Source organism: Notothenia rossii (genome assembly GCF_949606895.1).
Source record: "Notothenia rossii genome assembly, chromosome: 12".
Classification (NCBI taxonomy): domain Eukaryota; kingdom Metazoa; phylum Chordata; class Actinopteri; order Perciformes; family Nototheniidae; genus Notothenia; species Notothenia rossii.
This window is the reverse complement of record NC_136911.1, coordinates 20,618,604-20,690,692: the sequence shown is the minus strand read 5'-3', so window position 1 is coordinate 20,690,692 and position 72,089 is coordinate 20,618,604. Positions and strand designations below refer to the sequence as shown.

General features: G+C 41.6%; 4 protein-coding genes across 7 annotated transcripts in view; 2 read left to right on the top strand and 2 right to left on the bottom strand.

Moving 5' to 3' along the window:
* drd3 (dopamine receptor D3) overlaps positions 1-590 on the top strand; it is a 29,137-nt gene extending 28,547 nt beyond the window's left edge. Inside the window, exon 8 of the mRNA XM_079661798.1 lies at positions 368-590. Coding sequence (XP_079517924.1) covers positions 368-564 — 197 coding nt within the window. The 3' untranslated portion in view covers positions 565-590. The remainder of the gene's footprint in view (positions 1-367) is intronic.
* Positions 591-16,324: 15,734 nt separating this feature from the next.
* Positions 16,325-35,665, bottom strand: LOC307026376 (5-hydroxytryptamine receptor 3B-like). 3 transcript variants are annotated; one of them, XM_079661720.1, is made up of 9 exons: positions 22,642-23,140; positions 21,787-21,831; positions 21,536-21,645; positions 18,888-19,057; positions 18,547-18,707; positions 17,974-18,184; positions 17,761-17,865; positions 17,528-17,610; positions 16,325-17,196 (listed from the first exon to the last, which is right to left on the bottom strand). In XM_079661720.1, exons 3-9 carry the CDS (start codon positions 21,589-21,591, stop codon positions 16,957-16,959), a joined length of 1,026 nt encoding a protein of 341 aa, XP_079517846.1. In that variant the 5' UTR covers positions 21,592-21,645; positions 21,787-21,831; positions 22,642-23,140; the 3' UTR covers positions 16,325-16,956. The 3 variants fall into 3 exon arrangements, with proteins under 3 accessions (XP_079517846.1, XP_079517847.1, XP_079517848.1); XM_079661721.1 differs by lacking the exons at positions 21,536-21,645; positions 21,787-21,831; positions 22,642-23,140 and adding an exon at positions 35,355-35,665; XM_079661722.1 differs by lacking the exons at positions 21,536-21,645; positions 21,787-21,831; positions 22,642-23,140 and adding an exon at positions 32,649-32,763.
* Positions 35,666-50,306: 14,641 nt separating this feature from the next.
* Positions 50,307-67,288, bottom strand: qtrt2 (queuine tRNA-ribosyltransferase accessory subunit 2). 2 transcript variants are annotated; one of them, XM_079662372.1, is made up of 8 exons: positions 66,833-67,288; positions 66,339-66,394; positions 61,299-61,375; positions 60,000-60,209; positions 59,139-59,338; positions 56,706-56,875; positions 51,869-51,983; positions 50,307-51,178 (listed from the first exon to the last, which is right to left on the bottom strand). In XM_079662372.1, exons 1-8 carry the CDS (start codon positions 67,048-67,050, stop codon positions 50,932-50,934), a joined length of 1,293 nt encoding a protein of 430 aa, XP_079518498.1. In that variant the 5' UTR covers positions 67,051-67,288; the 3' UTR covers positions 50,307-50,931. The 2 variants fall into 2 exon arrangements, with proteins under 2 accessions (XP_079518498.1, XP_079518499.1); XM_079662373.1 differs by having other exon boundaries at positions 56,724-56,875.
* A 203-nt stretch (positions 67,289-67,491) lies between these two features.
* Positions 67,492-72,089, top strand: part of ccdc191 (coiled-coil domain containing 191) — an 11,322-nt gene continuing 6,724 nt past the window's right edge. The window contains exons 1-7 of the mRNA XM_079662375.1: positions 67,492-67,898; positions 68,765-68,803; positions 68,923-69,058; positions 69,161-69,304; positions 70,241-70,419; positions 70,565-70,776; positions 71,391-71,823. Coding sequence (XP_079518501.1) covers positions 67,827-67,898; positions 68,765-68,803; positions 68,923-69,058; positions 69,161-69,304; positions 70,241-70,419; positions 70,565-70,776; positions 71,391-71,823 — 1,215 coding nt within the window. The 5' untranslated portion in view covers positions 67,492-67,826. The remainder of the gene's footprint in view (positions 67,899-68,764; positions 68,804-68,922; positions 69,059-69,160; positions 69,305-70,240; positions 70,420-70,564; positions 70,777-71,390; positions 71,824-72,089) is intronic.

Sequence of the window (72,089 nt, the reverse complement as noted above, 5' to 3'; positions counted from 1 at the left end):
TCACCTGAAACTAAGAATAATTTTGTTTTTGTCAGCTTAGAAAGAGCCCTTCATAGCCTATCTGTATTCTTCTTCACGGAGTTGGCCATTTATTTACATTAGCTTAGAACGGACAAACCAAACCCTAGCTAAAGAGAAGGCTTTAGCGTTATTGCATTAGCTTAAGGCCACTGTTTTCTACTAAATGTAACACACTGGACCATTACATTGTTATACTTTATGATATCACTTGGAGATTTGAAAGGGTCTGTTGGTAGTAAGCTAATTAGCTGAGCATGCTAACGTCTTTAGCATGTTGTAGTAGACACATTTTCTTACAACTTTGTTTGTGCTTTTTGTGTTTCGTCCTTTCTCCATGCCTCTCCAGGGGTGTTTCTCATCTGCTGGCTGCCCTTCTTTGTGACTCACATAGTGAACACCCACTGCAGGACATGCTACGTGCCTCCTGGGCTTTACAGCGCTTTCACCTGGCTGGGTTACGTCAACAGTGCCCTCAACCCTATTATCTACACCACCTTCAACATCGAGTTCAGACGGGCTTTCATCAAGATCCTCAGCTGCTGAGCGACAGGATATTAAAAAATGGATATTACTAAGTGTGCTGCACTTATTGAAATGGTGAAAACAGATGGCCACGATGCAGATATTTTTAACCTGCCTTACTCGAGCAGCAAGAAAAAAAAAAAGACGCAATGCAATAAATACAAACACAAAAGGATTTTTACTTCACTTTTTCCTCAACAGGAATTTCATACTTCAATGGAACAGTATCACTCTTAAAAAAACATACAGTCTTTTTGATAGCACAAGGTGTTGGACTTTCTTCTCTCATATAGTATCAGTGCTGCTCTTTGAAAAAGGGACTATCCGATACACATATTCGAAAGCTCTTTGGACCTAGAAAGATGAAGCTTCAAGACTGATAAGATCGCAGAGCTGCGGGCCGCTTTTTCCAAAGGCAGTGTGTGGATTAACTGAAGTTACTCACCTCCCTCTCTCGCCTCTTACTTCACCATCAGTTACTCTACAGTGCATGCACACATCAGGTTTCAAGGGCGTTCGCTTGGATTGTGTTAGAAGGATTGTATTTGTCCCTAAAAGACACCATCATTTTTGAAGATTGTCATATTTGTTGGTGTGGAATCAGTGTTCAATGTGGATTCATTAGAATACAAAAAAAAATACATTGAGATTTTGATGTAATGCTCATTGGAAAGGTGTTTTTTTAAAGTGATTGTCGGTTTATTGGCGAACCCCTCCTGTGATTTAGAGCTGACGCCAGAGATGGAGTACTCGAGTCCTGGAGTCCGAGTTGAGTCACGAAAATCGGCACTCGCGACTCGGACTCGTGAATTTTCCCCCCAGGTTTGACTCGGACTCGACTTGTACATTGACGCTCCGACTTGGACTCAAACAAGTTTTCTCTGGAGTCTGATGTCCTCTGTCCTGGCGTGTGCACCTGCGAGGCGAGTTCACGTACTGGGCCCAGCTATTCCAGTCTAGAGATGTCTAGAGACACACCCCGCACATTCTGCTTCCACATTGGGAAAGAGCAGCGCAAAATGCTCGTTACGTGGAAAAAAGATTGAAGAGAAGGCTCCGTAACACATTACTCTAAGGATCGAGTTCAGACATATAGGCTGTCTTGAACACTATCATCCGAGTAACGTGCTCTAATCAATAAATAAAGATTCAGCCGATAACACGAAAGCACATACTTAACATGCAGAATGTCGTCATTTTGCACGCTCAGTAGCCATGTGCTTTCTGGGGCTTAATCTTTATTTCTTAGAATTTAAACATTTACTATAATAATTAGCGTCCCCGGCTGAATGATGGTCAGACCCTCCAACCGATGGTATCTGTTTATTGCACACCCTTGCTTTTATACAATCATCACCAACGTAAGAGCTTGTGCCCTTATCAGCCAGGTGCTAAAAACCCAATGTAACTATGTTCATTTATTCGTCAATAAACACATTAGTGTAACATGACAGGATAAAAGCAGTGTAGAGGAGCTATAGCTACATTTCAACAAATATATCCACTAAGATTAATACATGAAGACTTGTGACTCGGACCTGACTCGGACACTTCTTGGGTTAATTGGACTTGGACTCGAACACAGGTAATGATGACTCGGACTGGAGTCGGACACTTCTTGGGTGACTTGGACTCGGACTCGAACACAGGTAATGATGACTCGGACTTGACTCGGACACTTCTTGGGTGACTTGGACTCGGACTCGAACACAGGTAATGATGACTCGGACTTGACTCGGGCACTCCTTGGGTGACTTGGACTTGGACTAGACTCCGACTCTCCCTAGGTGACTCCGACTTGGACTAGACTCCGACTCTCCCTAGGTGACTCCGACTTGGACTTGGACTCGACTCCGACTCTCCCTAGGTGACTCCGATTTGGACTTGGACTCGACTCCGACTCTCCCTAGGTGACTCCGACTTGGACTAGACTCCGACTCTCCCTAGGTGACTCCGATTTGGACTTGGACTAGACTCCGACTCTCCCTAGGTGACTCCGACTTGGACTTGGACTCGACTCCGACTCTCCCTAGGTGACTCCGACTTGGACTAGACTCCGACTCTCCCTAGGTGACTCCGACTTGGACTTGGACTCGACTCCGACTCTCCCTAGGTGACTCCGACTTGGACTTGACTCCGACTCTCCCTAGGTGACTCCGACTTGGACTTGACTCCGACTCTCCCTAGGTGACTCCGACTTGGACTCGACTCCGACTCTCCCTAGGTGACTCGGACTTGGACTCGAAAAGTGGGGACTCGAGAGTGACTTGGACTCGTGAATTGGTGACTTGACTACAACACTGGCTGACGCAGGGGCTTTGTGATCTTAACAAATCGAGCTAGGATTGTAAAGTGTATGTCGGGAAGATCTGAGCTGGACGCGGCGTCTACTGTGTGTGTTGTAAATAAAAGAAACGATTAAACGGCTTTCCAGGCTATTTATACACACCGTCCTTATTATCCATGTGTATGTCTGAATATTGCTGTTGGTAAAAGACACCATCACACACTGCGGAATAAAGCAGTTAGCAAATAGGATTTTGTGAGATTAAGAGACGAAAGTAAGGAGTAACAATGACACAGACAGAGGGTGGAAATCACAACATAGGATAGGAGAATGAAGAGGAAAGAAGTCAAAAAATAAAACAAACAAAAAGATATTGAGGAGACATGTATTATTAAGGCTGCAGAAGGAAAGCAAAGAGGGTTCTACATCTCAGGCTCTCTTAATGCTCTGAGAGCTATGAACACCTGCTCCCCTGACACTTTGTGCCATTACGTCGTCTCCGCCGAGACCACTTATGATCACGACGCACCTGGTGTGCATGTGTGTGTGTGTGTGTGTGTGTGTGTGTGCGTCTATTTATGGGTGTTCGCTGTGATGTGATCATCAGGCTGCCAATGAGCCAGTGTTCATTTATGTTTACCTCTACCTGAAATCAATAATAAATGCGATTTGTATAGAGACTTAGTGATGTAATCAGGACATAAACAAACTGAGGTTGAGATGCCATTGTGTTTGCTCCTCTGTTCTTTAATTGAAATTGAATGTGGATTAATTCAATTAAAGTGTGAGTACTGCACAGCTGTGCACATGGTCCTTTAGATTACTTCCAGTCATTCAGAGACAGTAATAAAAACCGTATTGTGGAAATGAACTGCATATGAGCGCCAAACCCCAAAAGGCAGAGAGCAACCTATCTCCAGAGGCTCAGATGTTCATTGCATCCAATAATATAAAGATGTCCATAGATCGAACAAGCTGATGATTCTGCTTTGTACATTTATTCTTAGACACTGCTAGAGTAAAGGTTACAGACTATTAAAAACAAAACAAGGTGTGTGTGCAATTATATTTTTATGTCAAAAGACATGGTTTGTACAAAGCTCTTTAACCTGAAGATCATGCAAGCAAATGGAGAGCTTATTAAATGTCAAACACGTGTGGAAGATGTTAAATCTTACATTGGAATAGTAAGAATAATCACAATTTATTATATTTTTTTCTTGTAAAATGCCATGAAAATTGCCTCATTAGAATCAAGAGCATTTGATTCTGGATTTTTTAATTTTTTTATATATATATATATATACTGAACAAAAATATAAACGCAACACTTTTGTTTTTGCTCCCATTTTTCATGAGATGAACTCAAAGATCTAAAACATTTTTTACAAACACAAAATAACCATTTCTCTCAAATATTGTTCACAAATCTGAAAAAAATCTGTGATAGTGAGCACTTCTCCTTTGCCGAGATAATCCATCCCACCTCACAGGTGTGGCATATCAAGATGCTGATTAGACAGCATGATTATTGCACAGGTGTGCCTTAGGCTGGCCACAATAAAAGGCCACTCTGAAACGTGCAGTTTTGCTTTATTGAGGGGGGTCTGGGGGGGTCCGAAAACCAGTCAGTATCTGGTGTGAGGGTTAGGGTTAGGGTTAGGGTTAGGGTTATGTTGTGAATCGAGTGGCCCATGGTGGTGGTGGGGTTATGGTATGGACGATGAACACAGGCCACTCGATTCACAACATTACCCTAACCCTAACCCTAACCCTAACCCTCACACCAGATACTGACTGGTTTTCGGACCCCCCCAGACCCCCCTCAATAAAGCAAAACTGCACGTTTCAGAGTGGCCTTTTATTGTGGCCAGCCTAAGGCACACCTGTGCAATAATCATGCTGTCTAATCAGCATCTTGATATGCCACACCTGTGAGGTGGGATGGATTATCTCGACAAAGGAGAAGTGCTCACTATCACAGATTTTTCAGATTTGTGAACAATATTTGAGAGAAATGGTTATTTTGTGTTTATAGAAAATGTTTTAGATCTTTGAGTTCATCTCATGAAAAATGGGAGCAAAAACAAAAGTGTTGCGTTTATATTTTTGTTCAGTGTATATAGTTTTCGTTTTTTTTCATCTTATGGGTTCATAAAATCAATATATATATATTTTTTAATTCCATGACCTTTTCTGAAAAGAGCTGTACATTATAATTGCTAGTAATTATCAGGAAAATTCCAATTAGTTGCGCGACCATCTTGACAGTGAGCGAGTCGGTGCACAGCAGGAGGGCTGAACACGCGTACAGGTGAAAGGTTTCAACAGGAATACGACAAAAAAGGAGCTCGACTTACAATCAAACATGAATCAATATCGTTAGATACGACACACACCCTTTATTGAAGCAGCTTCTTTTCAAGTGATTTTGTTCACGATAAATGTGAGGATCATAGGGCGCCACCCACCATCATTAGCCTCAGCGTTTGGTTTGACAGCGTGCAAAGTTTTAATCGATGCCCCCCCGCTGTTTGTCAGAACGCCCACACAGACGTGCGTTTCATTTCAATCCTTCAGATAACAGTCATTGGGTCAGATTGAAACTGATAAGAATGCAGTTTGTAACAAAAACATTTACATTATGTATAACGCTTAAACGGTGGATCTTATTTTGTAAAAATTGTATATATACTTATTTTTAAGGTTTCATGCGTGTCTATTCCTCAGGGAACCAAGAATGTTCATTTCCCATCAACCAGACACACTCTGGAGGAATGTTTAGTCGATTAAATAAAAATTCATAGTATAGTATTCTAATTTGCATTTTATCGACATGCTGTGATACTACGCCTGGTTTCTACACACTATACCGTGACTTATTTCGACATAACATACCATGTTTGATTTTGCATTTTTTCGACATGTTTTTTTCTGATAATTTACACCCTTTTTTAACGCCTCACTTTACTACAACATTTGGTGTCATGCTTCAAGTTTCTGATGTGGAAAATGTGTACTTCTGGTCAATCTTCACTGGATGAGCCTCAGTTTTCATAACTTGTGTAAATGTTTATTACATATCAAATCTAACATCAGAAGAACTTGTTACAGCATGTTTATAGAGAAACATACATATATTAAGAACTACAATGAACAACACATACGTTTAGCTTCATACCGTTTTACAGAATTTTATGAATCAATGCAAACAATTGCAAAACACTGTGTGACCTTTCTAAGACTCAACATGAAATATCATTAACACAACGTTAGTGCTTAAAGGTCATCTGATGTACTATGCAAAATCCACTTCTCCATGTCTCTTCTACATCAACATGTGTCCCCTCTTCTCCATGTCTCTTCTACATCAACATGTGTCCCCTCTTCTTCATATCTCTTCTACATCAACATGTGTCCCCTCTTCTTCATGTCTCTTCTACATCAACATGTGTCCCCTCTTCTTCATGTCTCTTCTACATCAACATGTGTCCCCTCTTCTCCATGTCTCTTCTACATCAACATGTGTCCCCTCTTCTTCATGTCTCTTCTACATCAACATGTGTCCCCTCTTCTTCATGTCTCTTCTACATCAACATGTGTCCCCTCTTCTTCATGTCTCTTCTACATCAACATGTGTCCCCTCTTCTTCATGTCTCTTCTACATCAACATGTGTCCCCTCTTCTTCATGTCTCTTCTACATCAACATGTGTCCCCTCTTCTTCACGTCTCTTCTACATCAACATGTGTCCCCTCTTCTCCATGTCTCTTCTACATCAACATGTGTCCCCTCTTCTTCATGTCTCTTCTACATCAACATGTGTCCCCTCTTCTTCATGTCTCTTCTACATCAACATGTGTCCCCTCTTCTTCATGTCTCTTTTACATCAACATGTGTCCCCTCTTCTCCATGTCTCTTCTACATCAACATGTGTCCCCTCTTCTTCATGTCTCTTCTACATCAACATGTGTCCCCTCTTCTTCATGTCTCTTTTACATCAACATGTGTCCCCTCTTCTTCATGTCTCTTCTACATCAACATGTGTCCCCTCTTCTTCATGTCTCTTCTACATCAACATGTGTCCCCTCTTCTTCGTGTCTTTTCTACATCAACATGTGTCCCCTCTGTGGAAAGAGACTCTGAAAGTTTCAGGAACAAAGATTCTCTCTCTTTTTGATCCATTTCTATAAAAACCTTTGTGAAAATGAGCTGATCAGATTTTGGCCACTTTATGATGTCATAACGATTTTTTGGCTCGCGTAACCATTAGCCAATCAGCAACCAAGGTAAGCATGGAAAATATTTTGGCTAACAACTGAAATGTTATTGGAAAAGAGAATTCATGGATGTGTACAGAAGCCATGTACTTCATCGGGGGCTTTGCTGGCACTATCCTGGATTCATCTGAGGAGAAAAGAAGAGAAGGACAAGATGAGTTTTGCATCGAGCTCACAAACATTATAGTATAGTATGTAAAAATGTAAAAATATAGTATATCAAAAAACCTTGTATGCTGACACATCCTGCTCTGCACCAAAGTGATGGACAGACTGAACAGACCCTCATTAGACTCCCGCTGCTAGTGGAGCCAAAATAGAAATAAACGTGGCCTCTGTGCTCCTAAATAAGTTATAACCCTGAATATTTATAATGATAACAAGGCAAAGCAAACTGAGTTTAACAAGTTTTCATGGCACACATCTTTGTTTGGATAGTGTACTATCTGTCATTGTGTATGCTGTGCAGCTTTTTGCATATGCATGGATACATACATGGACTTTGGGGATTTTAATATTTCCTCCATGACATGCGTGTGATGCGTACGTGTCTGAGCAAGAACAAACAGGTGCTTTCTTTGTGTCTGTGCATGGTGTGCATGATGGAACATGTCTAAACAGGTCTATGTGAGTGAGGTCGGTAAAAAATGAAGGTGCCCAGCCATGAGTGAAAGGCAGAGGGAGGGCTAAGCTGCGCTGCTCACCAGGCGGGGAAAGATGAATGCGAAGCAGAGTTTGCATGTTTATCAGCGGGTCTCAGAAGGAACAGGACGTTTGTGTGAGGCAGCTCATTATTTAAATACCGAGACGTGGTTACACCGCTTTGCAAGTATGTGACCGAATGATGATGACTGAAAGTACAACCATTCCAGTTCCTGCACAAAAAGCATGTCTCGATATTAGGGGCTTGTTGCAAACCCGTGGGTGGACGGACAGATGTGATAGGCACTTGCAGTCTTTTGCAGTGGCTAATGATGATGGATAAAGATGGTTATTATAGACATGGTGGATACAGGCCTCGTCTGACATCCACTCTTTCCCTTTCTTCTTCCACCAATGCCTCCCACCAGTGTGTCAAAGCTGCAAGATAATCACCTTCCTTCTCTGTCGCTCCCTGACGTCTATACACATGTTGATGTTGCCTTAACTGTTAATTTGATGCCATTTTGAGGTGAAGGGGTCATGTGTGGGGAGGGAACCAATCCTGCAGTGGTGGGGAAATGAGTTCTAGCAATTGGACTGCACAGGATGTATCACATAAGGGTCTTTACTGGCGGTATAAACAGTCTTTCCATCACTCTCATCTGTCTCATTTTGTTAGTACTGTTATAATGTTGTGGAGGCTCAACCTTCAATCAGGGGACAAACAGCTGGTCGGCACAAGGTTAAAAATAAAGGTTTTTTTAGCTCTCTTGATGAGATTGACATGGCGGTCCTACCACTTTAATAGCTGTGTGCTAATGTGTAGCTCCAGCCAGCAGACTGTTAGCTTAGTTTAGGATTAACAGAGAATGGGGAAACGGTAAGCCTGGATGTATAACTGACAAAAACAAAATCCAACTACAAGCTCCACAAAAGATAACTTAACATAAGGTCGCCGGGGAATACATTTAAATGTGTATGTGTATGTGTATGTGTATGTGTATGTGTATGTGTATGTGTGTGTGTGTGTGTGTGTGTGTGTGTGTGTGTGTGAACAGCTTGTTTGCACAAGGTTAACACTTTTGGGACAGCAGTGAGAATGTGAGGTGCCTGTGATGAGAAACAATTTGTAATGAAAAGGATATCAAGATTAGGTACATTACAGGAGTGTAACACGCCCAAACATGCATACTTATCTTACTCTAGTAGAGATTAATGGACAGGTCAAATGCTGTGAACAAAATTATCAATTCAAAGTTATTTATTTTATCTTATGTACCTCATTGAACTTAATAATTAATCTTGAATGACTAATAACTCTAAAGAAGGCAACCATTTACAATGTGGATAAGGTGAATACTTATCCAAAGTGTGTGTGTGTGTGTGTGTGTGTGTGTGTGTGTGTGTGTGTGTGTGTGTGTGTGTGTGTGTGTGTGTGTGTGTGTGTGTGTGTGTGTGTGTGTGTGTGTGTGTGTGTGTGTGTGTGTGCTTCCCAGTATGTGTTGTTGTTAGCCTTTCAGGTCTCCGGAGTAGGCTACAGGGCACACTTGCATACTATTCTGCAGTTCACAAGGTAACATGGGGTGAGGAATTGATTTGGAACGATCATTTTGGAGCGGAAGTATACTTTTAAAGTTAGGTGTCACTGATACCAATTGCTTTTTTTTTTCCTAAATCTATTTTGCCATGTGTTTACAAAAGACAACAAGTTCCTGAGCACATGGCCTTAATCTCCACAAAAAATTAAAAAACGTACCCTTCTTGAAAGATCAAATCTAGATTAAAAAATAAAGCTTAATTTAAAACTTACCACATTTAGAATGCCAAGGATCAACATTTGAAGAGTTTCCCTGTACTTTTCCCGTTTAGTTCCGATAGTTCCTGGGATTTTGCGTTCAAACCAAAAGGAGAACTTACTTCATGAGACCTTTTCCCCCATTTTCAGTCCCTGCTAGAGAGCAGGTACTTTCCTGGGGAGAAAAAAGTTCAAATTTCTGATTGGCTTGTCGAATTGCAAACCACGCCCCGTAAAACTCGGAAAAGTTTTTTGAAGCCGCCATTGTATTTTCTGGCATTAGCATTATTAGCATTAGCATTATTAGCATTAGCCCCGCGCACCAACGGAGAGAGACTAACTTTTGGCAACATTAAAAAAAACAGGAACGGTGGAGTGATGAGGAGGTGTCGGCGTTCTGGCGATTTACTCGGAAGGCTTCAGTCCCCAGTCCCCAGTCCCCAACTCCGGGGACTTCGGGTGGCAGTATACGCCTTGAAGTTGTTTGCGGCCTGCCAGTAAACCCAAAGCAGAAGAAGTGACGTCAGCGGCTTAATTTGCGTAATCCTCCCTCAGGGAACTTATTCCGGTGTGAACGCGATCGGCTCTTTAGTTCCATGGGGGAACTAATACCTCATTCACACCAACAGTGTTTCAGGGCCGGTTCGGAGCTGGAGCTTGAAAAGCACCGGGTTTTCCTCTTCACACCGCAGCGAAGCAGCCTCTTAGCTCCGGAATCCGGTTCGTTTCAAGCACCAAAAAATTGTCCGGCCAGAGCAAAAGCACCACATACGTCACGCTTACGTGACGTCGAGGCGGGGGCAGGGGCAGGGGCGGGATCAACTCCTGAACAACAACAAAAAGCCGGCGTTTTATCCAGTTTATACTAGGGATGTGCATCTCCATCACTGAGGCCGATGCGATGCGCATCTCGATACGTTGCCACGATACGATACATTAACGATACATTTGAAACACCAGGCGATGCGATACGATACGATTCACCCCTGTTGCGATACAGTTCGATACGATTTGATTCAACATCATGCGATTCGGGGCGATACGATGCGATTCAACACAATGCAAAAATAATGATACTTCAATATGGTACGACAGAGGATTTTTGTTTTATTCCTTATATGCAGCAAATCATACATTAACAAAAAAGTGCTTTACATATTTGGTACTGCACATTCCATCATGCCGTTTATTTTTTTTACCTTTAAAAGCTCTCCAGAGTACAATTGTATAACACCTCACAGTTAAACAATGTAAGGATGCATTGCTCATGATTAACAATGTGCAAATAACAGCTACCATAGAGCAATGCCCATACAGCTGCCAGCCTGATGTGCTTAACACTCAGAGGCTAACTCACCAGTGAGCAGAAAGCAGTGGTTTCTATCTGAACAATAAAGAAAACAAATAACCTTTCACAAACAGGTATTTCATAAATGCTTACAGTAAGGAAGACATTTAAATTATTATTGGCCGTCACAGGCTGCTGTAAGCTAAACACCTCTCTCTGACAGAACACCTCACTGAGTGATTTAACTCATATGTCTCACTTTCAGGTTTCTCTTTTCAGCCGCAGACCCCACGTGACGTCGCCTCTTTATGTGCGTCGCTAAGTTCCTCGTACTACTTGTGTACTTTAAAGTGGCTCGGCATCGTTAACAATTTGCGAGTGATTTTTCAAGTTGACCGTCTGTAGTAATAGTGTCGCGCACATATACCATCAGGACGTTACTGATGGGGTGCGGCTGCGGAGTGATACTGTGTGTATGCAAGTCCGCATCTAGGACGGATCTATGTATCATGGCTGTAGACCTGTTCAGTAATAAAGATACCTCATACAAAGGTATACGGATACCTTATTACTCTCCATGACCTGCGCTCAACTATATAGCATAAATGACTATTACACCGTCTTTCTTGAACAATCCGAAGTGTTGCCAAACGTTTGATTTGTAGGTATTTTTCGGTGCGCTGTGTTTCTCTTTCTCCTCAACTTCCGTGTGTGTTGATAACTGAGACTCTCGTTCTCCGTAGTGGCGAAGCAAATATCAAAGATCGTCTCTGCTGAGCGTTGACAAGATTTTATATGAATGAATCGTTTTTTTACCGATGCAAAGACGCTACGCAATCGATGCATCGCAAGTTCAACCCGGTTCAACCCAAACTGTAGCCGATGTGCACTTTTTCAACCGGTGCACTCGCATCTTGAACGTTTATGCCGGTGCACCGATGCGAATCGGTGAATCTTAACATCTCTAGTTTATACACAACAATGGAGAAACTTAACAAGCAGCAGTGGTCCACTGAAGAGACCAGCTACCTGCTGGGAATCTGGTCTTCCGAAGAGGTACTGAGGAAGCTGGAGCACAATCGGCCATTGTTGTTGTTGTCGATGTCGGTGTGAGCTCAGCTGTGAGGGGTTTCCGCGCGGTTTGGCTTTATGAAGCAGACATGCAAACGGTTACTTCATGACGCAAACAATGACGCAATGACGCAGCACCAGTCGGACTCTGGGCTGTGTGAAAAGAGCCGGAGCTAAACCGAAGAACCGAGTCTGAACCTGAAAAGCTCTAGCACGGAGCTTGAACCGGAGTTGCGTTGGTGTGAATGAGGTATAAGTGCTGGGAACTAAGTGCTGGGAACCAAGTACAGCAAAGTACTTGGTGTGGAAGCGGCTATTGAGTACAACTCCTTATTTTTGGTCAGCTTCAGGAATTTCAAAACGTTTTGATAGCCGCAGGTAACAGCAGCTATTGGGATGATAACACGCCAATACCTCGGTCAGAAAGTGACTTATTTTAGTTAAACCAACCAGTTCTAGTATTTAGACTCCACATGGGGTTAAGTACTTACGACCTCACCACCCCCTTAAAGTATCTGGAACAATGTGGTCTTAACGCCAGCCACTATCCAAAGGTAATAATACTTTTGTTCACATGTTAGAAAAAACATGTGACTCTTGTCTTATTGACATATCTGTAGGTCACTTAAAGGTCATCATTAGATGGGTGTCGGCAGGACAGCAGGGATTTGTGTCATCAGTCCACTAATAACTTTCAAATGTGAGCATTTTTCCAGTGAGTTAGTGATTTATTATAGAGCAACACACAATCCCTAAGTACTTGTGTTGTCCTCATAATAGTTCCCATTGGAAGTTCCACCTTAAAGTATACAGCTCTTAAAGTGATTCAGTTGCAGCCGTTTAAAATGATGTAGCTGTGAGCAAAAGCTAAGAACACAATTACAAAAACTGTGTTAAACGTATCCAGTGCTCTCAACAGACAAGTGTATTCATTTTTTAAGAGTTGTATAAATAAAGTAAAAATTGAATAACACGTAAATATATTGTACTTACTGCTACTGTCATTATTGTCCTTATCGGAGAGTTGGACATTAAGCCCTCGTTCCGAGTTATTGATTGTTTTTCCACCTGACAGGAAAAAGTATACAGCTCTTAAAGTGATTCAACTGAAGCAGGTTAAAGTGTTGTACAACTGTTAGCAAAAGCTAAGAACACAATTAAAATATTTTCATTCTTATCTTTCGACAACCTAAAATGTGTGATTTGAAAGATATGAGTATCCAGGATGAGTAAATCTAATTTACTCACATTGTATCACAGATATATAAAATCTATAAATACGATAAATGCTTCATTCATTTAATCACTTGACACTTTGTGAGTGTTGACATACTTCCTTCAAAGCTTTCATTTGGTTCAAGTTCTTCCTGAAGCTCTGGTAGCTCTGTGGTATTCCAGGAACTTCCACCTGACAGAAAAGAGTATACAGCTCTAAATGCAATAGTATTTCAATGCACACACACAAACCGCTTTCCCACAAAACATTTTCTAATTGCATCTGCAGACTGTTTTTGGTTTAAATGATTTTGAGATCTCCTAAATGTGTTACCCATCAAAGAAGGTGGATGGGATTGTGGAGCTCACTGCAATGTGAAATAATGGTTACGTCAGACATCATGCGTTCTCAACACACCAAGTTTAGTGTTCTGTTTGCTGTTCACACCATTAACATATCTATCAGTTTAATTCCACAAAAAACTTCTTGAATAATTAGACTTCTATACGTATAATAAATAATAATAATAATAATAATAATAATAATAAAAATAGAACGACACATTTGTTGTGATTTTTACTTTACACACCATTGTTATTGTCGTCCTTTGAGTTATTGTTGGTACTTCCACCTGACAGAAAAAAGTATACAGCTTACAAAGTGATTCAATTGAAGCAGGTTCAAGTGCTGTGTAACTGTCAGGAACTTCCACAGCAAAGATAATAGAGCTCTCCATTTAATGTTATGTTCATGCACACAATTAGTCATTTCTAACAAAAGCCACGTCTCTTCCCAGGGGCGTTTCCTGGACCTGGAAACATTCGGGGCTTAGCCCACAGTGGCGGCGCCAGAGATTTTCTTTTGGGGGTGCTGTGGGGTAGCTTGACGTTTCATAGAGGGTCCTCAAACATGTAGGGTTTCCCATTAAGGTACCGGGCGCTACAGTGGAATATTCTACAGCAGCACTCCCCACACGCACACAGTACACCCCCGACTGTTACAATGAGGGCTCGATAATCAGCTCACGGCATATAGGTGTAAGCAGGGGTAAAGTGCTATTTTTTACAAGTGGGGGGCGGACTTCACCTCCTCTACGGGGCTCCGGGGGCATGCTCCCCCGGGAAGCATGTTGCCGTGAAAGGTTTGTTGCGTGCCGCTCTAGCTTTTTACCAGCATATTCTTTAACAACTTTGCCTGCTTTTGCCTCACACTCATTTTTGTGTCTCTCCCAGGAGGAATCCAAGGCCTGCCACACTCCCAAGACCAGCCAGGCCTCTCCACCCACCCTGGAACAACTGTTTCCCACTGCCGCCATAACCAACCTCCACTCCCAGCTCCCCTTTTCTAATAAACAAATGTTACTTTCACCAGCTGATTCCGAGTCTGATTCTGGGTCCCCTCCAGTGCATGTGACACCGACAGTGACTTGTACTAGCTGCTGGTCGCATTAAAACGCAATTAAAAGCTGAAAACGTTTTAAGAATAGTAGGGCATAATGTTCTATCAATGTTATCAAAAACATCTTAAGAAGGTTATCACCAAACATTTTAAGAATGTTTTTAGAGAACGTTATCCTACCTTTCAGAAGAACATTCTGGGAACCAAAAGAAAACTTCCCGCTGAAAACATTCCTAGAACAGTGAATGGTAACATTCTCAGAATATTTTTAAACCAAACATTTCTGGCTGGTTATGCTATTGCCTACAAGTTGCATGATAGGTGACCTCTAATTCCAGGGGACAAAGCATACCCAACAACAACACAAAAGGGAGGGTTTCAAAGTTGAAAGATTTTGACTTTCTTAAAATCAGGGTGAACACAGGCGAACAAAGTTAGTTTTTTTTCTTTTTTTTTTCGAGTAGTATTGAAGTCTTACATGTTCTTGAACCCAATGACAAGACTTTAATTGCATGATGTGAATACATAATATAGCTTTAATGCACATATTAATGTGGATAAAACAAAAAGCCAACATGAAATTACTACTTTCATTTCTACATAGCATAGATATATGAATATATGAGAAGATACATTTTACAGTTCTAAATGTATTTCATGATTTATATGAACATTTGGTAGAACTTTACAATACAACTCTGTACACTGACGACATGGCTGTTGGATTGATCGGTAAAGTATGAACGTTGGAGCACATGTCTTCAGTTAAAGGTCACCTACCGGTATTATGCAAAATCCACATTTTCATGTCTCTTCTACATCAACATGTGTCCCCTCTTCTTCATTTCTCTTCTACATCAACATGTGTCCCCTCTTCTTCATTTCTCTTCTACATCAACATGTGTCCCCTCTTCTTCATGTCTCTTCTACATCAACATGTGTCCCCTCTTCTACATCAACATGTGTCCCCTCTTCTTCATGTCTCTTCTACATCAACATGTGTCCCCTCTTCTCCATGTCTCTTCTACATCAACATGTGTCCCCTCTTCTCCATGTCTCTTCTACATCAACATGTGTCCCCTCTTCTTCATGTCTCTTCTACATCAACATGTGTCCCCTCTTCTTCATGTCTCTTCTACATCAACATGTGTCCCCTCTTCTTCATGTCTCTTCTAAATCAACATGTGTCCCCTCTTCTTCATGTCTCTTCTACATCAACATGTGTCCCCTCTTCTTCATGTCTCTTCTACATCAACATGTGTCCCCTCTTCTTCATGTCTCTTCTACATCAACATGTGTCCCCTCTTCTCCATGTCTCTTCTACATCAACATGTGTCCCCTCTTCTCCATGTCTCTTCTACATCAACATGTGTCCCCTCTTCTTCATGTCTCTTCTACATAAACATGTGTGCCCTCTTCTTCATGTCTCTTCTACATCAACATGTGTCCCTCTTCTCCATGTCTCTTCTACATCAACATGTGTCCCCTCTTCTTCATGTCTCTTCTACATCAACATGTGTCCCCTCTTCTTCATGTCTCTTCTACATCAACACGTGTCCCCTCCTCTTCATGTCTATTCTACATCAACATGTGTCCCCTCTGTGGAAAGAGACTCTGAAAGTTTCAGGAACAAAGATTCTCTCTCTTTTTTTCCTGATCCATTTCTATAAAAACCTGTCTGAAAATGAGCTGATCAGATTTTGGACACTTTATGATGTCATAACGATGTTTTGGCTTGTGTAACCATTAGCCAATCAGCAACCATTGAGTTCCTTGTAACCAAATGTCTCTCAGAGGGGTGTGGGGAGGGGCTCCTTATTTTCATCTAAAGTAACAGACAGAGAATCAGCTCTTTGGAAACAGGGCTGAAACAGAGGGGATTATGGGTAATGCTGCAATGATCTGTTTGGTGTTTCAGCCAATCAGAGACATGCTTTTTATATATCTGAGAAATATAATATATTGATGAAAAGCAGTATAATAGGGCAGCTTTAACATTTATAATGCACCCATTATGTTTGAAGCAGGACTTGCTGTAATTGTTTAGAAATGAATGATGTTTAATGATTTCTCCCTAAGGGTCCACACATACCGGGACAAGTCATTGTGAACTCTATGGCCTATATAAAACAATCATGAGTTCTTAAACTTTGGTTAAGACAAATAAAACTCTATGCTGACTCAGTGTTCATCAACATGGTGGCGCTGAGCCCTGAGTTGGGCTTGCAGTTTATTATAATTGCGATGTTGAAGACGGTTTACCTGGGAATATATCAGGTTGGCATAACATTGGATGGCTTTTGAATAAGTGACGTACCTAATCTACTTGCTAATTTTCTCTATAGCGACAAACTTGCTGAGATACAAATTGGTTAAGTTAAAGGAGACGTTTATGGGGGTTAAGGAAAACAAGTTCTTAAAATGGACCGCCACTCATTTACCCCGAGTGGTTTGCATTGATCCATATTGAAAAGATGACAACCAAAAACAGGGTGGAGACTGTGACATAGACAACAAAGAAAATGTTGTCCAATTTTCTAGCCAGTCTGGTCCAGTAGTCAGGCTTTCTTTCTTCCTTCCTGCTGAGGAGCAGAGAGAGTGTTTTCACCGCCCCACTCAGCTCATCTGGGAGCTTCTCCAAGGAATTGGACTCCTCCATCAGTTGGCTTCTTTTTTCCTGCAGAAGTTTTTTAGTGGAGTGATCATTAACAAGTCTATAGATCATATCAAATTGAAAACCGTTTCACATTTACTATTCCTATTTGTGTCCATTGTGGTGAGAATAAAGTGTTAGTTCATCAGACAAACATATTCATTTACAACGTCCATAGTGCTTAAAGAATTAAAAGGTTTCATCTCAAATAAATCAACTGTATCTCTTTCCAGAACAAAATCTCTGAATCTTATGAAATGTTACTGCGAACTGCTTTTATACTTCCCTAATTTTTGTTTGCTTTGTTTTTAAAATGTAGGCAAACCTTCCCTTTACAGAGAAACCCAACTCTCACCTCTTTGGCCACAGACAGCAGTTCAGATGGCGGTTCATCACACACATTACACACACAAGCACAGCGAGTCCATTTCTTCACATCTGAAAGGAAATTGTTGACACAGGACAGCAGCATGTTCGAAATAATGTATTATTAATTGTAGATGTTTCTATGTGTATTCCAAACATATGAGTAAATACAATATAACAATAGTTCAAATCCACAGGTTTAAAGAATGTGTTCAGTCTCACCTCCATCATTGTTGCCCTGTTGGTCTTTCTCAATCAGATACATCACCAAAATTGTCTCCAGAAGGCTGATCATTATCAAAACAAAAATCCCAATGCAGTACACCGCTGAAGAGAAAATGCAAAATCATCATTAAAGTGCACGATAGATAAGCCATTGTTGTTCCCGCTTGACTTAAATGAAAGTCCAATGAAATAATGACTGAGCTGCTTTACCTATAAGCGGTATCCTGTTTGAAGAGGAAGGCAGAATGTCGTTGAGAATAAGCTGCATCACAGTGACAGCGAGCAGCACAGTGACCTTGAAGCTGACCTTCTCGCCCCCGCTGTCTGACATCAGGAAGGAGGCCAAGTCCAGACAGAAGAAGAACATGATGGGCACTAAGAAGTTGACGATGTAGAGGGCAGAACACCTCTTCATCCTGATCTGTGTTCCAAGATGGAAAAACAGTGAATCTGTTCACTAATGCTGCAATGATCAAAAACATTATTGATTATGGGTTTAAGTTATTTTGCATGCAATATGAAAGATATTGCTCCACTGAAATATGAAGTTTCCTGTTTATATACTTTATTTATATTTTTGTCACAGTGGTTAAGGATGATTAAGTGGCCATCATCAAAAATGTGTGATTACAATGTATCCAATGAACAACAATGTCAATGGGTTTGCTTTATTTATTCTGCTGTTTAGAATGCAAGCTAAATAAAACCAGCAAGTGGAGCTGCAGACATTTCCATGCAAATGTTTGCAGAAATAAATAAAAGTAAAATGTACAACACACTTACAGTATAAATGATAACGCTTTGGTTTTGATAAAAATGTGGGACAGATAGGTTCTGGGCTGTCATGTCGATGAGCTGCCACTCAGACTCCGTACTCATCATTTCGCGAGTCCATCCAGTTATCAGTTTACTGTCTTTTAAGACTTGAAACGTCAACTCCTCCTCTAAGATGAAAGTGAAGATACAAGTTTGAGATGTCTTATCAGGTCAACACAGGATAAATGCATGTGCTGGTGTGTGCTCGTGTGACAATTAGCCTTTAAAGAGATAATTACCAAAAACGTGCAATCAAACCCACAACATACATACATGAGATAAATGTCTAGAAACTTCTGAAAGCTCACCTCGGTAAACTACAGACTTGAGAGACAAGTTGCAGGTCTGAATATCAAAAGGAAAATTGTAGATTTGCATCTTGCACGTGCTGACCACCATAAAGTCCCTCACATATTCAACGAAACCGTTCGAGCAAATGGTGATAAAGGGATTTGGAACAGCCTTGTCCTTCTCGATCCTATATGACAACAAACATACATTTGTACAAATTATAGCAAACACTTTATGCTTCAAACTGATTTTCACACTGTGAAGCCCCTGTGTCTCAGGGGATCTTAATATTTAAGAACCTATTAATGTGTCATACCAGATTAACGGGAAGAATCTCAGCTAACTGACGATACAAACCATTTTTACCAAAACAAAACACAAGTCTCATAAGAAGCATCTAAATGACCCCTGAGCGAACAATGCTAACGCACTTTGGCACAGAACTCAAGATAAAAGTACCCTTATTACTTATCGTAGCTGCACATACAAGATATCCGATTAAAGCTGAGGTTCCACAGATTATTTAGGTATAGTATCATCACTGAGTGATCCGAACTTGCGACGGGGGAAGCAAACACAGACATCACAACACATACCTTTACGGAGCTTTTACGGGAGATCGTCTCACCGTAGCTGTCAATCTGATCAAAAGACTTGTTCAATGGCATTAAAACGAGAAAAAAGGCGGCTGAATCGGTTAATCCATAGGTTGATAATGTTTCTGTGGATTTGAAAAAATTATTTATAATCCATAATTACATTTTTATGTAAAAATCGGAGAGTAAAAATTAGCTGCTAATGGTATAGCCACCAGAGTTATCGCAGCTTCCGGTTTTGGCTATGCGTCAGTCTCACACACACACATTACCAAATAAGGAGTAATCGAGCAAGCGGGGCCAGAGATCCACCCAAATGACCTCAGAAGTGTTTTCTTTTCTAAATCTGTCTAAAAAGGTCAAATTTTACTTGTTTTGCATCAATCTTGATACAGGGTGCTTATTGTATGTTGTAGTTTGGATTCCTGAAGCTTTTAGTCTGCTAACCCATCATTCAAGGGTGGTTTTCACTGTAAGTAATTTTTTTCTTTGGACGGACACAATAATTGACATTTTTTTACTGTGTTCAATCTGAATTTACTTTAAAATAAAAATATCTATATTGATTCTGACACTTCTACATCCAACTCACAGGTGTAACCTTGCTTTGAGAAAAAAGATTATTAATTGACCTCTTTTAGAAGGGAAGATATGGTCATTTGTTCTGGGAATGTCATTTTCGAGCCTGAGACCTGAAAAACAGGCTCGGGGCTTAACAGAATGAAACATTTATTTAAATTATGATACTATTGTTTGAGTCTGTATTTTCCTAAAATGTTCCCTCATTACTTTAAATATAGAAATACTATCCACACAGTATAACAATATCACACATCTCTATATCTTAAATATGATTAACCTGGCTCAAGTCAGTTAAGGGGTATCTGCTTCATTATTTATTGCATTCTAACCACGGCTGTTTTCCACACAATACATACAAATATAATGGTACAATATGTTTAAACCTTCCCAGCTAGCGGGGAACGTTCTCACAACTTTGGCTAACATTACCTACAGGTTCTAATAATGTTTTAAAGAAACGTTTTAATCTGATGTTCAAATAACCTTTTTAGGATGTTTATTATTTCAACTAACATAACGTAACGTTTTAACTGCAACATTCAGAGGATGTTTTGAGAATCTTATTAAGGCCTGAGATGACAGAAAGTGTTTTATAAAATGTTCCTTTAATGTGATATGAATTTGCATGCCAATATTCACTATGTAGGCCCACAGTATTCATAATATCATTTGTGTAAAATATCAGAAAATAATCACACTTTTTTCTGACTATAAAGGTTGTGTCTCGTCTGTAGGTTCTAACTGTTGGATAAGCTATCTGGTCGTGTGTGGTTTGTGAGGGCTGCGTATAAACAGTGGATACAAATCGTTATTGCACCCTTTAGATTTGAGACCAACAGACGTATAGAAGAACGGACCGACTGTCACTGCCCATCCGTGAAATCCCTGTTAGTGTTTGTATGTGTTTGTTTCTACTTTGTGTCTCTTTCTCTCCCCCCCCCCCCCTGCCTGCTGGTCTGCTCTACACGACTGGGAGCAATCTCCAATCAACCACACCTGCAACCTGCTCATCAGCCACACTATGAAAGCCTGCAGCCTGCACTCATTCCCTGCCGGATTGTTGCCGTGAACGGTTTGTTGCGTGCCGCTCTAGCTTTTTACCAGCACATTCTTTGACAACTTTGCCTGCTTTTGCCTCACACTCATTTTTGTGTCCCTCCCAGGAGGAATCCAAGGCCTTCCATACTCCCAAGACCAGCCAGGCCTCTCTACCCACCCTGGAACAACTGTTTCCCACTGCCGCCATAACCAACCTCCACTCCCAGCTCCCCTTTTCTAATAAACAAATGTTACTTTCACCAGCTGATTCCGAGTCTGATTCTGGGTCCCCTCCATTGCATGTGACACCGACAGTGACTTGTACTAGCTGCTGGTCGCATTTAAAAAGAAAAGACTTCTGATAAATCGGAACGATAAAGCACAATAACAATGTTATCAAAAACATTTAAAAAAAGTTATTACCAAACATTTTAAGAATTCCAACTTACATCTCTTTAATCATTAAATCTGGCTTCCACAACAAATTAGCAGAAACTGTCATCATATCAAGGCCATCAAAGTTATCTGGTTTCCAAAAAATATGCGGATCTTCCCATTTCTACACAGGAAAAAAAGGAAGAAGGGAAGAAAACAAAGATCAATAAAGGCCTTTAAGATCAAATCTACAGCAACTGATTTCAACCTACAGTAGAATAAACAGGATAGGAAAATCACAAATTGGTTCTCAAAACAAACTCACCAAATAAATCCCAACGAAAGAAACGAAAGTCTGGTCAATCTCTCTCTGTAACCGAAGAAATGCTTTGAAAATGTTGACCACATTAAGGTAGCTGACCTAACATAGACGAAACTGTCATAAAACATTGCACTGAAGTTAACATGCTGACTGCCTTCAGTAAGTGGAAAAGAAGTGAAAGCTCCTTTGCAAAGCCCCAACGATGTTTCTTCAAAAATTCAAGGTAGCATTGGGGGAGAAATTGATTAAAGGTATTCTTTTTGGGGTGACATAATTTTTTCCCACTTTGTCGCACTATTCTGAATTGTATATGCTTCCTTCAATAGTGCTACTATATGGCTGTTTCCTAGAAGCACTATGTACAAGTACTGATCTGGTACAAATCGTACTATGACACTCTCCCTGCAGTGATCCCCAACAGCCCGCCTCTTGACGCCTTTAAAAGGGTCCTCAAGTCCCACCTGTTTGCCAAGGCATTTATTTGTTGTTTTGTCTGTCTGACTGTTTGTCTGACTGTTTTGTTTGTTTGTTTTACTTCTGTTTTTTCTGTAAAGCGACCTTTGGTCCCCTGAAAGGCGCTACATACATTTAAGTTATTATTATCAGTTAGGAAGAATTGCATGCTATATTGAAATGTATGCTGAGATATTTTTTGAGTCTTTTGTTCTTATTAAACTAACTTATCCTATATTTTGATTTGACTTTATTGTTTATTGTAAAGCTTTTTGGCTTTCATGTGTATTACCGTGTGTTTGTACGGTTCAAATGTTTTATCTTTATTTTTATTGTTTTGGGCTGCTTTCCACAGCAAAAAATAAGGATTATCCTCAAAAGCAAAAAAATCAAAGTTGCACTTACCACATCTAGAATTGCCAGAATTGACAGTCTGACATCGACCTTTGTTGTTTTGTTGAAGTGTTTGGTAGGTCGGACCGTTGGGTACAGCTCCTTGTTTTCGGTCAGTTCCAGGCATTTTAAGACATCTTGATAGAGGAAATTACTTTCTATTGGGAGGACATCAAAACAATATCTCTATCAGAGAGTCAATTTAGCATATTTACCACACCCTATTTATGTTTAGTCAACATACCTCATGCCCACATTGAGCTCATCAGAAGACCACTCCTCATCACACACAGAGCTTCAGCATCTTCCTCATCTCATCATCACCAGGGTTTAGACTCCACAGGTGGGTCAGTACTCTACTTACGGCTTCACCAGCCCCTTCAAATATCTGGGATCACGATGTTGTCTTATCCACATTAATCATCCTTCTTGTTGGCTAAAACATGTGCCACTTAGAAATAAGTCTTGTCTTATTGACATATCTCTTGTAATATCCAGCGGTTGTGGTCACTGAAGGTCATCATTAGATGGGTGTCGGCAGGACAGCAGGGATGTGTGTCATCAGTCCACTAATAACTTTTAAATGTGAGCAGTTTCCCAATTATCTTTTTTACATTTAAATTGGGCTCTCCATTTGAGGACCATCTGCTCCACATTGTCAAAATGCTGCAACGTCAGACCTCATGCATTCAACAAACCAAGTTTAGTTTCTTTATATAATTGTTGTGTTTGCTGTTCACACCAGAAACATATCTATCAGTTTTATTACCTTGTGACAAAAACTGCGTTGAACTTATCCTGTGCTGACAACAGACAAGTGTATTCATCAAGTAGAAATAGAATAACACATAATTACTGTGTACTTACTGTTACGGTCCTTATCACATGGTCCTTTCTTCATGGAGGGACGGCCAGGAAGCCGTTGTTGTTCAAAGCTATTGAATGTTTCTCCATCTGACAGGAAAAAGTATACAGCTCTTAAAGTCATTCAACTGAAGCAGGTTAAAGTGTGCATCTGTTAGCAAAAGCTAAAAACACAATTATAAAATATTCTCATTCTCATCGTTTAACAAACCTAAAATGTGAGATTTCAAACATATGAATAAATCTAATTTACTCTACACAATTTATCACTATATATATCTAATATATAAATAAGACTAATGCTTTAATCACTTGACACTTTGTGAGTGTTGACATACTTCCTTCAAAGCTTTCATTTGGTTCAAGTTCTTCCTGAAGCTCTGGTAGCTCTGTGGTATTCCAGGAACTTCCACCTGACAGAAAAGAGTATACAGCTCTAAATGCAATAGTATTTCAATGCACACACACAAACCGCTTTCCCACAAAACATTTTCTAATTGCATCTGCAGACTGTTTTTTGGTTTAAATGATTTTGAGATCTCCTAAATGTGTTACCCATCAAAGAAGGTGGATGGGATTGTGGAGCTCACTGCAATGTGAAATAATGGTTACGTCAGACATCATGCGTTCTCAACACACCAAGTTTAGTGTTCTGTTTGCTGTTCACACCATTAACATATCTATCAGTTTAATTCCACAAAAGACTGCTTTGAATTATACAATGCAGTAAACAGACAAGTGTATTACTTTTCAAGACTTCTATACGTATAATAAAAATAGAACGACACATAATTACGTAATTCTTTACACACCGTTGTTATTGTCGTCCTTTGAGTCATTGTTGGTACTTCCACCTGACAGAAAAAAGTATACAGCTTACAAAGTGATTCAATTGAAGCAGGTTCAAGTGATGTGTAACTGTCAGGAACTTCTACCTGACAGCAAAGATAATAGAGCTCTCCATTTCATGTTATGTTCATGCACACAATTAGTCATTTCTAACAAAAGCCACGTCTCTTCCCAGGGACATACCTGCTACTCTGAATATATTCCACATACTACGCTGGAAAATTATGAAAGAATTGGATATGTGTGTTTTTTGTAAATAGATGTTGCTTGTAGTATCATCCTTTGTTTCGCTGTATCAAAAACAAACCTTCATTCCCCTCAATTATATTGGAGTGCAACAGAAACGTCCCACCTGCATGCAACATGTAGAATTGTTCTGGCTTACCTGTGAGGAGGAGCAGAAAGAGGAAACCTGCAAACATCCTGACTGGGAGAGGTCAGCAGAGTAAATGAGCATCCCTGTCCTCTCTGTGTTTTCTGGAGAGGTTTCTGTTGAGATAATATCTCTACAGAAAGAGGGACGGGCAATTGAATTACCAAATTGTCTTTTTTTTACTGATTAGTCTAATGATAGAAACTCGCTAATGCAGCAAGGCTTCCAGGAACAGCCAACCATTTCAACACTCAGCCCTCTGTGGTTGAATCCATTTGGATGTCATAAAATCAGCTTTTTAATTCTTGTTTCGTCTGTTTGTTTTCCAAAGTAAAGTAGTTCATTGTCAGAGCTGCTTTTGGATGCAAGAAACTACACTTTACATTTCACACATTCAACACATAATCTTTATTCTTTGTAGACTTTACATTCAATGCTTTTGATTCAGGTGCGAGTTGGACTTGAATAGTTTGACAATACTATTTGTTTATTATGGTCATCACAATATATCTGAAGGTATATATTGATTCAATGATGGATGATCCAATCCTATTGATACAAAGTGAATACATCCTTTCATATAATCTAAAGAGGTGTAATGTTTAATACCAAACCACATGATCCAAAGACAAACGGAGCGGCATTACATATCACCAACTGGTTCCATATTTAAACTAATTTGTTATAAATAATGTCTGAAACCTGTCAAAAAGACATTGCAACACATTTAAAAATATATATATATTTCTTATAAAATCAAAATACTGGCTCTAACAATATGGTTAAAACCAGTGCCCCGAAGGATTTTTTCTGTAGCCCCGGTCAATTCTCCCTCAATAATATAATACATTAACCGTGCTTTACCCGAACCTCATCATGACACAAGAGAGGACGGCAGGATTGTAATTTCCCGTGTTCAGTGAATGCAACAGAGGCAAGACACCAGAGAGAGAGAGAGCGCACCGGTGCTAGCAGGGACTGTGTTGTTAGCATCTGGTTAGCTAGCTGCACTAACGGACATAAGGAGCTGTTTCCACAACAAGCTGGAGGAGAGTCCTCTCCTGTCAGACTGAGAGGCTCAGGTGAGCTAAAGGTCTCTGAGTGTTTAGATAGTTAACTTCAGTCTAAGTTATCTCAATGGGTCTCAAACGGTTTGGTCACGAATTATGTAAAAGATTATTTCCGAGGCATTTCTGATAGAGGCATACAATCATCATAGTTAAGAGAATAAAAACAAGAGAATAAATGAAAAACAGGTATGAAACTCTATATGACAGTAAAACAAGAATGCAGTATAAAAGGAGTGACTTGTAAAATATCCATTAAAAAAAAGTAAATCTGTTTCCAGTTCTGTTTCGTATGGGTGTTGAGAGATGTTGCCATAGATCTATTAATGTTGCTCTCAAAGTGCACCAGATTGATGCTTTTAATATTGTTAAAACCGCAAGTGTGGGCTAAGCCCCTAATGTTTCCAGGTCCAGGAAACGCCCTGATTAAAACAATTTACAAATCTCCACAGGCACAAGTCTGGAATCCTCTCACAACCCTTTTCACTTAGTAGAGGAACAGCTCAAGGGTGTCCCTTATCTCCTTCCCTCTTTGCATTAGCAATTGAACCTCTAGCTCAGAAGATTCGACAAAAATATTTTTTTAATAAGAAAAAAATTAAAACGGTACATGTTGTAATTAATAGTACATTGTCTGTGTGGAAAAAAATAAATAAATACAAGGTCACGAAATAGAATTCCCTAAACGTATACAACTTTGGAATAACCCATCAGTAACTATTCAAAATTCCCCATTACACTGGCCGACGTGGATAAATTGCAGAATTGTTCAATTAAAAATATTGTAAAGGAAAGCTCAATACTTAGACACCGATGCTTTTAAATATTCTCAGTAAAAAAATTGGTTCACGGGGAATTTGCCGAACATTAAAAAGAGAAAATGTATCTGTGCGGTATATCATATCTGTATCAATGCTGAGGACAATGAGGAATTACTTCAAAAATATTTACAATAAGTAGAATAAAGACCTGTGCCCTGTACTACGAAGCAGGATTTTTGCTTAGCGGGCTAACTTCAGGGAAAACTCTGGGTTTCCGGTCCTATGAAGCTGGTTCTCTTCTTAGCGGGCTAGATCTCCATGGTAACTTATGCTGTACGGCTAACCTGCCCCGGAGCAGGTTAGTTTCCAGGATAAGAGCTCAACTCAGTGAAAGAACTGCCTGCTGACCAATCAGAGCTCCGTGTGCGGAGTTTAAAGCGATCAAGTCATATTACAGGAGAAAGGAAATACAGAAAAGCTGCCGTTGCAGGAAAGACAGCCGGCAAAAATCACCGACTGTGTGAACGTGAACATTAATAGAATATCACCTCCCATCTTCAGAGCAATCTGACTATTATAACATTAGCGTTAAGAAAGCTTACTTAAATATCTGCCACAACATAAGTAACCGGATCAGAGTAACATTAAGTACAGTCCGCGGCATATCACATCATAATGTATCATATATTTCCTTATCTGAGTCAGCTGAGCCGTATCTGGCCCTGCAACACTCACAGTGTCACATACTGTGTGCAGAAGTGTTATTTTAAGCAACACATTAAGTTGGCGAAACACTCGAGTAAAATGTAATTAAAGTCAGATCCACTCGTGTCTTAGACGGGGCAGTGATATCATAAACCTGTTAATGTACGTATTCAAACACTTTTTCTTTTACCAGCTGTATTCACCTTGCAGGTGCAGCGATGTGGCTTTGATCCTGGTTTATCTGTTTAAGTCATGGATGTTTAACTCATATTTGTCTAATATTATTAGCTGTCAGTACGCTTCTCCCTGTTTGTGATTGGTCAAATGTTGCTAGCCCCGCCCCTTTCATGTGAACACGCACTCAGCCGGACAGAGAAACACTGGTTTGAGTTACCGAGTTGATAACTAGCGTCATAGGGCCGCTTAGCGAGATCGCGTTCGTTTGGGTTAGGTAAGGCGGGTAACTCAAACATGTTGAACTGGCTTCGTAGTACAGGGCACTGGACATAGAAGGCGCAAAGCAAAAATTGAAGGAATGCTTACAACTTACAAATAAAATGGCTACAAACGAAAATCTACGATTAATTCAATATAAACTAATGACAATAATGTATTATAGTAGGGATAAAATACATACATTTGATCGAAGCTCTTCCGATAAATGTCTAACATGTTTTACTGAGAGGGACTCCCTCATACATGCCTGTTGGAATTGTTATAACATTTATAAAACTTGGGATGATATCCAAAATTGGCTGTCAAAAACATGCCTTTTCCAAAGTACCCAGAAAATAAAATACTCAACTGGATGGCAAATAATGTATGCATTATTAATCTATAAGAAACTGATATTACAAAACTGGCTAAGTAAAGAAGCACCCACTCTATACAAATGGAACATTTTAATGAAATATTATTTGAATATCGAAAAAAAAAATTACGAGGCTCTGTATAAGAGATGAGCCACAGCACCACCCAAAATCTGGACATATTGGGAAACACTTAAACATTGTGTGTGTGTGTGTGTGTGTGTGTGTGTGTGGGGGTGTGTGTGTGTGTGTGTGTGTGTGTGTGTCACGTGATAAATAATGCCACCAATTCTAATGGTAGCATAATGTAGCCAAGGGGGAAGTTTAAGCCCTCAAAATGTGTCAAGAACTTACAGAGAATCAAAGCAGGTTATGGAGCGTGTCACACATTCACACACATAAAAAAACATTAGCATACGTTAAGTGACAAATATGTATCATCGCAGTGAAGCTTCAAACATGGGATGGGTTCATTCAGACATAAAGAGTTTGTTTTAGTTAGATATGTGTTTAATACGATTTTTTTAAAAGTGATCTCTATATCAAAGCTGGATTTAATTTGGCATTCTTGTGATTTACCTTGCCTATGTCGAGAGGAGAGGGAAGTTTTCCCTACATAATTAAAACTCAAAATAATAACAAATATATTTTAAAGCTCACAAAACCAGTTGCTGAAGTCACGTTTTCATCGTTCGGTTGTTATTTAAATCTGTTCAGCTTATACATGTTGCAGGATATGTGATAGTGCCAGGATATCAGAAAAGAAAGGATTTCTTTGTTAAATAAACACGTTAATACTGGACCACGCTCGAGAGTCCTATCGCCAATACATGGATGTATCATTCAAAACTTAATCTTTGGCGTACTGCAAGAGTCACTGCCTTTAATCCTGCTGCTCACTGATTGGTCGGTTCACACCCCATAATTTGAGGGTTAAAAACAAACGTGACTAGACTGTGTTTTTTATCTTCAGCCCCAGTCTGAGCACTTTCTGATAGCATGCAAATGACGGGCGATGCCTGAACGCTCTTTTTAAAACGGCCTAACCCCCTCACTCCTTAATGCAGCTGTATTTATCTTACTCCTGTGAAAAGGAGTTAACAAGAAAATGATTGAAGGTCCCAAGAGGAAGATGTTCTGCATGAGTTTCGTGACTAACATTCATAAGTAGCGCTGAGGATTCGGGGTAAGTATTTAGAGCGATCAGATATAATTAGTTCTGGATGGTTAGCAATGCAAGGGTAGTTAAGAAAGAAAGAGGGGGAAAGCAGTGAGTTACAAAGACACTTTTTAAAGATGCACTTAACAATCTCTATCAAAGACAAAACAGAGAAAAAACAACTCAAGATTCAGATTGAAGACTTCTAAAGGGGGGGGATCACCTGAGAAAACACAGCATGCGTGTAGCTGACGCTCAAAGTGCCCTTATTTATTGTTCTGTATTTTTTTGAAGAGTGCTTAATGTATGCTTGAACTTTGTTAAAAATGATAAGAGTTAACTTTCCGGAAGTCATGTGACCTCTAGCCCCGGATGTTTACATTGTGTTTGTGAGAGAGTAAAGGGGGGGGGGGGGGGGGATGCTAGTGAATTAATTTCAGAAAAAAAAAGAAACACTGCGCTAGTGGATTGTCAAAGAAAAACATGTCTAATCAAACGTTATTATTAATAATAATTTTAAAAATATATATATTTATAAGTTTTTTTTTCTTAATTTTACATTTTTATTTTGTAATCATCTCGCGACCCCCACTCGGGGACCCCCACTTTGGGAACCCCTGTGATAGGCGAACACGTTTTTCACGGTGTTTCATAATTGTACAAAGAAGGAAATAAACGTGATTGTGGACATCAGTTCGATGCGTAATGTTCTTTCAAGACCAGAGTAGTTACAATGCACTCACACACACAATTCAAATGCCTGCACACAAAACCACCGCACAAAAGCATACCATTTGCATCTTCAATGTAATCCACCTCGTAAGGGTCAGTGCTTCAATGTTACTTTAGATTCTTTCCTGCGGAGAAGATGAAAGGGCAAACGGCGCTACCATGAGAATTACCATCACAATGCATGTGGCGTGGGATTATTATCAGAAAGCCAGGTACCTCCTTTTGGATTTAACGAGCAAGTGGGGGAGCAGGAGACAAAGAATGCCCCCTCTTTACGGAACATCTCCTTTATAGCTCCTGTATTTCCCTTCCCGTTTAATTCTTGGGGAAATGATGACTTCAACCAGATTGAAGATTGCTCTTCCTGTAGTTGCTGATCAGCTGTGCCGTTTAAAAAGAGGCACGTCTTCAATAATGCATCAGGAGTTGGCGTACAGGTAATTTATTCTATGCACGGTCACACCTTTCTCACTCAGGACCTTCAGGACCTGGGCTCCCCTTATCCTGTCTAACTTTTCAGCAATTACAGTGAGACCTCGCTACCTCCTTGGCACGGAGCAGCTTGCTGTGTGAGCGGTTAAATACGTGGGGAAAAATGTGCATTCACTTGCCTGAGGGTGTGCTTGCATGTGAGGCCACAGAGGGAAATGCTCACGTAACCGCTTGGTCATTACATTTTCTGCTTATAGGGGTCAAAATAGATTAATAATATTGTTTAATTACGTTAAGAGCTGGGAACTAAAAACCGTCCTCTCACCTCGTTAAATCTAAATGGAGAGCTCACCACATCTCATGAGACTGTATTTTGTATGTGCAACCTCACAAGCGACTGGCGGCAACCGGTTTCTTTAATCAGCACAAAGACACACACTCCGTTTCCTTCTGCAGCTCTCTGCTATCGACCCGGTCTTATTTTCAATTGTACCTGCTACCTGTGTCCTCTCTCTGCCGTGTGAGATACTCTGCACATGTGACCCCAGCGCCAACCCACAGAGTCCCATTGCAATACTAAATGCAAAAGTTTCATTTTTTGTCTACTTTAATGCCTTCTCTTGCGTCTCCGTTTCTTAGATTGTTGCGTCTCTGGCTCACTCTGCTGTGCAATCACACGGGTGATTGTTTGTCTGTGTCATGTATTGATTGTTCGCTGATGATGCACAGGTGGTTGTTACTGCCGGGGCCGTAATAACATCTGTAACTGCACACTGTTCCTGTCATCTATGTATGGTTAGAATACAGATTGTACTCAAAGGAATGGATTTTGCCAAATATGCCCATTTGCTCTCTTGTTGAAAGTATGATGAGGGGATCGATGCCTCTCTCATATTTGAAAGGCTATTAAGAGGCTATAACCAGCAGCTAGTTAGCAGAGCTTAGCATTAAGACTGGGAATCTTACAAAGGTAACACAATCGGCCAAAGAGCTTCTCTAACATAAATTGATATTTTTGTCATTGTTTTTTGCTGATAATTAGTAAGCTAACAACGGTATATAAATACAACTGTACTTATTCCTTTGCAAGCATTGTCCTCCCTTTGAGCAAGCTAGTTTCTCTGTTTCCAGTCTCTATGCAAAGATAAGCTAACTAGCTAACCAGATTTCTGTAATTAAAACCAGTAACACATCTGTAGAAAAAACAGAGTTAAAACGTCATGTATGGGGCAAAGGTTTGGTGAGAAATTGTGTTACTTTGGACATAGCCTGGAAACAAGGAAAAATAGCTAGCCGGTTCAAAAGTTACCTTTCTTAGCTCATTTGATATGTGTCGTTAAATCCACTGAATCTAGACATCTATAGACAGAGCCAGGCTAAATGTTTCCTTCTGTTTCGTAGCGCTTAGCTAACCATGGCTCCATGCAGCCTAAACATACAGACATGAGAGAGATATTGGTCCTCTCATCCAACACTCGGCATGAATAACCGCATTACTGAAATGTCAGACTATTCTTTAAAGTGTACGAGTGATGTGTTTTAATAATATTTGAAGCAGCCTTAAATGTGATGTTTCTCACTTTATTCTAATAAACCTTTGTACACAGGGTCCTGTCTTTTCTGTTGCCCAAGGCCCTCTGCCAATTGCCTTTTTGTTTCGAGCTACCCTTTCTTTCAATTTCTCCTCTTTCTCAGCACATAATCCACTCCCGCTCTCCCAGCTGCAGGCCCCTGCTGCCTGTTAGTACTGAGAAACTTGTTAATTAAATCTGCAGATTGAAAGACCTCCAGGGAACAATGTTTAATCGATGAGCACAAACAGATGACTTTTCATTCCACACAATTCTTCCCCTAACGTTAGTACAATCCTCGGTCCAATTCAGAGAAGTATGTTTCTGCACTCGTAAGATTACCAAGAGGCCGTCTGAATCCGCAATCCTCAATCGCCAAACGCTAACAATCTCCCTCAGCCAAAGCAAGTTTCTATACTACAGAGGTATTTTTTGTTATCCCTATACAAATTGCACTTTTATTAAATGTTTGCCTTTATCCCATTTCCCTGCAGTTCTCGTCTCATCTCCTTCGTCTGTTAATATGCCGGCTAAACCATGAAAGAAGTGTTTCTCCTGGAGAATAAATGTAGCCGAGGAGCGGAACACAGCAAAGGTTACATGCAAATTATGTTAAAACTGTGCGTAACAATAAGCAAATGAAGAAAGAATACCCATGCATGAAGCGTGGCACGATCCCATGTGCACCCACACATACCAAGTGCAGTCGGCAGCCAATCAGAGCGGGGCCTGGCTTTTGTTGAGCTGCAGGCAGTTTCGCAGTATGCCCAGCTGTTCTTCTGCCCCTGCAGCTTACTGTGTCTGACCTCCACATCTCCAACAACAACAGCCCGACCCAGCTGGCTCAAACATCAGCAGCACAAACAACAACACTGAAATGCAAAGTCACGGAGAAAAAACATTGCAGTGAATCATCAGACACAACAATCTGAGTGAAAATACACAAATGAGTCCCCAAAGCAAGCAGAAAGATGTCAGCAGTGACCCTAGTAATACACATAGGTGAACTTCAGCGGCTCTAAAGTCATGTTGGAGCTGTTGTTGTTGAATACCTAGATGTAGTTATATAAATGCTGTTTTATGTTAAACACACTGACTGAAAGCATCGGCCATAGTCTGATGAGGATTACGATTTTAACTATATTAAAATTAGCTTGTCACCTAGCTACTTGTGAACCCTGTTGTAGACCTCGTCTTCAGGCTGAATATAATGGCTAAAATATGTGTTTTAATTCATTAATAATAAGAATGCAGTCCAACTCACAGAAGACATGGTGGCATACTCACATGCAGTGTTCGAATTACCCATTTGCTTTCGGAGGAGCCCAGGGACGCGGGAAGTCAGTCAGAGTTGGGGGTGCGGCGTGCGGGTGCGGTGGGAGGGGGAGATTTTGTTTTAAATATTGAAGTCAAAGCATCAATCTGGTGCACTTTGAGAGCAAAATTAAGAGATCTATGGATACATCTCTCAACACCCATATGAAACAGAACTGTAAGCAGATTTTATTTCTCTTATATTTGACAAATCACTCCCCTTTTAAACTCTATTCTTGTTTTGTCATATAGTATTTCATAACTGTTTTTCATTTATTCTCTCTGGCTGTCCATCTCATAATGTTCACATCGAAACTAGCTGTCAATAGGAATATCATTCAGAAGAATTATAATTTCAGGCAAAAAACTGTCACAAAAGAGGTTGCACATTTAAATTCAGGTGTTGTTATGGCAACGTCAGTGGCCAAACACCCACATTTACTGCTGCAAATACGTTCAAACATGCTGTTGACATGTAAAGCAGTGGCAACTATGCCACCATTTCAGCGGATTTTAACCCTAACCCTCACATAACATCCATATATTTCAGTGCTAGGTTGATGCTTAGCTAAGCTAACTATGAAACACTTTAACTGACAGGACTCAGGATCAACTGTGTACTGCCCGTCTACACTACAGGCATCGAAAAATGCTTTCAACGCTTCGCCCATTCACTTGAATGGGGTGACGTAGACGATTTGTAATCTTCGCCGAACTGCATTGTGGGGAGCATGGCATGGCTTTGCAATTATCACGAGCATCTATCGGCATCAAAAGTTGAACAATGTTCAACTTTTGAGGCTCGATGCTTGGCATCAGCCAATGAAATCCCGTTTATGCAAATCCCGCCAGTGCAAGCGCAGCCAATCAAACCGCGTGCTAGCTGGGAGAGCCAGACCGCAGTTCATTTCCTCATATTCCAAACGAGATATTACGGTAGCAAATCACCCGGTTCTTTACGACCAGAACTATTTACCGGGATACAAACCGGAGGAACCAGGCATGGAGGGAGGTGGCAGAGACAGTGGGTGAAACTGGTAGGTTTTTCGCCTGTTGGAGAGTTTATATCCAGTTTACTTCGTTTTAACATTGCTATTGCTTTGTATGTCGGGGGCGGGAGATTCATGTGATTGGTAGTTGGTCGCGTTACGGCTCGTCTACACTACAGGCATCAAAAAATCTTGAAGCTGGGCGTGTCTGAAGCTTGCCGATTTTTTGCGAGCAACGCGACCAACAACCAATCACATGAATCTCCCGCCCCCGACATACAAAGCAATAGCAATGTTAAAACGAAGTAAACTGGATATAAACTCTCCAAACAGGCGAAAAAACTACCAGTTTCACCCACTGTCTCTGCCACCTCCCTCCATGCCTGGTTGCTCCGGTTTGTATCCCGGTAAATAGTTCCGGTCGTAAAGAACCGGGTGATTTGCTACCGTAATATCTCGTTTGGAATATGAGGAAATGAACTGGGGTCTGGCTCTCCCAGCTTGCACGCGGTTTGATTGGCTAGCGCTTGCACTGGCGGGATTTGCATAAACGGGATTTGATTGGCTCATGCCAAGCATCGAGCCATTGTTCAACTTTTGATGCCGATAGATGCTCGTGATGCTTGCAAAGCCATGCCATGCTCCCCACAATGCAGTTAGGCGAAGATTAAAAATCTTCTACGTCACCCCATTCAAGTGAATGGGCGAAGCGTTGAAAGCATTTTTCGATGCCTGTAGTGTAGACGGGCCGTTACTCGCAAAAAATCGCCAAGCTTCAGATACGCCCAGCTTCAAGATTTTTTGATGCCTGTAGTGTAGACGGGCCGTTAGCTAAGCTAACTATGAAACACTTTAACTGACAGGACTCAGGATCAACTGTGTATTGCAAGGTAGCTTCTAGCTTCATGTCAAACAGGCCCGTCTACATTACAGGCATCAAAAAATCTTGAAGCTGGGCGTGTCTGAAGCTTGGCGATTTTTTGCGAGCAACGCGACCAACAACCAATCAAATGAATCTCCCGCCCCCGACATACAAACCAATAGCAATGTTAAAACGAAGTAAACTGGATATAAACTCTCCAAACAGGCGAAAAACCTACCAGCTTCACCCACTGTCTCTGCCACCTCCCTCCATGCCTGGTTCCTCCGGTTTGTATCCCGGTAAATAGTTCTGGTCGTCAGGAACCGGGTGATTTGCTACCGTAATATCTCGTTTGGAATATGAGGAAATGAACTGCGGTCTGGCTCTCCCAGCTTGCACGCGGTTTGATTGGCTGCGCTTGCACTGGCGGGATTTGCATAAACGGGATTTGATTGGCTGATGCCAAGCATCGAGCCTCAAAAACATTGTTCAACTTTTGATGCCGATAGATGCTCGTGATGCTTGCAAAGCCATGCCATGCTCCCCACAATGCAGTTCGGCGAAGATTAAAAATCTTCTACGTCACCCCATTCAAGTGAATGGCCGGAAGTCAACATTTCCCAGAGAGGTTTCTTTGAAATCACCAGGTGACGCTAAAAAACATAACATTTAGATTGTATGACAAAGTGTTTATTTAATGTCTCTGGTTAGCTATTGCTACTTACTAACGGTTTAGCTTACCCCTGCGATTCAAAGTAACTTCAACCTAGCTGTAATTTTTGCTTTGCTTACATGTTCGCATAACTTGGAAGTTTACTGACATTTACATACCTTGTTTACCTGGCGCAAGTGGTGGCTCTGGGGTTGTTGTGTGAGCCACCACTTGAGATTTGTTGTCTTTTTTTAAGAAAACATTTGCTTATGTCCATCTTCAAAAACTCTGAGTCCGACTGACAGTTTAAACATTGTCACAGGATAAGTACCTGCCAGCCAATAAGACAGATGTTTATTTCCATTCAACTCTCTGGTTAATCTGGTGTCTTGCCTCTGTTGCATTCACTGAACACGGGAAATTACAATTCTGCCATTCTCTCATGATGAGGTTCAGGTAAAGCACGGTTAATGTATTATATTATTGAGGGAGAATTGTCCGGGGCTACAGAAAAAACATTCTGGGCTTTGGTCCTGTATAATAACGTCATATTAAATGCAGTAATTTGGTCTTTAGCAACAGCTTGTGAGAGCAGTGCATTCATCGGTGTTCGTTTTAATGCTGCCAGTTTGTTGACTGCCTGTGTGTTGATGGGACTTCTCATGCTCCCTAAATGTTTCCCCTGCCTTTCACCAGTTCTTAAATCCTGCTTTCACAAAACTCCCATCCCTGATCTTGTCTGCACTGACAAGCTTATTTCTATAGCAGAGCAACAGAAGAAGCACACCACATTATCACTTTCTCTTATATGGTGAAGCTTTTTATAGACTGCTTACAAGAAAATGCTAACTCAAAAATAGTAACTCAAAATAAAACTTTTGTATTGATTTGTTTAGTGAACTTTTTGGCGTTGCAGTTACAACTCTCCGCCAACAGATGCAGCAGCCCCCTCAGCAACCCCCCCCCCCCTTCCCGCGTCCCTGGAGCCCTATTTGACAGTGGACATCCTGCTACTAAATATGTCAAACAGAGCGTGCGCTGTTGACTGAAAGATGTATATGTTTCCTGCATTAGATCAACATTGAATGCCAATAGGCCTACCTTGTTTGGTAGGACATCTTTTTTTCTCATCTCCGAAATCTCGATCGCTTTTTCGTGGGCATTTTTCTTGGTGCTTATACATGTTTTTCCGCAGGTTATTCTGTTGATCACGGCTGACTTTTCCGTGAATCCATTCTTGTGAAAGGTGCACTTCAGTGGATTTTTCTGCGAGCAGCAGGGAGATATCAATATACTTTTTGCCTCTTTCCAAATCTAAAAAAATGTTTTTAATGAAAAGCCATGGATACCTTTCATTCCACTCACTCAATCCTTTCTGTGTCCAGTTAAAAAGCAGGTCATGGGCATCGTCAGGTTCGCTAGTGCAGGTGGCGGCTGTGGCTGTTGTTGAAGCCTCTTCAGGCTCGGCATCGGCAGGCCTCTCCCTCGGTGTGGGGCTGTCAAACTCGACCCTAAACGCCGCTTACAGCCAGCCAACTAAAAGTTGTTCCGTTCACGTTGTCATTTTTAGACTCCTTCGCTTCTTTGCTTGTGAATCCAAAAGCTGCGAGGCTTGGCTGTTTTCGTTTCGCCATCTTGTTTATTACAAAGCCAGAGTTACGAAAATATCAATATGAACATTTCAAATACCGCGCCGTCGTAACCATAGCAACGTAAGTAGCGTAAAGAATGCAGCGCCGCCACGTACAGATGGCAACACCCAGAAATATTCACTAATATAAAAGAAATATTCAGAAACTGTAATGAACAATGACTATTATTTATTTCAAGAACTTTTATTTACAGAAACTCAACATTTCTAATCTGTGTGACACAAATAGCCTATGCAAGATTCTTTTGGGCTCCCCCTATTTATCTCAAAGTCGGCCTTCAGGGGAGCTCCCCCCTGGCTCCCCCCCATTACGAACACTGCTCACATGTATAATTGTGTGTATTAGATCAGAACACCTCTGACTTTTTATAGAAGTATTGTTATAACATGTCTTATTTGGTGGCTTTGATTGGAAACATAGAAATGCAGAGCAGCTCTACTCCTTCGGGTTAAAAAAAAATGCAAATTCAGGCTCCCTGGTGGACTTGTGCTGAAGAGATATAAGATGCTGTGACAGCAACCAAGGCTAAGGCCACAAATATCCAGGAGGCATGTGGCCGTCGGGACCAGCAGGCAGAAATATTAATATTTTGCTCTCTTTTTTTTAAGCTCCTCTACTTGTTATTGTCGCCGTTTACTGATTTCTTTTTCTTGGTGATGATGATTGCATTTCTTTGTGCATTTCTTATCCAAAGTCTCTATAGTGCAAAGCTCTGTATAGAGCTCCTGCGGATGATGTCACATATGCTGGTCACGTGACGAGAAACGAAGGGGGCAGCCATTTTGGCAGTAATCGCGTCAGTAAATTCATTGGCAGGCACTGGCAGACTGTCGAGGATGGTGGATAACTGCTGTGCACCAGGTTGCACAAATAGGCGTGGGAAGAAGAAAGGTGTATCTTATTATCGCATTCCAAAAGACGCGGAGAGGAGGGAAAAGTGGATCGCAGCGATTAAAAGAGCCAGGAGCTGTCTGAACAAGACTGAAAGATGGGACCCCCCGGCCGTTTGCTTTCGCTTATGCAGTGATCACTTCATATCAGGTGGGTGAAGGAATACAGTACAATGCTACAAAAAGTTTTCAAAAAGCAAAAATACAAACTAGTTTCAGACGCACTGCAGTAGCTATCCAAGCTAATAAACAAACATGCTAACGTGACACTGCCGTAGCTAGACAAGCTAATAAACAAACAATGCTAACGTGACACTGCCTATCAAACTGGAATAATTTAATACTTACCCTTGCAGTGATGATGCCGAAGTTTTTGGATGTAAGACTCCACAGTTGAATGTTGTTTACGAAGCCGGACTGACACCATTTGTAAGCCTCCAAGCTTTTGTAAGCTCTGAGGGAGTCTCCTGAGTACACTGATGGAAAGCTTACAAGATAGCTGTGGATGTCCGCGTAGCGCAAGTCGGGTACATCGTCTTCAGAGCAGGAGGTTATGCTCTTGAAAAGCACACCGGGTGCATTATATGGGTCGCTTATATTTAATCTTTCTAATTTTGTACTATAAAGCCGAATTTCACTTGAATTAAAATGAGATGTATACTCGCACGGTAGGAAAACGCTGGCGCCGGTCGTCATGTTTACTGCCAAAATGGTGGCTGATAACCAAAAGTCACGTGACCGCAGGAGCTCTATAGGCATTCAAATGTAGGTCACGCACGCTATCAACACTTTTATTCTGCAAACCTCAAAGGTCCGTAGCATTAGGGACAAAATAACAAACTGAGGTGGAAATGTTTCAAGCACATGCTTCGATACAGTAAATTATACAGTGTCACAAACATCACCTCGTGGTGTAATGAAACTTCAAGCAGGTGGATTTTTTCTGATTGGACACGCGTATACTCCAGTCCCATTTTATGCATTGCAAATGACTTGGGTTCTATGGAAGGATGCACTTGAAAAACAGATGCAAATATCCCAGTTTACAGCTCTACTCTCGCCTCACCTGATCCCACTGCTGTTGCCATCTCTCCACTAAATGTCCCGAGTGTGGGTGGGATGCTGAGGCGCGCTCAATACTTTTGGTGTGAAGAGGTGGACAACAGCAGAGATTTGTCTCGGCGTCTGACAGCCTTTTCATCAACGACATCGAACACTGGACTGATGCCAGAGTTTGGATGAGCGTTTGGAATCCATCATTTACAGAAACACACTCTCCCTTCAGCCGGGAGCAATGAGGCGAAACATTCTGCTCACAGACTGTGCAGGGCAAGAGGCGTTAGAGAGATTTAGGGCGTGAAAGGGAACGACATTTGACACAGATCCTGTAGTCTGAATGCATAGCAGCCTCAAACTGAGCCACCAGTACAGGCGTTTCTTGATTGAATCAACACAAGAGGAAATTGCCTTCAAACTCAATTAATAGTGTATCTATCATAGTGACAGCACCAATCCCACCGAGTCCAAAACCCAGAACATCTTGAGAAATTCTTAAAGGACCCCTCTGTTGAAAAATGTGACTTTGACAGTACTTCTTCCTTTGGATATTGTATGGTATATAGATTGGAGTTTATTCTGAGAGTGCCCCCACAGAGGGTTTTGGCGTCTTAAGGTGAGATGTGCCTGATTTGTCACAAACAGTGGCAGCCAATCATAGTCCAAAAACAAGATTTTTTTGCTCAGAGAATTTGGATACAGCATGGTTGAACTAGTAAATCTTTTTGAACTGAACATACCATGACCTTCTTTCCACTACAAACAGATAAGATTGGATTTGTCTTTTGCTAGCAAGTTAACTTTGATGCCTGCAAACTATTTATCCTAACTTGACGATATTAAGAATACTAAACAAATATTTGTATCTGCATTAAACATACACGACTTTGATATTGCTGGCACACAGGCAGCAGCTGGTGTTAGCCTGTAGATTGAATCAGATAGTGTGTGTCAACACTGTTCATAAGAACCAGGTGGCCAGATGCTGGTCCTGTATCATTATTCAGGTAATGGCTGTAATATATCTTTATCTTAATGTCAGCTACAGTTCTGGAAGTAAAGCTACTTTGTTTAATACCAGCACATAATGACATCACTATGTAACACTTGTGCTTCTATTGGCTAGCGCTTCAACTCATTGTACTACTAGGCTAAAGGGCGGGACATCTCTACGTGGTTGACCAATCCCAACAGAGCCGGCCAACTAACCAATCAAAGCAGACTGGGCTCTGGTTTCAGACAGAGGGTGAAAAGAGGTATGAGAGAAATAAAGAGCTTTTTGAACATTAAAGCATGGAGACATGTCCCAGTAGAGACATTAAATACTGATATACACCTGAACATCAGCAGGAGAGGACTCTTTAAAGTAGAGACACTACATACTGATATACACCTGAACATCAGCAGGAGAGGACTCTTTAAAGTAGAGACACTACACACTGATATACACATGAACATCAGCAGGAGAGGACTCTTTAAAGTAGAGACACTACATACTGATATACACCTGAACATCAGCAGGAGAGGACTCTTTAAAGTAGAGACACTACATACTGATATGAACCTGAAGATGAGCAGAATATGTCCATTTTAAACATCTACCGAAGTGAAGGTCTACATAAGGCTCAGCTCAGTGAAAAGCTCAGCATAAAAACCTTACTTTACAGCAAATCATTTCTGTCTGCAAGCGTGTGGTTCCTTCATATAACAAGAAAGGATAATCTAATCTGTTCCACAATTGGTGGGTGTATTGCTGGGAACTATTGCTGCTTTGAAGTTGTGGGTCTTTAGAGGCTGCAGATCATTGACTGCTATGTATTTTTGCTGCTTGAGGCTAGATATACTGACTCTACCAGCAGACTCTACACTTCCCTGGAGTCAATGAGCGATGAAAATGTTTCAACGGCGCTACAAGCATTACTTCTGGGGGCAAAGTAATCGTCCTGCTCTCCCACACACTCCCAAATTCACTCTTGGCGGGAGTGAGGCTCAGTACCCAAGGGAGTGAAGTGTTGGGTGTGAAGTTATTTGGATTAGCGGATCTCAAGAAAGCTTTGAGCAGTACTCGAGCAGATTCGATCAGGCATATTTTGAACATGAGCTGAATTTGTGCTTATAATGATATGATATTCTAGTCCTTTCTGAGGGAACATGAAGGAGAAATGAGAATCAGCTCAACTTCTTAAATTACATGGCTGAAATGACGCGGCTAGTTCTGAGCGGACCAGCGATGGTGAATTGAAGACGAGGCCTGAAGGCAGCTATTTAGAGACAGGAATTCTCAATGAGGGAGTCGATGTGCTTTGAGGGATTTCTCGCCTATTTATTGAGCTTTTATTTGCGGAAAATCCATTAGAAATAATCACACAATGAAAATACCTGTTTTGTCTACTTAATTGTTACCAGGGGAAATATTTTGAGTGACTCCATGCTGCTGTTCAGATGTTTTTTCTGCGACTCAAAGCTCGACAAGCGAATCTGCTTTAGATGTTCCTCCGAATACAGATGAATTTATAAATCTCTGCTATCGGCTGTCTCCACCAGAAAGAGAAAACCTCATTTTAAGAAGGCGGGATCTATCGGATTTCTCTCCGCGCTCTTCTTTTTTTCTGCTTAAAAATACACTTTCTGTGGGCCCTTTGGTCGCCTGCGCTCTGAAAGGCTGCTGTCGATTCTCATTTCTTTGTTCTTACTCCTTTTCAAATCCCATCCAATGCTCAGTTCGTCCTTCAAAAATAGAGAAAAACAAACAATGCTGTATCTCATGGATTCTACTTTTAATAAATAATGCCACACACGCCACAATAAAGCTTTTGCAACACTGGCCAATCGCTGGCAGATGTACTTCGCAGACAAAAGGCGCTTTCACACCAGACTCACCATCTTGAATGAAAGTCTGTGCGCGAGACTGGTTTTTCGCTGGGTTGAGTCGTGTGTGCTTTTTTAAGTGAGATGCGGCACAGCAGCCTGTCAGTTTACTCTTGCTAGGTTAGTTTGGCTATTATCATTTATATGTATCTACAATAATGGATATCAGGAAATGGTTCACGAACAAAAAGAGCTCACAAAAGGAATATTGCAACTCAGCGCCAGATGCAGGCACATTAGAAGAAATCAGTTACGTTACCAATCAATTATATTTTGAAGAGAAATTGACTCTCAAGCCCTCTCACAAACTCCTGCTCTGTGCGCAAGCAGAACGCTTCTCTCTCTCTGTCTAGCTCCCGGAACTAAGTACAGATCGAGTTCACACGAATAAGTCCCTGAGGGAGGATTAAGCTAATGAAGCCGCTGACGTCACTTCTTCTTCTTCTTCTGCTGCTTTGGGTTTACTGGCAGGCCGCAAACAACTTCACGGCGTATACTGCCACCTGAAGTCCCCGGCCGGAAGTCCCCGGAGTTAGGGACTGGCTTCAGTAGAACCTGCTGGGACTCCCAGCAGCTTCTACTGAAGCCTTCCGAGTAAATCGCCAGAACGCCGACACCTCCTCATCTCCACCGCTCTCATGTTTTTTTTTGTGTTTCCATAAGTTTCTCTCTCCGTTGGTGCGCGGGGCTAATGATAATGATAATAATGCTAATGCCAGCAAATAAAATGGCGGCTTCACAAAACTTTTCGGAGTTTTACGGGGCGTGGTTTGCAATTTGCCCAGCCAATCAGAAATGGGAACCTTTTTCTCCCAGGAAAGTACCACCTCTCTAGCAGGGACTGAAAAGGGGGGAAAAGGTACGCAAAAAAAAAGTTCTAGTTCCAGATCTTTTTGGTGTGAACGCAAAATCCCAGGAACTATCACAACTATTGCTGGGAAAGTACTCCGGTCTGAAAGCGCCTAAAGACTCAAAGTATGCTTCTCTCGATCTTTATTAAATCAAAGCTCTGCCTGTAAGCCCATCAAGATGCTGAGTCACATTCTTGAGAACCAAAACGTTCCAAGCTGCCATTACAATCAAACTCTATTGATTAAGGCCTGATTGAGGCTGTGGTCACTGTTGATTTTGTTGGTTCAGCCTCCTTCCAAGTCTGAGTGCCTGAATGAACACAAAGGGGGTAAAAGGCCAAATCATGTGGGCATTTGTTCACTCTTTAGAACTAACAGGATGACATTCTGTTCATAAAGTCAGAGTGTTTTTCCTCTGATTAAAGCTGAGAGTATAATGATAACTTTTCTGCATCTAAACTATTTTAAATGTGTAAGAGAATTATAGTAAATATTGTTTAAAAAGAATGATAAACAAACCTGGATGAATAACATGTATATGAACAGGTTTCGATATTAAATATCTTGGTTTCTTCTAAGGTCACATTGTTCTGTTGTCTTACATTATAACGGATGTATATATAAATAGACACTTATACCTATCCCTCCCGACACTGTATATATCTATCATCCACAAGAGAGGTTTGATTGATGGTAAGGTGATCACATAACTTCATCATTAAGTCTTCCTTCACTGCACGTCACTCTCTATCAAACAAGCGCCCCATAAGCTATAAACAACAGCGGCAATCAAACATAACCAGTCAGAAGGATGCGTTACAAATGAACCCCTAGGATCCTTAAGGAAATCTGGTAAGCAATCCCCTCAAGGTTATACTCCACACGTCAAGTCATTACAGGACGGCGAACCCTTCAATCATCACTCAGTGCGGGAAACTACAAGTGAGGCAATTTAGTGTGAAAAGTCATTTAAAAGCAGCTGCAGAGAAACTGTAAGAGTGTGTTCATTCTCCCGTAACAGCACAACCCCACAGACCTGAAACTATTCGGAATGAGGCGTTCGTTCCCCCCACAATAACTGATGATGCTCAGAAGGAAAGGTCAAATCCTACGTGGCCTTTTCATCCGTCCATCGGACACAGCTGACCTTTCGTTCAACTTCTGGTGACCTCAAGGGCAGAAGCGCAATACGGCGGCTTTAATAGATAATCACAGAAACTACTGAAGCATCCAGCCCTCTGTAACATTTGGTGTCCCTTTTAATGAACCGATTTTCCAAATGACTTTCATCCTAAAATCACACAATAACAATGCACTCCTATAGGAACCGAGTCCCTATACAGACAGTGTAATGGGGCCACGAATGAACAATGCTTTGTAGTCCTGTGTGGGAATGTTTTCTCAGTATGACAGATAAACTTGAGTTCTTGAGAAAAGCTTTTTTAATATTTTCAAAAAATGCCAGCCATTTCTCTAACTGTGGATTCTGCTGACTCACAGGCAAACAAAGTAAAACACTAATGTCAATAAAATAGGATAAACCCTGCAGGTCTTTCTCTGTAGTCTGGGAGAAGGCACTAAATGTCATTGGATGTGTGTCTGCGCAGATAAAAGGAGGATTTGCAAGTCAAAAAGAAGAGTCAGCGTAATCACTTAAGCTAAAACTGTTTGACATTTAATCGAAGTTTGAGTCGAATGAATGATTTAAGCTTTCAGCACACCACTTACACATACTGGTTCTGGCTGACTTCTCTGAATATTCTGGTTGATACTGATCTTTGTGACATATCTGCGTTGGCCGAAAGGTGCAAACACGCTACAACGAAACATTTCCGTTATGAGAAACGCGCTGCCGCTTCAGAAACAATGCAAATATAAAAACACAAGTGTGCCATAACACATTAAAATGCAGAAACACCTTCACCAACTTCACAACACATGCAGCGTTTATTAAAAGCAGTGCATAAACAAAACGCTGCAACATTAAAAAGTGACGCACACAGCTGGGACCGGAGCGCTTGGTGACGTTCAGGATTGTAAAGTTGGAGACAAAAATGTTTTATCAGCTTATTTAATCAACGTGATCACATGACTCCTTCTGATATTACTGGAGATTTGCTGTGAGCTAGCTAGCTAACGTAGCTAACCTAGTCATTTTAGATTCACTGACGAAACACTGTTGATTTGAATTTGGGATGAGATTTGCACACAACTACACAACTCTTCTTTTACCCTACATGCAAAACGTGCTCCCAAATATACATACTGGTACCAGAAAAAGGAAAATATGGTGTCACTTAAAGATCAAGAGGATTTGAACAGTGTAAAATCAACAAAACGAGAATAATATAAAGAGAAAGCCTGAACACAGTGTAGTAATGCCATTCAAACATGGACAGAAACCACTTACAGATATTCTCTGCACACTCACAGAAGTAAAATCATTCTGCCTTCACCTATCACATATCATTACATGTAGGCCTACACAGCACACTGGGGCAGGAAGTCACGAGGGATGTTAACCAACAGGTCTGAAGCATTAATGTATCATGACCCTCATATCTCAATATTTCACTGTAGCTTAACCTACACTGAAATGACATGTGGAGTCACAGCCCTGTTGAAATATTCACCGAGAGCCTCTGGAGAGCCAGTCGCTCCTCGCTGAAGTAAAACACTGTCAGCTGGTGATTTATGTGAAAAGATGAGGCTTGAAATACTCCAGGGAGGTAATAAAGCCTCCTGTTTAGTGAGCAATCATTCATATCCAGTGGAGCTGCTGCTGGTCAGGGTTACCATGGGGACCGAGGGAAGGGTCAGGGTTTCTCTTCTGCCGTTGTGGATCTATGTGGAAGTTTCGAATCTCATAGTGGACTTTTTGGTTTCTTTTAGTCACACTTTTTCTCTCTGGCCTTCTAGTCAGAGCGGAGTATGACACCTGACTATTCCCTGTGTTTTTATTTTATATATTTCTGTTTTATTATGATTGTAGTAAAGTGTTTTTATTACCAGCACTTTGGCTCTACCAAAAATCGCTTTTAAATGTGCTATATAAATAAAACTTGATTTGATGTTTTTTTTGTCATTTTGTAGTCCCTTTTGGTGTTCATTAGTCAGTTGTTTTGTGTCTATTTGTAGTCTTTTTTTTCCTTTTTGGTCATTTATTTATTTGTAATAATCTGCTTTTACTGTTTTCTTTGTTAGTCTTTGTATTCCTTATTTTTAACTTTAAAGTCGTTTTGTTTCTTTGTCGTAATTTTCCAACTTGTTATTCTATCTGTACCCTTCTTTGATAATGCTGTATGTCTCATAATATTAAATTAGCCTCTATTTCTAACTGTTTTGTGTCTTTGTAGTCATTTTGGTCTATTTAGTAACATTTTGTAAATGTGTCGTTTTGGTTAAATTTGTAGTCGCTGTGTTTCCTTATGGAGTCATTTTGTGTTTCTCTGTAATTATTTTGTGTCTCTTTGTGGCCATTTGATTTTCAACAACAAACTATCTAATCATCACAAATCAGGACCAGAGGATCCCCAGGGAGTCGGGTTAGCCTCGGGCCAGTTTACAGTTGTCCTGTTACATAATCCATTCACGGCTGTGGCACCTTCTCCAATCAATGATTTAAGCTTTCAACGCATCACTTGCCTCTCAGAAGTAACAACTAGTGGCAGTACCTCCTTCCTGGAATGCCTCTGGACGATCTGGCCTGCAAACACAATCCCTCACTGATAAAAGCCGTCATCATTTCTTCCACCATAACACCCGCTGTGCTTTCTGTTGTCAGCTGATCTAATCCTTTTTCATGTTGTGCATCCACGACAGGAGATATCAATCTGGCCGGAGAGTGTGATAAACGGATGACGACATGGAAACCTTTTCAAAGAGGATGGAGAGAGACATGAGAGATGTGTAGAGAGATGCAGCGTGAATGGCACTTCCCATCAGTATAATTGGTTGAAATGAGCTATGATGGCCACCTGCTGACTTTCATTCAGAGCTCTTCTGCATTGAAATAGTGCCCAATGTCGCTCAGGGGGAGCAGCAAGTATTATTAAATACAATTAAGGCATAAAAAGGACGTCAACTTTGCCATACTAGCTATGCATTATACACTTCTGTTGTCGTGTCCTCAGATGCACTGCCAGTTTAAAGATGCAATAATAATATTTTAATATGAAAGGGTTGGTCGCTCACAGTGACAAATCCAGAGAATTATCACACTGCATTTCCCCTCAGCTCTGGAGCGTTTCAGTCTCTGTTTATTGTCTTGCTTTAATAGCCCATTACTTCACTGCGTTTGATCTCAGTCATCCCTCTTAAAGTGCCATTTCTACAGCAGCAGGAAGCAGCTCTGAAATCTCACTCCACACTACTTGCTCTGCCGTTCACTAACAGTTCTTCTATTTATACTTCCGCTCATGATTTGAAACTAAAAGCAGAGCTGTAAGAAACGTGACTATCTGGGAAGTGACAGAATTCTTTTCACTCGGCATGAGCTGCCAACAAATGTATGCTTAAAGTTTAATTATACAACTGTACGAGTGCATTTATGGAATTATCCACAATGTGAAAAATGTAGAATATATGTCCCTATAATATCCCACATTACTAGTTTTATATTCTGTATATCTGTAGGAAATAGTCAAATCCTTTCTGCATCACAAACCGTATGACAGGGTATATAGCCTATGCAGGAATCCTGAAGTCAATTCCTTTTAAGACCTTTTTTAAGACCCTTTCCATACATTTTAAGACCTCATCGCCACTTTGAGTTTTAACCGGTTACATTGGCGACACACTTCACCTCACATTGACTATATACAGTATTGATTATCCTTCCTCCTTATCTTCCAACCATTTGGACGCAAACTTGCATTTCCCCATAACGATGTTGTTTAAAACCTCTTAAGCCCCACGTACCCGCTTCCGGGTCCGAAATCACGTTATTTGCAGGAAACAACGTATAAGGAACCTTAATATTTAATAAACTATGAATATTTTATATCCATATAACGGGAAAAAACTAATTTAACTGATCTTTTTCATTTTTATTTAAAAAAAAACACAATGCTAACAGTGAGCCTCTGAATTAACCCTGAGCGAAAAATGCTAACCTATTACTGCACCGAAAATCACTCCTAGCTCCCTTATTACTTATCCTAGCTACACATCCAACACATCATTTATGATCTTAAAGACACAGAATCTAACGGTGCCCACCTCAACACTGAAAGATACAAACTCGCGACGTTATCAACAAAAACGTACATCAAAACAAGTGGCGCTAGGTAGCCTACAACGCTAACATGGCTTACCTTGGTTTTGTCTGGTCAAAACTGGTCTTCAATGGCATTAAAACGATAGCAACGATGATGTAGTTAATCCATAGGTTAATATACAATGTGTCTGTGTCCCCTTTGAAATGTTCTGATAATCTATAAGCAATACAACTGCAATTCCGTTTTCAAATATCAGAGCAGGCCATTCTTACGCTCTGTAGCAAGATTGAATGCGCGAAGAAGCAATATTTTTTTTTAACATGAGTGTGTGCGGGACGATTTCCCTTCGATTCTATTGGCTCTAACGGTCAGAAAGAGATGTCACATGTCAAAATCGAAGAAGGGGGGCCAGAGATAAGGAAAATCCACCCAAATGGCCCCAGAAGAGGGTTTTTTTTGCTAAATCTTTCTAAAAAGGTCAAATATCACGTGTTTTGCATCAATCTTGATACAGGGTACTTATTATATGTTGTACTTTGGATTCCTAAAGCTTTTAGTCTATAACCCATCATCCAAGGTTAGTTTTCACTATAAGTACAACATATATTTTGGACGGACACTATAATTTACAGTTTTTTTACCATGTTCAATCTGAATTTTCTTTAAAATAAAAAACATCTATATTGATTCAGACTTTTCTACATCCAACTCACAGGTTTATCATTACTTTGAGAATTTTTTTTAATTAATTTTACCCTTTTAGAAGGGAAGATATGGTCAATTGTTCTGGGAATGTCATTTTCGAGCCTGGAACCTGAAATTAACAACCGGCGTAAACGGACCTTCGCGCGCTATCAAGCAGTGAGCGTGCGATGTCCTGTTCAGATGACGTCAAATCCAACGGGATGCCATAAATAAACTACACAGAATCACACTAGACACCTACGCAATGATTACATTCAGGCAGACTGTAGAATACAACCTCTTTGGACAAGTTATATACTTGGAAAATGCAGTTTAACACTTTTTAATAGCCTTCAATTGATTTATCAACTTTTAATACTTTTTAAGACCCGCGGACACCCTGTATGAACTCAGTAATCCTTTATACTCCTAGACCTCATATTGTACAGTCACACTCCCATCTCTCTTCTTAACACACCGAATGAACTGTCAGCTGAGGTGTGTTTAAACACCATCGCCATGCTGCTAGAGGCTTATTTATATTCAGTTACAATGTGCTGCATCTCATCATTATTGCGATCACTTGTGTGGCCATTCATCTCGAGTTGAAGGTTAAAAGCTTGATAAATAATGTCAAAGTGAATAATCAGTTCCCGCAGTCAGGACTCATTAGCAGCAATTTCACTTACCCGTCATTAAGAGCAATTTCAAAAGGGGCGTTTAATTATTGCAATAAACAGGCTGAGAACTAGATATGAGAGCATATTTACCGAGGCATTTACTGAGCTTCATAAAAACATTATTTGTTATTGCTGAACACCTCCAGAGTGCTCTCAATAGCAGAGAAAGGAAGGCATGCAATCACTACTTATTCTATTTTTACTGGGTAATCCAATAGATTGCCTTTATAACCTTCTCTATACTGCCACCCCATTAGACTTTTACCTTTATAGGCATTTATATACCTCCATCTTCCCCAGCCCCTTTACGCATATGATAACTCTTTATCGCAGCACCCACTTATTGATGACAGAAAATCCTCCAACCTACTTTTATATAACGCTGAATGCAGTGAAAGAAATCCACAACAATCCTCCATAAATCTGTCACCGTGTCCCCGGCAGACATCTGCACAGTCTGGCAGTCAATTATCTCCCCTCACCTTCAGAAGGCCTCCCTTTAACGCTGCATGGGAGGCAGCAGAGACCCGTATCCCTCCCTGATCTTTATCCCTACTCTTGGCGGAGCTGTCAGCTTAAACCTTCAGTTAACCTCCGGAAAACCCCCCGTGAGAGAAAACAACCTCCACATCTGCATGTCGAGAGCCGGGCGTTTAATGTGGCATCGTACATAATGGTTAGAAAGTGATTTTGACAAACGCCATGAAGCCAATCTGTGAGATGATGAACACAAGCTGCATAATGACAGATCAATGAAGAATGACACAACAAAAAGCCTAAAGCACATCTCTACACATGGTCTATTAGTAACAGGAGAAAGCTGGATCTATTTTGGTTATCCCCCCCTCCGTTAATAACTGTGGATTCCTAAGCTGCCATGTCAACGGGTCCAGAGGATGACAGTCATGTGCTGACCTGTAATCAGACAGGAGGCACGCAGATATTCAGTCATAGTCGATCGTCCACACATTTCTCTCTTTATGCAAATACCTCCTATCTAGCTCTTCTCCATCTTCAGCGAGTTCATCTCCTGGCTATCTGCCCCGATCAATACCCAGCGCACCTCTTGGTGTGGAACCGGGACACACACCCACGGGACAAACATCACACGGCTGTCCTGATTTATTTTCATCCCCCTCTTTTTGCTTTTTGACTTCAGTGAGATATGAAGGGACTTAGCAGCAAGCCAGTGATTGGACAAGCCAGTGGAGTGATCCTTGAGAGGGAAAGCAGGATCAATAGCTTCCCTATCATTATGATTTATTAGCCTAAGTCCTTTCTCTCTGTCTGCCCGAGGACCCGTCTCTTGAGGAGGTCCAGTGTATCCTCGGCCAGGGCGTCTCTCAGGGCGCTGAAGAAGGCGTGGTAGTGGGCCGTGTTGTGGATCATGAGCAGGACCCCCGCCAGCAGCTCATTGGTCACCAGCAGGTGGTGCAGGTACGCCCTCTGGTGGTTCCTGCAGCAGTAGCAGCCACACCCCTCCACCAGGGGCCGGAAGTCGCCTTGGTACCTGAGGAAAGTTCAGAGAAAGTTCAGAGACGGGAAAAGTACTCAGATCTTGTACTTAAAGGTCCCCTATTATACTGTTTTTCATCAATATATTATGGGTCTCAGATATATACAAAATATGTCTCTGAAGTGTTTGGCTCGAAATACCAAACAGATCATTGCAGCATTACCCATAATCCCCTCTGTTTCAGCCCTGTTTCCAAAGTGCTGATTCTCTGTCTGTTACTTTAGATGAAAATAAGGAGCCCCTCCCCACGCCCCTCTGAGAGAGATTTGTTTAAAAAGAACTCAATGGTGCTCTAGGAGGAGATTCAGGTGATAAGGTGTAACTAACGGTTACACAAGACAAAACATCGTTATGACATCATAAAGTGGCCAACATCTGATCAGCTCATTTTCAGACAGGTTTTTCTATAATATATAAATGGATCAGGACAAAAAGAGAGAGAATCTTTGTTCCTGAAACATTCAGAAGGTTGCCCTCAGGTTTGGAGACTTTTTGTGTAATCCATTCCTGGCAGTGACACCTTATCGAATCAATGATTTAAGCCTTCAGAGCATCACTTGCTTCTCAAAAGTAACAAATAGTGGCACCTTCACTGATAAAACCCTCCTCCGGTCCTCACTCTTTCCACGCTAACACCCGCTGTGACAGATGAAAGCAGCTGGTGTTTTATTGGCTGCTACAAACCTCTTCTCTTTCAGATTGATCTCAAAGGAAGTCATCTGCGTTTGATCGTCAGGATTCAGATCTCCGCTGTGTTGCGAGTCGCCCGCTGTTTCCTGATCTTCACCCGGCTCCAGCACTGCCAAAAGCATACATACATCGCATTAATTCCAGCTCGTTCACACCGTAATCTCAATGTAAATCCAGCCCTACGTACAGATACAAAGGGCTGGAGAAGGCATACCATGGCGTGACCCCTTTCCATCACCGCTGTGTCCTATATTCCCCCCGTCATTTACATATAATTACTTACAGCCCGACCTCACACGGATGGGTTAGGCCATGAGAGTGGAAAAACAACTGATGAAGAGCCATGTTACAGGAATGTTGTTATGGACGGTTACAGTGAGGAAACGTGAGGAAGACTAAAAAAAAGACGGGGGAGAGAAAATGGAGCAGAATAATGCATAACATAAAAGGTAACAAACAATGGGTTTAGTGCGAGCTGAAACAGGTGGAGCTGAGAGCAGACGTGTAAAACAAAGCATAAAAAGAAAGCTTATTAGCTGCTGAATGCTGATACGGGGAGAAAGAGAATGAGGCTTGACAAAGAGGGGGATGTCTAGCACTGAAAAATAGGGGAGGAGGGGAGGAAGGAAGCAAGAAAGGAAGGAAGGAGGGAGGGAGGAGGGGAAGAAGGAAGGAAGAAAGGAGGGAGGGAAGGAGGTGAGAAAGGAAGGGAGGAAGGAGGGAGGGAAGGAGGGGAGGAAGGAAGGAAGAAAGGAGGGAGGGAGAAGAAGGAAGTAAGAAAGGAGGGAGGGAAGGAGGAAGTAAGAAAGGAGGGAGGGAGGGGAAGAAGGAAGGAAGGAGGGAGGGAAGGAGGGGAAGAAGGAAGTAAGAAAGGAGGGAGGGAGTGAGGGGAGGAGAGGAGGAAGAAAGGAAGGAAGGAGGGAGTGAGGGGAGGATGGAAGAAAGGAAGGAAGAAAGGAAGCAGGGAGTGAGGGGAGGATGGAAGATAGGATTGAAGGAAGGATAGAAGGAAATAAGGTGTGACACCCTCCCGCTCTCAGCTCCTCTGAACTCCATTACGCTCCCCGTGCAGAATCGATTAGTTCTGTCTGACACGTCGTGCTGCAGACACCAGCCTCGCTCAGTCCGTCGGACGAGTTTCAAGCTACTTTTTAAATGCAGCACAAAGACCTCAGCCTCTCCCACAGCTTCCGTCACAAGAAGTCTTTAGATTTCCACTATCAGAGACACGGACCTGGGCTGCAAAAATCACGAATGTGCGTCTGCTGCTGTGGGGAAACTATGGAAACTACAGTTTTCTATACAGCGGACTACAACATGGATGTTTAATAAGAACGAGGGACTCATCCAGAGACTCTGCACCGTGCTCTGATGCTGTTGCTTTATGCTTTATGAACGTGGACAACAGAGAAACATATTCTTCATGACCAAAGTTGGAATTGAAATAAAAAAGGAAAGTGAAACTTATGCTCGTCACCCTCTCCCTCCGCTCCACATTAATACAAATGATCCCAATACATATGATTGTATGAAAATATCTTAAAATCAATACAGATGTATTTATTATAAACGTTAGTCCTTAACATCTATCACTGTGTATATCACCATTCAAACATCTTTTAAAAGTTGAACAACCCCCACACAGCTCAGTGAAATGTTGACTTTATTTGATCATTTCAATCAAAACTAACGTTCATATTTCTCTTTTTGATTATAATACTGATGAACGTTCAGAACAAAGCACTTTGGCAACTTACCACATACGTTTTAAAATGCTTAATAAGCACCGTAACTTTCATGATATCATTTCTCGGTCATAATCGGTTGTTTCCGTGAACGGCCGACTGTTGTGTGACGCAAATGCTGCGGCTGCAAGGCATTGTGGGGCAGCACTTTCTCCTCTCCTTTCGGTTAGGGAGGTCCAGTGGTTCCTAAGCTAAAGGAGGTTATAAAGGAAGTTTGAAACCTCCTTTCCTATCATCTAGAGAATTCAAACGGCTCTTATCATGGCTGCCACTGAGGGACATCCGGGTCATTTCACTCCGTTAGGAAGGTTCCTAAGCTAAATGGACTATTCGACCGCAGCCCTGGACTTACTTGTTACCAAAGTGGAGTCGGTATGAGAAACATGATTGATTTTCTTTCACCAGATTCATTTCTTTCTACCCCTAACCTGGGGCTGGAAAACACACAAGCACATGATGTAGCTCCAACACTCATTAGACCCATCTTTGCATGATAAATCTCTGACTGCAGGGAAGCTCAGCTCCAACATTCACACACCATGTCCCCTTTGTTTTGTAAACACAGAATTCATCTTGCTCTCTGCAAATTCAAACTAAATGAAGGCATGGTAATTTCCCCAAAACACTTAAAGTCTGCGAGCTGAACCATTTCAGTCTAGTTCAGTCTAGAGATGTTTTAATCAGAGAAAAGTCCCTCTTCTGTGAGATGAAGAGCCCTTTGCATGAACCAGAAACATCTGTTATTATCTTCAACTCACATCACACACTCCCCATGTATGCTCAGCTCGTTATCAGCCACTTTTAATCCTCTCTGCCATTAATAAGATCAAAGTGGTGCGACTTCACGTATCTAAACGACATGTCAGCGTATTTACAGAAGGACTCCTTGTCATTGCTTTATGCTCAGAAACGTAAACTACCATGGTGAGAGGAATCATGTTCTCCACCACAATCTCATTCAGTTCAGAATTCATTACAAACCTGATCAGGCCTGTAGCGAGAGAAAGACCCCCTACCTAAGCTCACAAATGACATCGTGACATGTCAGTGTGCTGAAGGCATGAAGTACAATTACTGACTAAATGATTCCAGTTTTTCAATTGTTGAGTTAATTTTCTTGGTAAAATGATCAAATCAACCTGACTTGTAATTTGGTTTGTTTGGAGCTGAATGGCAGAACACAGAAACAGTCCATTTAACGGAGAAGCAGTCCGTAGTAAACCTTTAGTTTTAGAGCTGCAGGGAAAACATATTCACAGTTTCCTTCTTTCTTTTACGATAAAGAGACGAGCACATTTATTCACCGCTAAATGAAATACATTAACATTTCATAGATGTAGCTTAACCTCATCATGTGACTCCTGCAGTGATAGAAGATACTGCCTGATAGGACGAAGGAAGGAAGGAAGGAAGGAAGTAAGGAAGTAAGAAATGAGTGAGGGAGTGAGGGGAGGGAGGAACGAAGGAAGGAGGGAAGGAAGGAGGGAGGGAGTGAGGAAGGAAGGAAGGAAGGAAGGAAGGAAGGAAGGAAGGAAGGAAGGAAGGAGGGAGTGAGGGGAGGGAGGATGGAAGGAAGGAAGGAAGGAAGGAAGGAGGGAGTGAGGGGAGGGAGGGAGGATGGAAGGAAGGAAGGAAGGAAGGAGGGAGTGAGGGGAGGAAGGAAGGAAGGAATTAAGGGAATGAAAGGAAGGAAGGAAGCAAGATAGGATTTAAGGAAGGATAGTAGGAAATAAGAGGGTGAATAAGCATATGGTCTGCCGTGTCAGAAAGTAGCCTACCCCCCCCCCCCAGCCCAACGGGACCTTATTTAATTGAGAGAGAGGGGAATTAGATTTTCTTTTAGTTTACAAAACATACCTGACTTGTAATCTGGCTTATTAGGAGCTGAATTCTCCTTTTGCCGTCTTAAAATTGAAATTAAAACGTGTGTGCTTTGATTTAAAAGTTTGCTGATAAAGGTCGTTCCCTCAGAAGCAGATGAGTAGTGTGTCAAACAATGTGTGTGTACAAGTCCTTCAGCAGATTAAAGAGGGGGGGGTGTGATGCAACTTTAATGAGAATGTGAGAGCAGCTCAAAGTTAACAAGCTTTATCTACATCTGAGCCTAATTCATGTTGCGACATCAGACAGAGGCTGCAACACAAGAGAAAAGGAGAATCAAAGAAAACTCACTGAAAAAGGCAGTTTCATTAATGCTGTTGACCATTTGTTCGTCCTAGCTGCCAATTATGTAGAATTTTCTATTGTTTACTCCGTCTGGGATTTTAATATTCTCTCTAAATAATGGGTGGTCCATTTGTACTCGACTCGCAGCGAATTCTTAAAGTACATACGGCCCACACCTGAAACTCGTGCTTGTCTTATATCGCACTTCTTCAACATATGACACAGTATTCATTGCTGTTGAGTCAGTATATCTTTCTGTATGTGGCCCTCAGTGAAAGAGTTTTGGATAGCCCCAGTGTTTCCGCCAGACCAGGGCTGAGAGGGGGCGTCCACCCCGAGAGCGCGGTGGTGTGACTTCAATTCGCGTCACGGGACTTGAATTTTGAATTGAGCCGTCCCTTATAGATACTATCTCTTTAAGTTAGTGATGGGACGCTCTTCATTTTACCAAAGAGCCCCCCCTGATCCACTAGCACCCCCCCCCCCCCGCTCATCGCGTCCAAATCGTGCACGTTCCGTGTTGTCCTGTGGCAGGCACCCCCGATGTCGGGGTAACGATCTTCAATACTCAGAAAACAATCCAACCGAAGACTCCTTTGCCCCTCAGAGGGATGACCTTGTCCTTTTTCCTTTTCGTCATTTCAAGCGATAAAAACTCTCGATCTTCTCTTGAATTATTTATTAGTTTTGGACGCCGAGCTGAATAATGGCGTCAAATGACCGCAAGACGGCCCCCTGGCGGAAACGCCGGACAGCCCTACTCTAAACGACTCACAAGTAGAAACACATTTCGATTACTTGCACTATTTCATTGCACTGTTCGAGGAGCCTGTGAGATTTCCGTTGTCATAACTACACTGTAGCTATGCACAAATGACAATAAAAGCCTTGAAACCTTGAATCCTTGAAAACAACCACACCTGCAGGGGGCGCTCTACCTGCGAGCTCCGGGTTCGAGGAGATGTTGAAGTTGAAGATCAGAGCGCAGCCTCGCTCCGTCACCTGGAAGGGGAAGAAACCCTCGAACAGATCCACGCCGGCCTCCACGCTCGCCAGCACCTCGTCGGGCCGTCCTACACCCTGCAGCAGCCTGACAGACAGAGGGAAGCTTTCACATTAAAAAGGAAATAGATCAATCATGTGTATCAACATTGACGTCCCCACAGACTGCACATTACCCTCTAACAACATGTGCACCCTTGTGTGTTTGAGCTCTTCGCAGGCCTTCAGCTCCCTCTGACTCCCGCCTGCCGGCATCAAGGGCAAGCCCAATTTGGCATTCGGTAATGACTCCACTCACAAGCCAACATGGTGGAGCTCAGAGGCAGCCGCTGCTCCGACTCTCTGACACAGATCCTCCATCACCGCCGGGAGAGGAGCACTCATGTGCAACTGACTCATATCAGAGTGTCTGGTTGGAGGCATTATGGCTCCTTCATTTAAAGGGCTCATATCATGCTCATGTTCAGGTTCATATCAGAATGTAAGCTGTGTCCCAATTCAGCGGCCGCATCCTCCTCAGGATGCATTCGGAGTCCGCATACGTGACTGACAAGACTCCTCCGAATGCGGCCCACAAATGCAGCCTTCTTTCCCCAGATTTAGAGGATACATCTGATGTACACTCCGCGGTGTACCATATCCCAGGATGCAACGAATGAGTTTTAAAAAAAAGATATGGCTTGTAACGTCCATAGACTGTATATATAAAGGTAACGTCCCATCAACGGCTACAACGGTTTCAGCTGGATTCGTTTTTAAATGTACTCACCCAAATAGTAAACGACATGAAAGAAAAGTGAACCTATTTAATTTGTGTATTTAAATATACGGGCAATTGGAGATGTCTTCTTTATATTACATACATAAAATAATATGATGTGAAAATATTTCTAAACCCTGTTTGGTTTTCATATTGTTGGGATTCATTATAAAGCTAATTTATTTATTTAACTGCTTTTGTTTTACAAATCTTACTGCAACAATTTTGTTTTGATAGGGAGCAAGGAGCAGACTAAGCAATTTATCCAGATGCGCGGGGAGAATGAAGCCCTCTTCACGGGGGCCTGTTGCGACCTCGGGAAAATAATTTAAACATATGATATAACACCAAAATAAGTACAGATAGATCTGACTCCATATTGAACTGTTTTGAAAACAGTTTGAAACAGTTTGAAAACAGTTTGAAAATATTTTGCCTAGTGTCAGAAATTATTACCGGCACTTGTGACTGCAGCTGGTTGCTAGGTGACGGGGGCGGCAAAATGTAGGGGTAACTGCCGGTGACGTAGACCGTCTCATAAGGCTTTTCCCGTTCTAGCTCCGGTTTCCCTTTTCTGCTCCCGCTTTGTTCACACCACACAGAGCCGGGGTGGTGCTGCGTCATTGCCTCATCGTTTGCGTCACAACGTAACTGTTTACGTGCCTGCTTCATAAAAGCCAAACCACGCGGAAATCCCTCACATCGACAACAACAGCAATGCTGCTTATTAAGTTTGAGGTGTTCCATCGTTGTGTACAAACTGGATAACACGCGGGCATTTTGTTGTTATTCGGGAGGTTGATCCCGTCCCTGCCCCCGCCTCGACGTAAGAGAGACGTAAGCGGCTTTTGCTTCTAGACCGACAATTTTTTGGAGCTGGAAACGAACCGGATTCTGGAGCTAAAAGGCGGCGCCGCTGCGGTGTGAAGAGGAAAAAACGGTACTTTTCAGGCTCCAGCTCCGAGCCGGCCCTGATAACACGTTGGTGAGAAAGGGGCATTAGAGAGGTCTCACCCCTTAGCCTATCACGTACAATGTGTTGGAGCGCTAGCCAATAGAGTGTTACATAGGGATTTGAGTCTTTGCAGTCCATTTACATGCATCAAAAACTATATAACACACTACTGGGAAGAGAAAACCCTAAAAAGCATAATAGGGCCTCTTTAAAACAAGCATTTCATCCACAAAATAATTGTTATTTGCAGAACTATTTCACATTTTTGATTATGTCATTTATTTAAAACACCCATTTAAGATGGTAATGGACGTTTGTAAGTGTTTGTACAGTATTTGATTGATCCAACATGTTCTTTAATGATAAATGTGAGTAGTTGCAGGTGTGTTTTGTTTCTGTAAGGATTTACTGCAGGCTGTTCCTAAACCAGTGATTAAATCCAAAGCATTCCTCATCATAATTGATGTGAAGACAATGAATAGCAAAAGGTACCCTGTGTCCACCGACCCTCTTGTGTTGTGTAGCAGCAGCTGATTTAATGTCTTCAGACGCCTATCTCGAATTAAATATTAAATTTAATTAAATATTTGACAACTGTAATCAATAAACACATTTCTCACACAGTCACAGGCTGACCTGGGTTTGTCCTCAGGCAGCTCTTTGGTCACCGCGCTGATGAGCTGGGTCCTCAGAGCCTGGTCCATGGAGCCCGTCTGCAGGCCGTCCAGACAGAACCCGGACACAGGCCTCTTAGCCGTCTCCTTCGCTGAGCGCACCCTCTCCTCCAGAATGTCTCCACCCTCCACCACCCCAAACACCTCCACGCCCTCCAACTCCTGCCAACGACACGCATTTTAATGATTAAACAGAGTCAAAGAAACCCTGAAAGATGCAAAAAAACAAGGAACTAAAAGTAAAAATGTATACTGAATGTGAAAACACCTAGAGCCCCTCTGTGTTCTGATGCCTCAAGCTAAACTGCAGATCAGCAATCAAGCCGCTTACTCAGTACGATGTTTATGTCAAGTATTATTTGCAGTTTGCTGTGGGTTGTTTGGCTCCGGCTCATTCTACATTAACACATTTTTGTCCCAGGGGAAATTTGGTTTTCAGCCAAGCAACAGAATGTACAGGAGAGCCCGTCTCAAAGACATAACGGTAGTGAAATGCAGACAAAATGTAAAGCCGTTATAAAAAAGGCAGACATTTATTCCTACAGATATTCCCTCTTCTTCTCGCACACCTCTTGATAATGCACATATGTACGTGCTGGGAATGTACTCCTTCTAATCTCAATCTGTTCAGCTGCAGCATGGCAACCCCTTTAAGTGAAAACACACCAAACATCCATCTTTGTCTCATGTGCTTCTGCCGTGCATGAATAATTAGCAAACGCAATCTGTGTGTTTAGGCTGTTGTGTGTGTGTGTATGTGTATGTGTGTGTGTGTGTGTGTGTGTGTGTGTGTGTGTGTTTGTGTGTGTGTGTGTGTGTGTACCTGGGATTTTTGGTGAACCAGCAGACACTCATCCAAGTGGGCGAGGGAGCGATCCACTGACTTTCGGACCCTCTTATGGGAGGTGTTGATCTGCCACGTCTCTCCGTCCGCCATGCTCTGGTACCAGTCTGGCTTCACGGCCTTCTGCAGAGCCATGAACTTAGCCACCGTCAGCTCGATCCGCCCCCCACTGCCCCACACTGACACCGTCTAAAAACAACACAGAGAGAACATTTTTATATTAAAAATGTTAAAGGGGTTAGATTCAGCTCATGTTCAGGTTCATATCAGTATGTAGTGTCTCTACTTTAAAGAGTCCTCTCCTGCTGACGTTCAGGTGTATATCAGTATGTAGTGTCTCTACTTTAAAGAGTCCTCTCCTGCTGATGTTCAGGTGTATATCAGTATGTAGTGTCTCTACTTTAAAGAGTCCTCTCCTGCTGATGTTCAGGTGTATATCAGTATGTAGAGTCTCTACTTTAAAGAGTCCTCTCCTGCTGATGTTCAGGTGTATATCAGTATGTAGTGTCTCTACTTTAAAGAGTCCTCTCCTGCTGATGTTCAGGTGTATATCAGTATGTAGTGTCTCTACTTTAAAGAGTCCTCTCCTGCTGATGTTCAGGTGTATATCAGTATGTAGTGTCTCTACTTTAAAGAGTCCTCTCCTGCTGATGTTCAGGTGTATATCAGTATGTAGTGTCTCTACATGTCTCCATGCTTTAATGTTCAAAAAGCTCTTTATTTGTCTCATACTGTCTGTGCTGCAGCACCTATTTTCACCCTCTTTCTGAAACCAGAGCACAGTCTGCTCTGATTGGTTAGCTGGACGGCTCTGTTGTGATTGGTAAACCGCACGCTTAGAAATGTCCCGACCCTTAGACTATGGCATACAATGAGTTGGAGCGCTAGCGAACAGAAGCGTGAGTGTTACGTAGTGATTTCCATAAATATATAGGCAGTAAACAAAGCAGTCCAATCGCCTTTGCAGACCATTTACATGCACACAAATCTATGACACCCTCAAGGAAAGGGAAAATCCCCAAAAAGCACAATAGGGCCTCTTTAAGATGAAGCAGGCTTTGACATAATTATTTCTCTAAATAGATTGGCATTGAGGGAAACCCCTTTTTCTTGCCAAGAGTAAAATGAGAACACTAATGCCAATCTCACAGCAGCTTAGCTTAGGGTAAAGACTGGAACAGGAATATAAAGCTAGCCTGACTCCATCCAAAGGAGTTTATTAGCTCACTAATCAAAAAACATAGAGTGGTATTGATCTCCTCAGAAGCTTAATCCCACCTTGTTAGTTGTGTGACCTGTGGGGCAGGGGGTCGCAGGGTCGTGGAGTGCGCAGTACAACACAGTATCATGAAGACCTGCACAGAGCACAAAATACAAATCAATGCGAGTCACTCACAGGGAACAAACTCCGACAGAGGGTCAGCGTCAGCGAAGGCAGAGCGTGCAGCGAGTTCAATCAATCAATCGATGTTTATTTATATAGCCCAATATCACAAATGTTACATTTGTCTCAGTGGACTTCACAGTTTGTAGAGAATATCAGTATGACAATACGACACCCTCTGTCCTTAGACCCTCACATCGTACAAGGAAAAACTTCCAGAGAAACCCCACAGTTTAAAGGGGAACATGGGAGAAACCTCAGGGAGAGCAGCAGAGGAGGGATCCCTCTCCCAGGACGGACAGACGTGCAATAGATGCCGTGTGTAAATTGAAAAAATAATACATTTGTAACATAGGTAGACCAAATGTTTGGAAATGCATGCGTCTATAATAAGAAGATGAATCCACGAGGATATCCATCCAGGACTCATGATCCAGGACCACATCAACAGGTACAGCCACGACTCAAGATCCAGGGCTCGCGATCCAGGACTCAGGACCACAGCAACACGATCAGCCATGACTCCGGCGGCATAAGGTGTCTGTTGCCCGAACACAAACTGGAAGCCGATTCCACAAATGTGGAGCTTGATAAGAAAAGGCTCTGGCTCCCATTGTACTTTTAGAGACTCTAGGAACAACCAACAACCCTGCATTCTCGGAACGCAATGTTCTAGTAGGACAGTAGGGTATAATGAGTTCTTTAAGGTAAGATGGCGCCTGCCCATTAAGGGCTTTGTAGGCGAGAAGAAGAATTTTAAATTCTATCCTGTATTTAGGGAGCCAGTGTAAGGCAGCCAGAACAGGAGTAATGTGGTCCCTTTTCCTAACTCTGGTTAGTACACGAGCTGCAGCATTTTGAATCAGCTGAAGCGACTTAACTGACTTCTTGGTACACCCTGATAATAAGGAGTCACAATAATCCAGCCTTGAAGCAACAAATGCATGGACTCGTTTCACTGCATCGTTTTGAGGCAAGATATGCCTGATTTTTGCAATGTTACGTAGATGGAAGTAGGCGGTCCTTGAAATTGATTTTATGTGGGCGTTAAAGGATAAATCCTGATCAAATATAACACCAAGATTCCTTACAGTCTCACTGGAGGCCAAATTATCCATCCATAGTTAGTATATCTTTAGATAATTTGTTTCGTAGATTCTTTGGGCCGAGTACAATAACTTCAGTTTTGGTCGTGTTTAACATAAAAAAATGTAAGCTCATCCACGTTTTTAAGTCCTTGAGGCAGTCTTGAATTTTATTTAGATGATTAATTTCATCAGGCTTGATTGATAAATATAGTTGAGTATCATCTGCATAACAATGAAAATGTACAGAATGATTCCTTATAATATTGCCTAACGGAAGCATATATAATGTGAACAAAATAGGTCCGAGCACTGAGCCCTGTGGCACTCCATGGCTAACTTTGGTTTGCATGGAAGATTCATCGTTGACACGTACAAACTGAGAGCGTTCAGATAGGACCTAAACCAGCCTAAAGCAGTTCCCTGTATGCCAACTAAGTGCTCTAGTCTTTGCAATAAGATGTCATGGTCGATAGTATCAAATGCAGCACTGAGGTCGAGCAAGACAAGAATAGAGACAAGTCTCTTGTCTGAGGCTATTAGAATGTCATTTGTGACTTTAACCAGAGCTGTCTCTGTGCTATGATTGTTTTTTTAAGTAATCACACAACTGTTTTGCGACTGCTTTCTCAAGAATTTTTGAGAGGAACGGAAGATTAGAAATAGGTCTATAGTTGGCTAAAACCTCTGGATCGAGGTTGTGCTTTTTAAGAAGCAGTTTTAGCACTGCTACTTTGAATGATTGTGGAACATAGCCTGATAATAAAGACATATTCATAATATTTAATAAAGAAGTGCTAATTAATGGAAAAACTTATTTTAACAGCTTAGTTGGAATCGGGTCTAAGATACACGTTGATGGTTTAGAAGAGAGAATCATTGAATTTAATTGTTCAAGGTTTATGGCTGAAAAGCATTCTAGTTTACTATCTAGTGTAATATTATTAGAACTTACGTTTCCGGGAGCTGTTGATAACACTATACTGGTCAAAGGCAAGAGGTCATTAATTTTGTTTCTAAGAGTAACAATTTTATCGTTAAAAAGCACATAAAATCATTGCTACTGAGTGCTATGGGAATAGAAGGCTCAGTCGAGCTGTGGCTCTCTGTCAGCCTGGCTACAGTGCTGAAAAGAAATCTTGCATTATTCTTATTCTTATCTATTAATGAAGAGTAGTAGGCTGCTCTCGCTTTACGCAGTGCTTTCTTATATTCATTGAGAGTAATATGCCAAATTAAACGAGATTCTTCAAGTTTAGTGAAACGCCATATCCTTTCAAGTTGTCTCGACTTTTGCTTTATTTTGCGGGTTTCGGCATTATGCCATGGAGCTAATCTATGTTGTTTTATTTTCTTCTTTTTCAAAGGAGCATCAGAGTCTAATTTTATTCGCAATGCGTCTGTAGCACTATCAACAACATGATCAATTTGGGGTGGTGTACATTTTGTATAGAGTTGACGGAGCGAGACGCTTTCTTATAGAGAGAGGTGAGGCCTTATCATCAAACGCAGCTGGAGCTGGAGATCAAAAGGGGGCAAAACAAAACGCTGGAATTGCTGTTATTATTTCTAATTCTTCATTCCCTGCTCTTCCCTCTTAGGACTTCAGAGACGGCAGAGTAGTAATCCTCTGACAGTTGAGAGATGTGAGGCTATACTGATTACATTTCTAATATAGATATAACGGTAAGGTCCACAGCGAAACCGAATGAGGTCACTTTACTGCGGAATTTAAATAAATACTACTCAAGACTGCACGTTCTGATCAGGCTCGTGGAGCTAATCAGCGTTTCGATATTGAACTCAACATACTGTATATTTAGAAGCAATTTACTCCCGCCTTTTCCAATATATTTAATGAAAATAATGCTCACACACCCCGAGCTAAACGTGAGCAGAATGCATGTGTGACATTTACAATCAATCAATCAGTCGCACCAGTGCAGGATTGTGAGCCTGGCAGAGGTTATTCTCATGTGGTTGCTGGTATCTATACATAAAGAAGAGGAATTAGAAGAATTGGGAGGGATGAAACCCTCTTTTAATGGTCACACAGCACACACAGTGAAATGTGGCCTCTGCATTTAACCCATCCTAGTACCAGGAGTCTAGTACTAGGAGCAGTGGGCAGCTAGTGTACAGCGTCCGAGGAAACAGCATGGTTGCTATTTAAATATTTCTAATGCAGAGGGTTAATTAAAATGAATAGTTTAAAACAGTAGCTTTCCTATTCCATAATTGACTTGGAGTAGATTTCACTTGTTTATACAAATGTGTGTACCTTCTTTCTCTCAATTAAAAATGGTTGACAAAAACACAGCACAGGATTATTAATTAAAAGCAGGATTATGTATAAACCCTGCTGTGTATATATTATGCACATAACAGTGCATGCTTGGTTTGTTGAGGTCTACTAAAATAAATGTATATTGTGCAATTTTCCAAACTCACATTGGTTTCTCATACAGCATCTCTGTATAGTATATGTATTCACTCTCTGACCTAAACGGCTTGTTGGAGCTCCTGCCCCCCCCCCCTCCCTGTTAGCCCAGTGGCCGTCTGCGAGACAGCGAGACACCGCGAAACCCAGCCCGAACACACACACACCCGCAGCCCGGCTGGGAGTTTGTGTGTGTGCTCAGGCTGAGTTCCGCGGTGTCTCGTTGTCTCGCTGACCCCACACCAGTGAGCCAGCTCACACTGTCCCGCTCCTAAGCAGCAGCGAGCCTCGCAACGTCCCGCCGAGTGTGGGTGTGTGAGGAAGTCCGCGGATTGGTCCAAACGTAACGGCTCCGCAGATTGGTCCATTTGGCGTTACGTTACTATACCCGAAATACGTCACTATACCCAAGAAGTAAACAATGGAAAAAGAGAAATCTGAACGAGGCGTTCTTGGGCAGCTTTACTCGCTACAGGGTGTACTTTGAGGGTTTGTGACTCTGCAGACCGTTAACATGCATAAAAAGCTACGTAACACACAAGGGGAAGTTTAATGTGATCCACCAAAACACACAAGAGAATTCCTTGTAGGTGAACCTGCTAGGTAATTAACTGGATTCAGGTTCGGCTGATAGATTACCATATTATCAATACTGAATAAATATGAATACATTGGGAGTGATCACTAGTTTAATCAATGCTGTTTGGTCTGCTATAAGCTCCCACGGTCCACCTAATCCTATTCCCTCTTCACCCAATACCTCTATCAAAGTGTTGATCATACATCAATCAAAACACAGCAATGAAGGAATCTGAAAATAGAGTCACAGTCTTCGGTAGCAAAGGCAATTACACAAATCAACATATACATGATTAAAAAGTATTTACAACAATGACACAAGTAAGGACCAGCATATTACAGCATTGGGACCAAGAGTTGAAAGCAGCTTTATGTAGTGTGTTAAAGGAGTGATTTAAAATGAGGCACATTCGATTATCTTCTCAGGCAGAGCCTTTAAAAGCCGGGGGAATCCAACGGAAAATTCCACCTTTAGTTTAAGCCGTGACTTTGGACCGGATAAAAAGGGTATAGCCAAAGGATCTCAGGTGTTTAGACGTAAGGCTTTAGCAGCTCGGAGATATAAGAAGATGCCATTCCACACAGGGCCTTTAAAGTACCTTAATGTTTGTTTTTACACAATAATAACTTCACCTGAGGCATGTACCATGAAGCCGGATTTGGGGTTCAAGCAGGGTAATCTTTTAAAAATGGGTTTGAGGGGGAGGCAAAAGTAAAAACAGATGCTATTATAAAATAATGTAGTTTATCAACAGATGGTGGGTGATAAACTGGAGTAGCAGCAAAAGGAGGTGTGGATGAAAATCTTAATTGTGATGAATTCAAAGTACCTGCAAACTTCCTGAATCCATCCTTGAACTCCTCCAGCACTTCCTGGTGCTCTGCTCTTAAGAAAGAAAGAAAATACTAAAATTAGATTTCAGAGTTTGTAATGGGGGTGTTCATTTGTTACAGCAGCTCAAATAAGCCAATGAAAACATTTTTGATTGAGTGATAAATAAAAAAACATAGCTTTATACAGAGTTAGTTTTTTTGTTTCAAAGTCAACTTTATTGTCAATCTTTCAGTTTGTGTGTACAGACAGATCATAATACGTTTCCCACAATCCCAAATACAAAAATACAAATATATATAAAAATATGTATATACCATTACCTACCTACACATGCATGTATACATATGCACACATCCAGACATACATAAAAGCACAACAATATACAAAATAACAGTCTGTATTGATTTATGTTGTATATTACAGATATACAGATAATGTCCTTGATGGATAATTGCACCTTTAATTGTAATACACACATTGTACACTTACATATTGGACAGGGTGATCTGGGTGACAGAGGGCAGGGTGCTCAGGGTGCTCAGGGTGTCCTGGGTGAGGTGGGGCACGGTACCCAGGTGTGTGTGCAGCAGACACCCCGGGACCTCCAGAGAGAGCTGCCCTGTCTTACCGAGCCCCTTCAGGACCCCCAGCCGACCTTTTCCCAGCGCCACACGGGACAGTTCCAGCTTCATCCTGCAGCCAGCCATACACTGGGAGTAGCAGCACAACGAGTTTAAAAACAGCGGCTCCGAAACACACGTGAATTAGCCACGTAGCTAACTAGCTTGACTAATCACGTGATACTTTATTTACCCTTACGTCTATTTAAAATGATAAACGCTCTTTAAGAGACGATAAGAAACCCTACTTATCACCGTTGTGCTGGTTTGAATTGTATAAGCGTTTAATATAAGAGCTACTTTCATTCGTCTACCTACAAAACTCACAGGCACTACAAATCGCCTGAATATGACGTCATCATCAGTCGCGGCATAATTTAGTAAACTATACATCCATGAGTAAGCTACGATATAAGAGTGCCTTCCTTTTTGGATAAAAACCCCTTTAAGAACATTTAAATATGTAGTCTTATTATTATTATGTTTTACTCTATTCTTACGTTTTATTACATTCTAAACGTAAATGTGGCTCATTCAGAGAGGGGAATAACGTTGCTATGGTTACCAAGAGTTACAAACAAAGCGTGACTGGGCGATGTAGTCCTAAAGTAGTTTGTTGACACGACATTTGCCTTAGAACAATTGTTAAGGGACTACATTACCCAGATTAACTTGTGATTCATATCGATAGCGGTTGTGTACAGGTCTTGCTTTTGCGAGGGCTCTTTGAGAAGACTTCTGAACACTTTTTGATGATATAAAAACAGTCAAATAATTGTTTTTTGGAGCTGTTTTTAAACTATGGAATGGTGGTTAAGATAACATTATAGTAGCAGAGGTAAATATATATTACTAAACAGACTATGACATCCCCAGGTCCCAACCCTCACCTGTTCAAGTGGAGGAGGCTTGGAGAGAGTAAAACTGCAGACAAGGTAGGTTTGGACTCTGGATTTATGTTAATTTGTAGGTGTAGGGTTTCTAATTCTGATTCAACAAGGGAACTGATAATCCATCCGAACTCACATCAACACTTTTAAATTACTTGAAATGATTTTCAATCTATTTTCAATTTGAAGACTTTCCTCAGGATGATTAAATCCCCTACAGAGATTACAACATAATTGTAAAAATTGATGAAAAATCAATGAATAAAGCAGAAGCCCCCCAGGCTTCTGCTTTATTCATGAATATGAGCCTTGTATTAAACATGGCTCATGTCAGGGGACGGTTCAGAAATGTCGTATAAATGGCCTTTCTCTGCAGCATGAGACAGAGTAGCTGAATTGCTGCTAAAGTAAAGCACAGAGTTTTGGAAGTCTGGGAAATGATTCCCCAATAATCTGAAGATTTAAGGCAGTGGCTAAGCTTTCTGAAAAATAATCCACAGGCACAGACATCAGGCATTGGCTGAGCCCTCAATTTGTACGCTGCTCCCACAGCTCAAGGTGTCCATATATTTATAGGTTATACTTTATTTATCCCGGTCAAAGTCTCTTGAGTCTAAGTCCGTATTCAAGAGCAACCTGGCAAAGAGGGAAGCATACACAATGTTATATCCATAAACACAAACAGACACACACACACTACAAATCAGTGAGTTAGACTTTGCAAAATAGGTATATACATTTGTAAATAATTTAATGGATGATTTAGATGCAATAGTTTTTATGACCCTTTTCTGACTATTTTAGATCCTAATAAGGGGGTCTGTTTGCCTGGCTGGGTTTATTTTGTTGACCCTGTACTCTATCTTGAACTATTGGTTTACACTTCAAATATTTGTTTGTTCCTATAACAGATGCATGCGAAGATAGATGATATCGATCAATGGAGGAAGGTGAGAGGAGTTCACCTATGTGTGGTTTTGAAAAAAGCATGTCACCTTTGACTGATGTGCATTGACCGAATTATTGAATAACATCGGATCATGATAATAATCAATATATTCGTCTTCAGCGCGTGGAGGCTGCTTCAGAGTTTGCTGTATCGGAAGTCTTCAGCCACAAGAAACCTCATTCAGGGAAGAAGAGCCGAGTTGAATCTCTACAAAGCTCTGAGCAGTTAAGAGATCACGATGACGCTTATAGTGAAGGTAGGTCAGCCTTTAACACATAATTATAGGTGTCTCAAGGGAGGTGTTACAAATATATTGGAGTTGAGCCTCTGCAACAGACTGAACCATAATGTATTGCAGCTCAGGCTCTGCTCGCTGATTGGCTGAACAGCAAGCTGCGTGTGGAGCTGGAGGTGGAGGAGGACGATGACCTGAGGTGCTCCGGTGAGAGGAGAAGCCCTGATAGTTCTCCGCCTGCCGCCCTGAACCACAGCAACTTTGATGGTAAAGACAAAAACAATGCAACCTGTTTAGTTCAGGGAGGCGTGTGGTGCAGTGGGTTGTGTGTTGGTGTTCGGATCAGGTTCAAACCCCACTGCAGTCAGCATGTTGTTGTGTCCCTGGGGAAGACACTTCACCCCAAATTGCTCCTGTGGGGATTGACCACAGTATTTAGTATGTAAGTCTAACAAGGGACATGTAATGTAAAGTAATGTTTAACCTCTTCGTTTGAATAAATCAATAAAAGCTCCAATTACCCGGCCTTAATGGGAACGGTAAGGTTTTGATTTGACGTAACAAGCCACATAATAGGAATTAAGAATTTAATCGGTTAAATACTTCAAAAGGTTTGTGCAGAACAACTTTAAAAGATTTAACAGCTATCGTGTAACCCTGACAACACTACATGGTGGATTCAAACTCATCCTCTTGTAAACCAGGTCACAATGAAGGAGATGCATTTTTTTAAAGAGGACAAATGATGCTCATGTTCAAGGGATGTCAGCCTTTGCAGACCATTGACATGCACATAAACCTATACAACACACTACAGGAAAAGGAAACCCCCTAAAAGCCTCTTCCATTTCCATTTTAGGCGTTAACTCTTAAGGTTATCTAAACATGTGTATCGGTACAGTTTGGGAAACATATGACCTCAAATGTGTGACTTTTTTGGCCAAAAGTTAGTTAAACAAACAAATTAGCTCAACTATATGGAGTGACTATTTTATAAAAGCGTAACATTTCAGACCATTTCATGTTTTTGTGTTTCATATTCCTACAACATGACATTGTTTTTTTAACAAGTGACTTCCACATCTTAAATGTCGACGTTTGATTTTATAGGAGCCGATCACGGACAGCAGATCAATCCAAAAGTGTATTGTATGCTTTGCAACACGGTCACAATATAATACTTGTTTTTGTACAACGGCAAAGATCTGTATAACTGCCTGGCGGAGGAGGAAGAGCACAGCGCGGTGAACAGCTTCCTCCAGGACCTGATGGAGCAGGAGCTGTTGGACTCTGAGGTGATGGAGGAACTGGTGCTGGATGTTGGACAAACAAGGAAGAAATTCAGAAACCCAATCGTCTCCATGGAAGCTCGACAACTGCAGGTACGTGACCCGAGCACATCTCGACTTCCTCGAGATAAGAGATGTGAGCGCTGAGGGGTCGGGAAACTATCAGCCGTGAGGAGAATCCACCGGCGCCCAAGCTGTGTTTCTCGCTCATACTAATTGCCACTGATTGCCGTTGAAGGTGCAAGAGAACAGAGCGAGGCGGGAGGCCGAGAGGTTGAGGCAACAGAGAGAGGGGCAGGCTCTGCAGGAGTCCAGAGGGGAGGCGAGGAGGAGGGAGCGAGGCGAGGAGGCGAGGAGGAGGCAGCAGGAGGAGAAGCTGCAGCAGGAGATGGTGAGGCTGCGGCGGCAGAGGGAGGAGCGGAGAGGCCTGGAACAGCTGGTTCGACAGAGGTACGGTATCCACGGCAACAACTGCTGATGTGCTTATCGCCCTGTATCTGAGATTAACTCCCGTGTGATTGCATCGATCGTGACCCGGCCTCTTCCCCCTTCCTTTGATGTATTGATGGTAACCTAGTGAGAAGAGACAAAGATTCCAGACCCAAACAAGTGTTGTGGACGAGTCCCTGGACGTAGCTCTCGTAATCTCTTTCAAAGTGTGAACCAGAAAAAAGGCTTTTGTAAATAAACCCTCAGGCAACTTTCATCATAACGATCAGGAAAGCCTCAGAGAACAGGGAAGTGTTTGGCAAGGATTTACAAAGTGACTGCAAATGAGAAAAGTAATAATCATCCAAATCAAACTGATGCATTTATGATACTCCTCAATTAAAACTTTATTGATCAAATATCATTTTAATTGCCTGGCCATGAAATAAATGACAATAAAATTTAAATACAACTTTGAAAGGGCATGAAATTGAATTTTTACTACTTTCTTTACTACGTGGGTCTACACAAAAATCGATACTGGTCTGGCGGGCACTTTTGCAACTTTTTGGGATGATTGCTATTCTTTACAGGGTCCTGTTAAAATAAGAGATACATGTTTGTCTGTTCCCCAGAGAAAGGGTGAGGGTGGAAGGGCAGAGGGGAGCCGAGAGCCTCCAGCCTGCTCCTCCACTGCCCACAAAACAGCTGCTGCACGACACAGAGCGGCGGTATCAAGAAAAGAAAATTCAAGCCATGATTGACATGCGTAGTCTCAAGGTCGGTACCTGTGCTGTGGGTGGAAGTCTGCACATGTCTCATTTTTGTGAGTTCCAACCTGTCATGCTGTGGTTTCAGTGTTTGCAGAGGCATTTCTCTGGATGGTATTCAGTGGTGTTGGACAGAAGGCTGCGGTTAGGGAAGGTCACGGCCCTCTGTGACTGGAAGCGGCAGCTGAGAGCCTGGCGGGCGTGGCGGGCCGTGCTGTGGGCAGGAAAACATCAGCGAGAGGTGACCAGAACAGAGGAGGATCTACGAGCTCAAAACAGGCAAGAAGTTCACAGAAATGTTGTTCCGCTCAAATCCTGCGTTTTACCACAGATGAAAGAGAGGACATATACACTGCTCATTTTACGGTAGGTATCAGTATGTAGTGTCTCTACTTTAAAGAGTCCTCTCCTGCTGATGTTCAGGTGTATATCAGTATGTAGTGTCTCTACTTTAAAGAGTCCTCTCCTGCTGATGTTCAGGTGTATATCAGTATGTAGTGTCTCTACTTTAAAGAGTCCTCTCCTGCTGATGTTCAGGTGTATATCAGTATGTAGTGTCTCTAC

Coding starts and splice junctions, on each gene's coding strand:
- LOC307026376 (XM_079661720.1), bottom strand. CDS start 21,591: ATGATGACAGTTTCTGCTAATTTGTTGTGGAAGCCAGATTTAATGATT. Junction 18,708..18,887: donor CAAGTCTGTAGTTTACCGAG/GTGAGCTTTCAG, acceptor CTTTCATCTTAG/AGGAGGAGTTGACGTTTCAA. Junction 17,866..17,973: donor AAACAGGATACCGCTTATAG/GTAAAGCAGCTC, acceptor TTTTCTCTTCAG/CGGTGTACTGCATTGGGATT.
- qtrt2 (XM_079662372.1), bottom strand. CDS start 67,050: ATGGCTGGCTGCAGGATGAAGCTGGAACTGTCCCGTGTGGCGCTGGGA. Junction 59,339..59,999: donor TGGTTCACCAAAAATCCCAG/GTACACACACAC, acceptor TGTCGTTGGCAG/GAGTTGGAGGGCGTGGAGGT. Junction 51,984..56,705: donor AGGTAGAGCGCCCCCTGCAG/GTGTGGTTGTTT, acceptor TGCTTTTGGCAG/TGCTGGAGCCGGGTGAAGAT.